General features: G+C 44.3%; 4 protein-coding genes across 5 annotated transcripts; 3 read left to right on the top strand and 1 right to left on the bottom strand.

Moving 5' to 3' along the window:
* The first annotated feature begins 20,389 nt into the window (after positions 1-20,389).
* LOC117872969 (olfactory receptor 52M1-like) lies at positions 20,390-21,337 on the top strand. The gene has a single exon (XM_034761886.1). It carries the CDS (start codon positions 20,390-20,392, stop codon positions 21,335-21,337), a length of 948 nt encoding a protein of 315 aa, XP_034617777.1.
* Positions 21,338-33,149: 11,812 nt separating this feature from the next.
* Positions 33,150-35,304, top strand: LOC117872962 (olfactory receptor 52D1-like). Of its 2 annotated transcripts, XM_034761862.1 has the most exons (2): positions 33,150-33,178; positions 34,386-35,304. In XM_034761862.1, exons 1-2 carry the CDS (start codon positions 33,150-33,152, stop codon positions 35,302-35,304), a joined length of 948 nt encoding a protein of 315 aa, XP_034617753.1. The 2 variants fall into 2 exon arrangements, with proteins under 2 accessions (XP_034617753.1, XP_034617763.1); XM_034761872.1 differs by lacking the exon at positions 33,150-33,178 and having other exon boundaries at positions 34,354-35,304.
* Positions 35,305-44,586: 9,282 nt separating this feature from the next.
* LOC117872957 (olfactory receptor 52E4-like) lies at positions 44,587-45,534 on the bottom strand. Its single transcript, XM_034761848.1, has one exon. The coding sequence runs from the start codon at positions 45,532-45,534 to the stop codon at positions 44,587-44,589; it is 948 nt and encodes a 315-aa protein (XP_034617739.1).
* Positions 45,535-66,662: 21,128 nt separating this feature from the next.
* On the top strand, positions 66,663-67,616 carry LOC117872951 (olfactory receptor 52M1-like). Its single transcript, XM_034761837.1, has one exon. The coding sequence runs from the start codon at positions 66,669-66,671 to the stop codon at positions 67,614-67,616; it is 948 nt and encodes a 315-aa protein (XP_034617728.1). The 5' UTR covers positions 66,663-66,668.
* The last annotated feature ends 4,327 nt before the right edge of the window (positions 67,617-71,943 follow it).

The raw sequence follows: 71,943 nt of genomic DNA, 5'->3' as shown, positions 1-71,943 counted from the left end.
GGCCATTGCGGAGAAACTAAATGAATTATTTGCATTGGTCTTTACAGTTCAGGATGTGAGATTCCCAAACCTGAGTCATTCTTTTTGGGTGACAGATCTGAGGAACTGTCCCAAATTGAGGTGTCATTAGAGGAGGATTTGGAACAAATTGATAAACTAAACAGTAATAAGTCTTCAGGACCTGATGGTATTCACCCAAGAGTTTGGAAGGAACTCATATGTGAAATTGCAGGACTACTAACTGTCATCTGTAAATTATCATTTAAATCAGCTTCTGTACCAGATGACTGGAGGATAGCTAATGTGATGCCAATTTTTTAAAAGGGCTCCAGAGGTGACCCTGGAAATTACAGGCCTGTAAGCCTCACTTTAGTACCGGACAAATTGTTTGAAACTATCGTAAAGAACAAAATTGTCAGACACATAGATGAATGTGCAGCGGCAGCCGAAAAAGTGAACAGAATGTTGGGACTCATCAAGAAAGGGATAGATAGTAAGATATATTGGAATTGGATAAGGTTCATAAAAGGGCAACAAAAATGATCAGGGATATACAATGGCTTCCAAATTAGGAGAGATTAATAAGACTAGGACTTTTCAGCTTGGAAAAGAGGTGTTTGGGGGGGAGGTATGATAGAGGTCTATAAAATCATGGCTGGTATAGAGAAAGTAAATAAGGAAGTGTTATTTACTCCTTCTCATAATACAAAAACAAGGGGCTACCAAAGAAAATTAATAGGTAGCAGGTTTAAAACAAACAGAAGAATGTATTTTTTCACGCAATACACTGTCAAACTCTGGAACTCCTTGCCAGAGGGTGTTGTGAAGGCCAATACTATAAGGGGGTTCAAAAGGGAGCTAGTTAGATTCATGGAGGATAGGTCCATCAATCGCTATTAGCCAGGATGGGCAGGAATGGTGTCCCTAGCCTCTGTTTGCCAGAAGCTGGGACTGGGTGACAGGGGATAGATCACTTGATGATAACACTGGTCTACAATTTTTGAGAAGTCGTCTGCTTCAGAGATAAAATGTGCTATTTATTATGTATTTTGATGTGCTGAATTCAAATATGACAATTAAAACAACTGATTGGCTACTGTTTCTAAGATATTTAAGTTTTTACATTTTATGTCTATGTACATTGTGTAGATAGTAGAGTTTTAATCATAAATTGTAAACCTAGGTCTTTTCATGTGTTTATGGTTGCTTTACATGATAATATTTCACCTGTCCTGTTTATGTAACACTTTAAAAATCAGCAAAAGGGTTATATAAATAAAATTTATTATGAAACAAAAGGCAAAAACCTATTATGTACATAGTTTAGTTCTATTCAGTGTCTACTCGGTGCTTCTTGGCTTGTCTCTTGTATTCATTAAATGGAGCATCTCTTGTCACTGTCCAGCAATAGTCTGCAAGCATTCATGAAAAGAAGAACAGGAGTACTTGTGGCACCTTAGAGACTAACAAATTTATTAGAGCATAAGCTTTCGTGGACTACAGCCCACTTCTTCGGAAGCATTCATGGGCTCCATTTGCCCTGATAGCATTTCTCCATTGTTGCAATGTCCTGGTGAAATCGCTCGCCGTGCTCGTCGCTCACTGCTCCGCAGTTCGGTGGAAAAAAATCTAGATGAGAGTGCAAAAAATGTATCTTTAGTGACATGTTGCAACCAAGGCTTTTGTATGCCTTGAGGAGGTTTTCCACCAACAAACTGTAGTTGTCTGCCTTGTTGTTTCCGAGAAAATTTATTGCCACTAACTGGAAGGCTTTCCATGCCGTCTTTTCCTTGCCACGTAGTGCATGGTCAAATGCATCACCTCGAAGAAGTTCATGAATCTGAGGACCAACAAAGAAACCTTCCTTTATCTTAGCTTCACTTAACTTTGGAAGTTTTCCACAGAGATACTTGAAAGCTGCTTATGTTTTGTCAATGGCCTTGACAAAATTCTTCATCAGACCCAGCTTGATGTGTAAGGGTGGTAACAAAATCTTCCTTGATTCAACAAGTGGTGGATGCTGAACACTTTTCCTCCCAGGCTCCAATGACTGTCGGAGTGGTCAATCTTTCTTGAGGTAGTGGGAATCTCTTGCACGACTATCCCATTCGCAGAGAAAAGAGCATTACTTTGTGTATCCAGTCTGCAGACCAAGCAAGAGACCAACAACCTTCAAATCGCCACAAAGCTGCCACTGATGTTGGTCATAGTTTATGCACCTAAAAAGTTGTTTCATGTTGTCATAGGTTTCCTTCATATGGACTGCATGACCAACTGGAATTGATGGCAAAACATTGCCATTATGCAGTAAAACAGCTTTAAGACTCGTCTTTGATGACTCAATGAACAGTCTCCACTCATCTGGATCATGAACGATGTTGAGGGCTGCCATCACACCATCGATGTTGTTGCAGGCTACAAGATCACCTTCCATGAAGAAGAATGGGACAAGATCCTTTTGACAGTCACGGAACATGGAAACCCTAACATCACCTGCCAGGAGATTCCACTGCTGTAGTCTGGAGCCCAACAGCTCTGCCTTACTCTTGGGTAGTTCTAAATCCCTGACAGGGTCATTCAGTTCACCTTGTGTTATGAGGTGTGGTTCAGAGGAGGAGGATGGGAGAAAATGTGGGTCCTGTGACATTGATGGTTCAGGACCAGAAGTTTCATCCTCTTCCTCTTCCTAGTCTGACTCAAGTGAGAATGATTCTGGTGCATCAGGAACCGGCAGTCCTTCTCCGTGGGGTACTGGGCGTATAGCTGATGGAATGTTTGGATAATGCACAGTCCACTTTTTCTTCTTTGACCCACATTTCCCAACTGGAGGCACCATGCAGAAGTAACAATTGCTGGTATGATCTGTTGGCTCTCTCCAAATCATTGGCACTGCACAAGGCATAGATTTCCTTTTCCTGTTCAAGCACTGGCGAATATTTGTTGCACAAGTGTTGCAGCATATGTGCGGGGCCCACCTCTTGTCCTGATCTCCAATTTTGCAGCCAAAATAAAGGTGATAGGCTTTCTTAACCATAGTGGTTATACTGCGCTTTTGTGATGCAAAACTCACTTCACCACAAATCACACCAAAAGCTGCACTGTTCACGCAAGTACGAGGCATCTCTGCTCACTTTGGCTAAACAGAAATGTGTCCCTTTGCAAAATCAAACACTGACAAATGAGAGAGCACGACACTGTATGATTTCTAGAGCTGATATAATAGGGCAATTTGTTCAGCAGAGTGATGTAAGCTTCGTTATGATTGCATCATCCATGACTTCTAGGAATAACATGATGCAATTCATATCATGGATGATGCAATACCAGCTTCAGATTGCATCATTCATTGTTTTGCCTAAAAAGCAAGTACTGTCCAAACCCAGTCATAGATTTATTCATAGATCCAGTCAAAGATGTATTTTAGTCATTTCTGGTTTAAATTGAGATCCCTTCCCTTTATAACTCACTTATCCTCCGCCATTCCCAAGTCAAGGGTCGTATATACTGACCCAATAACATATCTTGAAAACTAGAGGCAATCAACAATTTTAAGCATCATTTTCGTTCTCCGTTCTCAGTGACCCAGAATTAGTAAAGTTTGACTACATTTTTAGTCTGTTCATTCCCTTTGGGGCACCTGTCATTGGCCACTGTCATAGAACAGGATACTGGGCTTGATGGACCTTCAGTCTGACTCACTATGGCCATTCTTATTTTCTTATGTTCATAGGAGCACATTAAAAAAGTTTGAGGAGGATACCAAGCTGGGAGGGGTTGCAAGTGCTTTGGATGACAGGAGTAAAATTGAAAATGATCAGAACAAAGTGGAGAAATGGTTTGAAGTAAATAGGATGAAATTGAGTAAGAACAAATGCAAAATACTCCATTTCAGAAGGAACAGTCAGCTTCACACACACAAAATGGGAAATGACTGCCTAGGAAGGAGTACCGCAGAAAGGGATCTGGGGGTCATTGTGGACCATAAGCTAAATATGAGTCAAGAGTGTAACACTGTTACAAAAAAAGTGAACATCATTCTGGGATGTATTAGCATGAGTGTTGTAAGCAAGACATGAGACGTAATTCTTCCGCTCTGCTTTGCGCTGATTAGGCCTCAACTGGAGTATCATGTCCAGTTCTGGGTGCTACATTTCAAGAAAGATGTTGACAAACTGGAGAAAGTCTAGAGAAGAGTAACAAAAATGATTAAAGGTCTAGAAAATATAACCTATGAGGGAAGATTGAAAAAAAAATGGGTTTGTTTAGTCTGGAAAAAGAAGACTGAGAGGGAACATGATAACAGTTTTCAATACATAAGAGGCTGTCACAAGGAGAAGGGAGAAGAATTGTTCTTCTTAACCTCTGAGGATAGCACAAGAAGCAATGGGCTTAAATGGCAGCAAGGGAGATTTAGGTTGGACATTAGGAAAAACTTACTAACTGTCAGGGTGATTAAGCACTGGAATACATTGCCCTAGGGAGGTTGTGGAATCTCCATCATTGGAGATTTTTAAGGGCAGGTTAGACAAACACTTGTCAGGGATGGCCTAGATAATGTTTAGTTCTGCCATGAGTTCAGGGGACTGGACTAGATGACCTCTTGTGGTCCCTTCCGTTCCTATGATTCTGACTCTATGATTTTTGTGAAAATATTTTGGACGTGTTAGGAGTAGTAAAAGAGAAGCCCTTTGGGGATACTGCTTCTTGGCTAACACCTGTAAACAGGTTCAAAGCTTGTCACAACAGGGAAATGATAATAAACCTGGTCTGCTGTGTGGAAGAAGAAACTGAGGTACACCAGCTCATGGCATTCATAAATATCTGTATTGAGTTGTCATCAGTTGGAAAAGCACAATGGTTAACAATGTGGCACAGACACAATGAGAGATTTTCTAGCAACCCAGAGAAGGCACACTTGCTGACTTTTGAGATGATTAGGCTGATCTACAAAGTGTTAAAAGGTACCCAGAACTTTGCAAGAACATCTGTGGGTAATAATACAATGTTTGCAACACATGGGAGTTGTATGGTCAAAACACAAAGAGGTCCTTGGGCACACTGCCTCCGTATTTGTCAGGGGCTTCAGTAATTTAAGGAATTTAATTTGTAAATTAAGGGGGGTGACTCTCTGTGCCCCAAAGCAATACCGTATTTCACATGGTGGTAGGATTATGCTGTCTTTTATACAAAGTATATCATGTAATATATCAATGAAAATTTTATGATTTGCTGAATATCTTTACCCTATTTGTATGCGTGTATCATTTTTGTACCTTAAGTTATGAACATTGACTATGTCCCAGTATTTCAAATGTGTTTGCTCCTGAGTAAAACCCACAAGGTAGTTTACATCCAGTCTAACCAGCACATAGTGGATGAACCATGCAAGGTAATGGCCCATCTGATGGACTTTCCTGTGAACTTTCTAGCCAGGATATGAGTAATGTCCCCTGCTATGAATTAGTAAAGAATGCAAGGGCATGTGACCAGTTAATCTTGTGTCAGTATTTTTCAACTAATTGTGCTGAGGGCTTTTGCTTGGAAAAATGAAGTTCCCTCCACATGGCAAAAGCTATGACAGAATGAAGAGACATCATCACTTGGTCTCACTCCCCCCACAAGTCAACACCTTAGGAACAAGAACTGAACTGGGGATGTGGTACCAGGCTGAAGGGTTTGTAGCCTGCATATGGAAGATTGATGGACTGTTTGTACCATGAGGGTGAGACACAGTTTGATGCAAACCCTGTCTAGTGTATAGAACTTAGAATGCAGTTTTGTTTTTTTTCTTTTTTCAATTTTGATCTTTCATCACTACGCTATTACTTATAATCACTTAAGATCTATCATTCTGTACTTAATAAATCTGGTTTTTCCCCATCTAAAATAGTGTGTTGTTAGAAATGTTTATTTGTTTGAAATCTGTAAGGGAAGTCTGCTCAGGAACAGGGGCTGGTCCATTGTCCTCTTCACACCGAGGGAGGGACAGACTAGGTAACAAACTCACACTGGTCAGGCTTTGAACCAGGGTAAGATGGTACAACTGTGGGGACCTATACAAGGGAACTGGCTGGAGTCTCTCTATTACTGTTTTATGAGTGAAAGTATTCATGTAACTGTTGCTGGGTGTGCCTTTGTCTGGGTTTTTTGCAATACCTGGGGAGGATTGTGGCTTCCCACAGCCTCACAATGTGAGGGGATCACAGATTGGCATGCAAGAGGGCTCAGTGGTTGCACCCCGGGGAAATCTGTTACACCCACCAATGAACAAGTCCTTCTAGACCATTTCCCACTTGTCATGTGATCAGTTACTGACAGAGAGACTGTGGTTATGGCAGAGAAGTGAGGACTCTTCGGTTCTGTCTCATTCTCTCTGTGACCTTGGCCAAGTCACGTGTCCCTTTGCCTCTGTTTATGTATCTGTATATTTTGGATATGCTCATAGTGACTTGCCTTTGCTAAGAGTTTTGAAGATCCTTAAATGTAAGGTGGTGCACAGTATGATAACAGTTACTGATGAGAATTACAGATCTCTGATCCCTTATCAAAAGCCCTGTGTGCCTGCAGAAAGTGTTAATGTCTCCCCTCAGTCATCTTTTCCATAACTGTTTATCTACTATCCATCTGTCCAACCTGGGAATTTACAGGATATCAGACCCTATGGAGACATAGACATTATCCATCATTTTCTTACTAATCAACTATAATTGTTAAATATACACAAATACACAGAGCACCCAGTTCCTCTCTGACTCAGCACAGAGCCCAAGAGTTCTCATCTCCCTTTGGGAAGGTCCCTTATTTACTGTTTACACAGAAGTGCAGACATGGAAAGAGAGAGATTGGCTAGAGTATCTCCGGTCTCTGGCCTGTTTACATTCAAATGTTGCTTCTCCCCTAGAGGCTGAACGAATCCCTCTGGGATTTCACAGAGCCATATTATAAACAGTGCAGATCCCTGTGTCTTCTTTTGTTGTCTGATGCTGCTGCAGATGCTGGGGTGAGAGAGGTGTGGGACACGGCTACCTGAGGGGGATTCCCAGGGAAGACACTTCCATCTCAGGATTCACAGGTACTGCATCTCTTGCCAAGGAGCTCACCAGCTCCACAAACCTAATGTAATGTGTGTGTGGTGGGACAGAGTGAAGGTCTGTGGTCCTTTCTGCTCTGCACCACCAGTAAACATCTCAAAGACCTTGCTAAGGGTGATGAGTTTCCTCCAGTATCACATGCCAAAATATCACCTTTTGCTGTGGCTCCCCAGCTGGCTGATGGCCTCTGGCCCAAGGTGACTGCATTTCAGTGAAGAAGGGATCCTTCAGGATGAAAGGTGTTAGTAGACGGGGGGAGGGATAGCTCAGTGGTTTGAGCATTGGCCTGCTAAATCCAGGGTTGTGAGTTTAATCCTTGAGGGGGCCACTTGGGGATCTGGGGCAAAATCAGTACTTGGTCCTGCTAGTGAAGGCAGGGGGCTGGACTCAATGACCTTTCAAGGTCCCTTCCAGTTCTAGGAGATAGGATATCTCCATTAATTTAATTTTATTTAATTTAATGTATAACATAAAGTCAAACGTTGAGGCCGTGGCCCATAGTTTAGTCAGAACCCACTGAGGCAAAACTTCCCTTGGAGTAGGAACTGAGTAAAGACCTCATGAGCTAGTTGGGTGTTAATGCACAAATACTGTTAACGCCTCCTGTTGCATCTCAGGGCTCTGGCTGTTTATTGTGGGAGGGGATCTGTTAGCTGACTTTTATCTGCTCGAAAGGATGGAGGTGCTAGGGCTCCTCACTGGAACAATGATAAGAATTTTTCAACATGGGCAAGACATCTTCTCTGCTAGCTTCATTCTGGAAGTCAGCTGAAATGTTATCGCTGAAACTTAAAAAAAATAAAAATAAAATCAGCCTGAAGCAGACACCCAGAATGGGAAATTTCAGTCCAAATGCTTAACATTTGGCAAACCTATGAGCAATTGAATATGAGGTCTCATAATTGAAGGTGTCAGACAGCCTTAACTAAAGTTGCTGCCACCAGCACCACCCACAATGGCCAATCCATTTGTATGTCCAATAATATCTGTAGTAAGGAGTTCCACAGGCCAAATATATATTATGTAAACAATTTTCTTTGATCAATGTAATATGTTCAGACTTTCAGGGTAATTGAATGTTCCCATGTACACCAATGCTAGAAGTGTAAATAATAAAATGGGTGAACTAGAGTGCTTCATATTAAATGAGGATATTGATATAATAGACATCACAGAGACTTGGTGGAATGAGGATAATCAATGGGACAAAATATATCGAAAGGATAGAGCAGGTTACGTTCATGGGGAAGTGACATTATATGTGAAAGAAAATATAGAATAAATGAAGTAAAAATCATAAATGAATCAAACTGTATCATACAATCTCTATGGATGGAAATTCCATGCTCTAATAATAATATAGCGGTAGGGATATATTACCGAACACCTGACCAGGATGGCAATAGTGAATGTGAAATGCTCAGAGTGATTAGAAAGACTATTAGAATAAAAAAAATGCAATAATAAGGGGGGATTTCAATTATCCCCATATTGACTGGGTACATGTCACCTCAGGGTGAGATGCAGTTGACACCTTAAATGACTGCTTCTTGGAGTAGCTGGTCCTGGAACCACAGGAGGAGAAGCAATTCTTGATTTAGTCCTAAGTGGAGCACAGGATCTGGTCCAAGAGGTCAATATAGCTAGACTGCTTGGTGATAGTGACCATAATATAATGAAATTAAATATCCAAAGGCAGGAAAAACACCACAGCAGTCCAACACTGTAGCATAAACACTGGCAAATGAACTGTACAAATACAATTAAGAAGGCCAAATAAGAATTTGAGGAACAGTTAGCCAAAGACTCAAAAAGTAATAGCAGGAAGACTGCTAAATAACCAGTGGGGCACTTGAAGATTGCGGTGCTAAAGGAGCACTCAAGGACAATAAGGCCATTGTGGAAAAACTCTTTGCATCAGTCTTCACAGCTGAGGATGTGAGGGAGATTCCCAGACCTGAGCCATTCTTTTTAGGTGACAGATCGGAGCAACTGTCCCAGATTGAGGTATCATTAGAGGAGGTTTTAGAACAAATTGATAAATTAAACAGCAATAAGTCACCAGGACCAGATGGTATTCACGCAAGAGTTCTGAAGGAACTCAAATTTGAACTTGCAGAACTATTAACTGTAGTCTGTAACCTATCATTTAAATCAGCTTCTGTACCAGATGACTGGAGGATAGCTGATTTGACACCAATTTTTAAAAAGGACTCCAGAGGTGATCCCGGCAATTATAGGCCTGTAAGCCTGACTTCAGTAGTGGGCAAACTGGCTGAAACTATATTGTCAGAGATATGGAGGAACAGCTACTAAAGGACCTCTCAAAACTGGCTGACTGGGCAACAAAATGGCAGATGAAATTTAATGTTGATAAATGCAAAGTAATCCACAGTGGAAAGCATAATCCCAACTCTACATATAAAACAATGGGTTCTAAATTAGCTATTACCCCTCAAGAAAGAGAGCTCTGAGTCATTCTGGATAGTTCTCTGAAAACATCCACTCAATGTGTAGCGGCAGTCAAAAAAAGCAAACAGAATGCTGGGAATAATTAAGAAAGGGATAGATAATAGGACAGACAATACCATATTGCCTCTATATAAATCCATGGTATGCCCACACAGTGAATACTGTGTGCAGATGTGGTCGCCCCATCTCAAAAAAATATATTGGAACTGGCAAAGGTCCAGAAAAGGGCAACAAAATTATTAGGGGTATGGAACGGCTTCTGTATGAGAAGAGATTAATAAGACTGGGAGTTTTCAGCTTGGAAATGAGACGGCTAAGGTCTATATAATCATGACAGGTGTAGAGAAAGTAGATGGTTTACTCCTTCTCATAACACAAGAACTAGGGGTCACCAAATGAAATTAATAGGCAGCAGGTTTAAAAAAAAATAAAAGAAAGTATTTCTTCACACAACACACGTTCAACCTTTGGAACTCCTTGCCAGAGGATGGTGTGAAGTCCAAGACCATAACAGGGTTCAAAAAGTACTAGATAAGTTCATCAATCAATGGCTATTAGCCTGGGTGGGCAGGGATGGTGTCCCTAGCCTCTCTTTGCCAGAGGCTTGGAATGGGCGACAGGGGATGGATCACTTGATGATTGCCTGTTCTGTTCATTCCCTCTGGCACCTGGCACTGGCCACTGTCAGAAGGCAGGATACAGGGCAGGACCTTTGATCTGGTGCAGTATGGCCACTCTTATGTTCTAATGTTCCCTTATTCATGTGTTGTGAGAAAGATTAAATATAAATGCCTGATCTACATTCTTTATTGATATATTCATAGGGTTTAAGGTCAGAAGGGACCATTGGATCATCCAGTCTGACCACCTGTATAACACAGGCCTTTGAATTTCACCATCTTACCCTTGTATTAAACCCCTTAACTTGTGTTTGACTATGGCTTGGTCTAAACTAGGATTTTACATCACAGAATCATAGAGCCGCAGGGTGAGAAGGAACCTCAAGGGTCAGCTCGTCTAAATCCCTGCCAAGATGTCGGATTTGTTGTGTCTAACCATCCTATCCAGATGGCTACTCAGCCTCCTTTGGAAAACCCCAAGTGAAAGAGCTTTCATTATTTTCTGAGGCACCTCTTCCATTGTCCTGCTGTGCGTAAAGTTAGGAATTTTGATCGGAAAGTTAATCTAAATCTGCTCTGCTGTAGTTTGAGCCCACAGCATTTTGTCATGTGCTCTGTATTTGAAGAGTCTTATCATGTCCCCTCTTAATCTCCTTTTTCCCAAACTAAACATGACCAGTTCCTTTGGCCTTTGCTGGTATGACTTGCATTCCATCCTTCTGAGCATCTTTCTCACTCTCCTCTGAACCCTCTCCAGTTGTGTTTTAAATCTTTTTATTACCCTGTCAAGTTATCTTCCCTCATGATTTTGCAGGTGCAATTCTTTTAACCTAAGCTGGTAGAATATAGGTTTAGGGGGTTTTCATGAGGGTCCCCACATATTAACCCCAGAGTTCAGGGTGTGTGTGGGGGGGAACCCTGACACAGCGGTGTAAGCACAGACCTCAGGATTTTAAAATGAGACATTTTTCCTTTTAGGTGCTTGAAAGCCAGGGATGGGTTTTTTTCCCTTTTCTTTTCTTTGCTGCCTGAGGAAGAACAGGAAGGCAAAAGGGCTCAGTCTGAAAAAAAAGTGTTTTTTTTTAAGGGACACTTTTTTTTATTATTTTTTATTTTTAGCTGAGACCAGCTGGAGTTTTTTTTCCTTTGCCTGAGGGCAGAGTAGTTAAGCTACAGCAAGGGAATTCACAAGCTGTTTTTTTCCCTACCTCTCCGGGTAGGCTACAGTAAGGGCAGGAAGGTTAGCAAAATGCCTAAAAGTGAGGTCCAGAAGAAATTGGAATTAGCCAGATTGGAGGCTGAAGAGAAAAAGAAGGAACATGAAAGAGCTCTGGAATTAAAGGAGAAAGAATGGGAAGCTCAAAGAGTTGCTCATGAGAGAGCCCTGGAGCTGAAATGGCTGGAACAAGACAATGCACTGACTATACTGGAATAGAAGAAACAGAATCTCGATGTAGGAAGATCCAACTCTCCAAATAGCCACCAGTGGGAACAGTTGTGCCCAGCATATAAGGAGTCTACTGGCATCGCCTAATATTTCATCACCTTTGAGAGACCGTGTACCATCCACTCTATTCCTGATAATCAGAAGCTGACTGCTTTGGTTGCAAAATTGACTGGAAGAGCTCTGGACATATTCAATAAGATGCCTACTGGTGAAGCTTCTGACTAATGTAAATTTAAGGATTTGTTTTTTAAACAATTTCAAATTACACCTGAAAATTACAGAGTAAAATTTAGAACCATTAAGAGAGGGGCTGGACTAAGTAATGTGGCGTATGTAAACCAGACAAAGGATCTGGTAGATAAATGGTTCAAAGGAAGAGGTGTAACTAGCTTTGAAGAGATGTGTGATTTGGTTGTACAGGAGCATTTCCTGGCTATGTCCAATGATGATGTAAAACAGTGTTTATGGGATAAGAAAATGGATTCAGCAGAAAGTCTTGCTTCTTATGCTGATCAATATGAGCAGTCCCAGACCATCAGAGAGGTGGGACAAATCAGAACAAGACGGGTGGAGATAGCAGAGAGGAACAACCCTGGAAGCAGTTTGGGCAGATACCAGAAGGTACACCCAGAACCAATACCCTACCACCAGGGGCAGCCCAAGGCCCCCTCTACACACCAAGGAAAACACCAGAAACCTTATCATCCCACAACACCGTTCTCCAGCAACCCACCTCACCCCAGTGACAGGTCAGCTGGGTGATGTTATAAATGTAACAAGCTGGGCCATGTGAATTCCAACTGCCTCAAGAATCCCAACAGATTGCAGTTCATTGCACTGGGGTCACACCAAAGGTCCTCAGGCCCAGATTCCTCCCAGATACCTTCAGAGCGAAGGGAAACTGAGTGTGGGTGGGAAGAAAGTTATTGCGTGGAGGGACACTGGAGCACAGGTGTCAGCTATCCACCAATCCTTAGTGGACCCCAAATTCATCAACCCAGAGACCCAAGTGATGATTCAACACTTCAAGTCAAACTCTTTTAACTTGCCTACAGCCAAGTTGCCTGTCCAGTACAAGGGCTGGTCAGGAACATGGAATTTTGCAGTGCATGATGATTATCCCATTATCATGCTGCTGAAGGAAGACTTGGCCAACCATGTGAAGCTAGCCAAGTGGGTGGGAATGGTCACCTGCAGCCAGGCTAAGCAAGCCTTCACACCTATCCCTTTTCCTGAACCTTCTACAAGGGCCCCATCTGTGTTACCAGAGACTCAGACTGAGGTGGAGGAACTGGATCCCATGCCAATGTCTGCGGCAGCAGTAGTGAATCCAGTCCTTGAGACCCAACCAGAACCAGTCCCCAAACTGGAACTGGCAGAGCAACCAGAACCAGAACCATTGCCAGCACTGAATCCAGCACTTGCAACCCCATCTGCAACTCCAATGCCAGAGGGAAACACCAAGCCTGCACTGGCAGTAGCAGCTGAACCTGCACAAGAGGCTCAGCCGGAGCCTGAAATAGTGCACCAGCGGAAAGTGGTTCACAGTCAATGGAAACAACCCCTTCACTTGCATTCCTTCCAGAGGGACCAAGACCACAATCCATTGAGGAACTAATGTCTCCAGGATCAAGTGAACAGTTCGAGGCAGAGCAGGAAGCAGATGAGAGCCTTCAGTGAGTTTGGACGGCGGCATGAAGTGAACCACCACCTCTCAGCTTTTCTAATAGGTCCTGGTTTGTTGTAGAAAGAGGACTTTTATACAAGGAAACTCTTTCTGGTGTGCAGACAGTTGGTAGTTCCAACTAGGTACCGGGTAAAGCTCTTGAGCTTAGCCCATGATCATCCTAGTGGCCATTCTGGGGTGAACAGAACCAAAGACCATTTGGAGAGGCCATTACACTGGGAGGGAATGGGCAAGGACATTTCTACTTATGTCCAGTCTTGTGAGGTGTGCCAAAGAGTGGGAAAACCCCAAGACCAGGTCAAAGCCCCTCTCCAGCTACTCCCCATAATTGAGGCTCTATTTCAGCAAGTATCTGTGAATATTCTGGACCCTTTCCCGAAGAAGACACCCAGAGGAAAACAGTACATACTGACTTTCTTGGATTTTTCCACCTGATGTCCAGAAGCAGTAGCTGTAAGCAACATCAGGCTAAAAGTGTGTGCCAGGCATTAACAGAAATTTTTGCCAGGATAGGTTGGCCCTCCGACATAATTATGAATTCAGGAACTAATTTCGTGGCAGGGACCATGAAAAGCCTTTGGGAAGCTCATGGGGTGAATTATGTGGTAGCCACCCCTAACCACCATCAAACAAATGGCCTGGTGAAGAAGTTTAATGGAACTTCGGGGGCCATAATACATAAATTTGTGAATGAGCACTCCAACAATGGGGAACTAGTTTTGCAACAGTTGCTCTTTGCCTACAGGGCTGTACCACATCCCAGTCTGGGCTTTTCACCATTTAAACTTGTGTATGGCCAGGAGGTTAACGGGACATTACAGTTGGTTAAGCAGCAATGGGAGGGGTTTACATCTTCTCCAGGAACTAATATTCTGGATTTTGTAAAAAACAAGCTACAAAACACCCTCTGAGACTCTTTAGCCCTTGCTAGAGAAAACCTAAAAGATGCTCAAAATAAGCAAAAGGCCTTGTATGATACACATGCCAGAGAGCATTCCTTTAAAGTAGGGGACCAGCTCATGGTCTTGAAGATGCTCCAGGACCATAGGATGGAAGCATCGTGGGAAGGGCCATTTATGGTCCAAGAGCGCATGGAAGCTGTTAACTATCTCATAGCATGCCCCACCTCAAACTGAAAGCCTAAGGTATGCCATCTTAATTCTCTAAAGCCCTTTTATTCCAGAGAATTAAAGGTTTTTCAGTTTACAGCTCAGGGAGGAGATGACTCTGAGTGGCCTGACGGTGTCTACTATGAATGAAAAATTGCTGGTGGGGTGCAAGAGGTGAACCTCTCCATGACCCTCGGATGTACAGAGCAACAGCAGATCAAGGAGCTGTGCACTAGCTTCGCACCGAAGTTCTCTGCCACCCCAGGATGGACTGAACGGGCATACCACTCCATTGACACAGGTAATGCTCGCCCAATTAGAGCCCAATCTAACCGGGTGACTCCTCAAGCAAAAACTACTATAGAATGGGAGATCCAGGACATGCTACAGATGGGGTGTAATCTGCCTCTCTGACAGTGCATGGGCATCTCCGGTGGTTCTAGTTCCCAAACTAGATGGGGAAATACGCTTTTGCATGGACTACCGTAAGCTAAATGCTGTAACTTGCCCTGACAACTATCCAATGCCACGCACAGATGAGCTATTGGATAAACTGGGACATGCCCAGTTCATCTCTACTTTAGACTTAACCAAGGGGTACTGGCAAGTACCGCTAGATGAATTTGCCAATGGAAGGTAAGCCGTCATCACCCATAAGGGGCTGTATGAATTTAACATGCTCCCTTTCGGGCTGCGAAATGCACCTGCCACTTTCCAGAAACTTGTAGATAGTCTCCTAGTGGGATTGGGAGAATCAGCTGTCGCCTACCTTGATGATGAGGCCATATTTTCTGATTCATGGGCAGAACATCTGGAGCATCTACGAAAAGTCTTTGAGCACATAAGGGAGGCAGGACTATCTGTTAAGGCTAAAAAGTGTCAAATAGGCCTAAACAGAGTGACTTGCCTTGGACACCAGGTAGGTCAAGGAACTATCAGCCCCCTACAAGCCAAAGTGGATGCTATCCAAAAGTGGCCTGTCCCAAAGTCAAAGAAACAGGTCCAATCCTTCTTAGGCTTGGCTGGATATTACAGGCGATTTGTACCACACTACAGCCAAATCGCTGCCCCACAGACAGACCTGACCAGAAAGGAACAGCCAAATGCAGTTCAGTGGACTGATGAGTGTCAAAAGGCCTTTAACCATCTTAAAATGACACTCATGCCTGACCCTGTGCTAAGGGCCCCAGACTTTGACAAACCTTTCCTAGTAACCACAGATGCGTCCAAGCCTGGTGTAGGAGCAGTTTTAATGCAGGAAGGACCGGACCAAGAATTCCATCCTGTCGTATTTCTCAGCTAAAAACTGTCTGAGAGGGAAAGCCACTGGTCAATCACAGCGAAGGAATGTTACACCATTGTGTACGCTCTGGAAAAGCTACACCCATATGTTTGGGCATGGCATTTCCACCTGCAGACCAACCATGCTGCGCTAAAATGGCTTCATACCATCAAGGAAAATAACAAGAAACTTTTTTGGTGGAGTTTAGCTGTACAAGATTTTGATTTTGAAATACAACACATTTCAGGAGCTTCTAACAAAGTGGCTGATGCACTCTCCCATGAAAGTTTACCAGAATCAACTGGTTAAAATCGTCGTTGAAATGTGGGAAATACTGTTAGCTCTTATATAATCAGTAGTTTGTCTAGAGGTGCATGTGTCTTATTAACTCTGTTTTCTCCTTGAGCTCCAGGAAGAAATCACAGCCAGTGTGGAACAGGCTGTCCAGCACCCTCTGTGATTTGGAGAGGAGGGGATGTCATAAATATAGAGGGAAGGGTAGCAACCTTTATGTATGCAGTAGCATAAAATCCCTCCTTGGCAGCTGTACTGGATTGCTTTACCTGTAAGGGATTAAGCAGTTCAAATAACCTAGTTTGCACCTGACCAGGAGGCCCAATGAGGAAAGAAGATACTTTCAAATCTGGGAGAGGGGAGGATTTGTTTGTTGTTCTTTTTTGTTGTTCCTCTCCGGATGGAGGGAGAAGCCAAGCAGGAACAACATCTCCTGAAAATATAACTGGAATAATCCATCTAAAACCACAGAAACAGTGAGTAGGGCAAGGAAATGTGTTAGGTTATCTTTTGTTTTAGCTTGTGAATTTTCCCTATGCTAAAGAGGTAGTTTCATTCCTGTTTTTGTAACTGTGAAGCTGAGCCCAGAGGGGAATCCTCTGTGTTTTAAATCTTTTTATTGCTCTGTAAAATTACCAGAAATCCTGATTTTGCAGGTGTAATTCTTTTTCTTTTTTCTTTATAATAAAGTTGGGTTGGGAAACAAGCACTGACCTGGTGGGATTACATCGTTATGCAGGTCTGGGATGACAAGCAGTGGCTTCAGAACTTTAGGATGAGGAACGCCACCTACCTGGAATAGTGTGCTGAGCTTGCCACAGCCTTGAAGCACAAGGACATCCAACTGAGAGCTTTCCTCTTGGTGGAGAGGTGCGTGGTGATCTCAGTGTGTAAGCAACTGACTCCAGGCTGCTACCTGATTTTTATTAATCCATTTGGAGTTGGGAAGTCGATTATTGGGACTGCATTAATGCAAGTGTGCAGGGTCATTAATCACATCCTGGTGCACAAGACCGTGACGCTTGGTAACGTGCGTGAACTTGTGGATGGCTTTGCAGAAATGGGTTTCCCCACCTGCGGAGGTGCAATAGATGTCACACATATTCCAATTTTGGCACCGGGCCATCTTGCAATTGGTTCTTCTCCATAGTGCTGCAGGCGCTCGTAGATCACCGTGGGCGTTTCACTGACAATGCATGGTTATCTGGAAAAGTGCACGATGCATCAATCTTTAGGAACACCATCCTTTACTAAAAGGATTAAGTGGGACTTTCTTTCCAGACCAGAAGATCCCCAGAGTGGATGTCAAAATGCCCATATTGATCCTGGGAGACCTGGCATTCCTCATGAAGCCGTACATGGGAGACCTGGATAGCAGTAAGGAGAGTTTCAACAATAGAGTGAGTAGGTGCAGGATGACTGTGGAATGTGAATTTGGCAGATTAAAGGCACGCTGGTGATGCCTTTATGGCACGTTAGACCTCAATAAGGAAAATATTCCCATGGTCATAGCCACGTGTTGCACATTGCATAATATTTGTGAAGGAAAGGGCAAAAAGTTTTCTCAGGCTGAGGCAGAACAGTTGGCTGCTGATACCAAGGCTGTTATAGTGACACAACAGGGGGCAATTCAAATCAGGGAGGCTTTGAGGCAACATTTTGAAAATGAGAACCAGCCACATTTGTTGCTGTGCTTGGGATTGTAATACATAATGAAGTCCAGTTTTCGTAGGGTAGGAAGCAGCTGTGATGCTTCTGGGTGAGGATTCAATGTAAGGCAATGATAAAACTGCTTGCTTTTTTGCTGCCGACATCTATTATCATAACTTGCATGGAAACAAAGAGTGCTTATTATAGAAATACTTTTGCTTTTATTGCCAAAAAACACACCACCATGCACACACACACAGACACACACACTTTCTTGGGAAATGGAGGTACCAGGGGAGGGCTGAATTTTGGAGCTGAGCATAAGTTCAGCTGCTGTTTGAAAAGATATCTGAGGGTGGTGGAGTGTAGGGGAAAGCATGAACACCCAGAAATCAGAAAGGAGTGTGTGCGTGGGGTTTGGGGAGGACATGGGAAACAGCTCTGAATGTGCTGAAGGGGTGGGCAGACACACATCTGCTCATTCTGGAGTATTATGAGGGACTGCAGCATGTCGGTTTGCTGCTCCAAAACTTTTATCAGCCTCTCAATTGTATCCCTAGTGTATGCCTCATTTTCTATCATTTCATGCTTGTCGCTTCCCATCCACTACCTGTGTTCTGTCTAGTCTGTATGAGAGTACTGCAGCACCTGCTGGAATATATCTTCTTTGCTCCATCTTAGGTGCTTTCTTATCCAGCGGAGATGCTTGGCTAGAGTGGAGGTGGTGCCTCCTTTCAAGGAAATATTTCGTGAAGCATTATTGTTAAGTACATGTACCGTATTGAAATGCTACATTAAAATACACTGCTGGTAACACACCAATCACTTTTCAGTTGACCCTTGACAAGCACACATGCCGGTGAACACTGCAAGCATGGTGAGTGTACCCTGGGGTGGGGGGACATTGTGCGTAGGAGAAAAGCAATGTGAAAGGGGTTATGGGGAACTGATTAGGGGACAATAGTCTAAAGTTTCCCACCCTTTTGCACAGCCAGAGGACATTGTGGCAGATATCTCTCTTCTGAGGATAAGCAAGGAAGCAAGGATGCATCTACTACATGTTTGCAGCTTCTGCCCAGGTCTCTATACTGCTCGCCTGTGTGCCGCTTTGGTCCTTGCCCGAGTAATTGTAGAATGGGGGGGGGGATTGTCCCTCAATGTGGGAAGGAACAAAGCAGCTCTGCCAAGGAACCTCTGGCAGAGAATTGCTGAATTCCTGCAGAAAAGTTTTCTAGAGATCTCTCTCGAGAATTCCCGTGAAATCTTGGTGTGCATCAATACCATGTTCCATGGTAGTGCTTAGCTGCATGGAGAAATGCCTAGCACACAGAAATAGAGCCAGCTTTGTGCATTTCTCTTCCCTCAACCCACCGCCACACTTCACAAAGCAAAACCACTTACCAGAGGTCTCCTCTCCTGCTTCTGGCTTGCCTTATTGTGACTACCGAGACTGGTTGGACATCTGCAGGGGAGAGAACAGCTCCTGACTGGATGCAGCACCAGGCGACCATGGCATGGGCTCCACAACTTCTAATGCCTCCGCCTCTTCACCAATGTCTTCGTCCTCTGGTTTAGCTCCAGTTTCTGTCAGCTCCAGCCTGCCAAAGTATCCACAGGGGTCTTGACCATTGTTGTGGGGTTGCCACCGACGATAGCATTCAAATCCTTATAAAATTGACAGGTCTGAGGCGCAGCCTCAGAGGGACCATTTGCCTCCCCTTCCTTCTAGTACATGTGCCTCAGCTCCTTCACCTTTGCTGTGCACTACAGTGTGTCCTGATCATAGCCCTTCTCCCACATGCTGTGTGAAATCTGCCAATAGGTATCAAACTTCCTACGGCTGGAGTGCAGCTGGGACTGCACAGCCTCCTCTCCCAAAATACTTAGCAGATCCAGCAGCTCCACAATGGTCCAAGTGGGAAAGCCTTTGCTGAGTGGAGCTGCCAAGGTCACCTGGGAAGCTGTGATGTGAGTACTACACACCAAGCAAACAGGAAGGGGAATTTCAAAATTCCTGGGCCTTTAAAGGGGGTAGGGTGGAAGGTGTTTACCTGGAAGCACAGAAGTGGAGTTCAAACTTCTGACCAGAGTGGTCAGGATGGACATTATGGGACACATTCCCAAGGCCTATTGCTGTGATAGAATCAATTGCAAATGTCTACACTGGTACTTCGGTGACAAAACTTTTGTGTAAAAAGCATTACAACTCTTGTCAAGGTAGTTTTATTATGTCACTGAAACTGATGAGTTCCATCATCAAAAGTGGTTTTCCAGAGTGTACACCTCCACTGTTTCTTCACCAAAAGCTGCCCTTTGGTGAAAAAACTTGGCAGCGTAGACATGGCCTAAGGAACAATGATGGATAACCAGTATCGACACTCATGTTTCCTGCTGGTGTCTATTACGGCTTCCCACACCATGATGTGTGGGAATTATTGAAGCACGGAGCACCATAAAATATGCAATTGGCATTAGTAGCATCAGTTCTTCATAATTCTTATCTCTGAATAATGAAAATGTCATTTTTCAGTGTGTGAAGATCAACCAATTTGCTTCACCCATGAGAATATCCCCCAGTAGTGTATGTAGTGTCTCATATTGACAATGTCTCTCCATCCAGGCATTTCTACTGAGACCATCACCATAGGCCTGGACACATACAGGAAGTCGGGGGAACATACGGCCTATGCAGGAGATACCTCTCTGCCTCAGAGTTGGAAACCTTCTCCCCTACTCCATGTCAGATTCCAACACAACCGACTTCACCAACCCCTCCACCTTCATCCTGCTGGGCATTCCTGGCCTGGAGGCAGCCCACGTCTGGATCTCAATCCCCTTCTGCACCATGTATGGCATAGCTGTCTTAGGAAACTTCACCATTCTATTCATTGTGAAGAGGGAGCCAACTCTCCATGAGCCCATGTACTATTTCCTCTGTATGCTGGCTGTCATTGACCTGGTCCGATCCACATCCATCCTGCCCAAAATGCTGAGCATCTTCTGGTTCAATTCCAGGGAAATAGATTTCAATTCCTGCCTCACCCAGCTGTACTTTATTCACTGCTTCTCAATGATAGAGTCTGGGATTTTCGTGGCCATGGCTTTTGATCGCTATGTGGCCATCTGTGATCCATTGAAACATTCCACTATCCTGACAAACCACGTGGTAGCCAAGATCGGGCTGGCCGTGATGCTGCGTGGCAGCATGCTCATACTCCCCTATCCCTTCCTGGCGAGGCGGTGGCCATATTGCAAAACCAACATCATCCCCCACTCATACTGTGAGCACATAGCCGTGGTGAAACTGGCCTGCGCAGACATCCGCATCAGCAGTTACTACAGTCTCTCTGTGGCATTCTTTGTGATTGGTCTGGATATGTTTTTTATCACCATGTCCTATACCCAGATCCTCAGGGCCATCTTCAGCCTCCAAACAAAGGATGCCCGGCTCAAGACTTTTGGGACCTGTGGCTCGCATGTCTGTGTGATCTTAGCCTTTTACATCCCAACTCTCTTCTCCTCCCTCATGCACCGTTTTGGCCACAATATGCCCCTGCATTTACACATTCTCATTGCCAACATGTACCTCCTTGTGCCCCCTATGCTAAACCCCATCATCTACGGAGTGAGGACTAAACAGATCCGGGGCAGGCTGCTCTGGCTTTTTACTCATAAAGGGACCTAATATTTTCTCCTGGTGCTCTGGCTCTCAGACCGAGCTCTGAGAAGAGCTCGCTGGTGACATGATGCTGGGCCCTCTTCCCTGAATCACTTATTGGACAGTCAAAGGGTACGTCTTCACTACCCGCCGTAGCAATCTACACTACACTTCACTACACTACCGTAGCGGGTAGCAATCGATTTATCCGGGATCGATATATCGCGATCAGATGCGATATATCGATCCCCGAACGCGCTCACGGTCGACTCCAGAACTCCACCAGAGCGAGCGGCGGTAGCGCAGTCGACGGGGGAGCCGTGGCCGTCGATCCCACGCCGTGTGGACCCCAGGTAATTCGAACTTAGATACTTCGACTTCAGCTATGCTATTCGCGTAGCTGAATTTGCGTATCTTTGATTGATCCCCCCCCCAGTGTAGACCAGCCCAAAGTGACATTAATCCTTTCCTGGCCTTACTGTTCTGTTTCAGTGTGACAAACTGGGGACATAGAACTCATTAACTTATAGGGTTGCCACCTTTCTAATTTCTGGTAACTGGACCCCAGAGGCCCTGCCCAGTTCTTTCACCAAGGTCCTGCCCAGCTGTGCCTCTTCCCCTGTAGGCCCCACCCTTGTTGCTCACTCCTCTCCTCCCCACCCCCTTCACACATTACCACCTCCTACCCATCTTGATACATGGGCACTTCCAAGGGCTAATTAGGCACTTGAAATCTTATGTTTTTAACATATAACGTAGCAATTAGCTGACAGAAATAATGTATCACATTCCTATATACAATTAATGACTACAGGGTGACTACAGGGCTCTGGGAGTACGGGTGAAGGAGTTTGGAGCGCAGGTCAGTCTGTTTGTTTGTTTGGTTGTTTGAAGGACCGTGTGCTGTGGCTGGCAGTTGGAAGCTGTGAGCTTCAAAGTAAGGTTTGAAAGCTAGAAGCCTCTGGTAAGTGGCTGAGCCTTAATCAGTGGGCGGGGCATTCATACAGGCCAGGGCTTTATAAAGCAGCGCACAAGCGACCAGGGAGCTTTTGCGAACAGGGGCTGCTAACTGGGAGTTTCGCAAGGGAGTTGGGAAGGGAGCAGGAAGGGGGCGAGGGTCCCTTGCCGGTTCTATCTGTTTTCCCTTTATTCCCCTTAATACCTATAAGCCAACTACATTCAAAACTTCTTGCTTAACAACCCTTTCAGAGGACAGGGGGCTGCAGACAGGAGTTTGACAGAGGGAGGCTTATGATGGTTAGGAAGACCCGCAACACCTGTGCCAGCACTGCTTCTGTCTCCTCCACCTGTGCCTGTAGCCAGACAGAGCGCCTGAGCATGGATGCTTCTACCCAGATCCTGGTGTGGTTTTGCAGAGACTGTAACTTGCAATTTCCACTTACTGATATCCAGGCTGGGGGGACCATCCAATGTGAGAGGTGCCTGCTGGTGGAATCTCTCAGGCAGCAGGTGGGAGAGCTACAGGAGGAGGTGGCTAGGTTGAGGAGCATCCGAATCCACGAGCAATTCCTCGACAGTGTCCATGTGGAGACAGCTGAGGTAGCTGTCCCAGTACACAGGACTGCTGATACACCACTGGTGGAGGAGGAGATGGCTCAGGGTGGACACTGGCAGCTGTTTACTTCTGGCAGCAGGCAGTGCTCCACCCCTGCTCCGAACCCTCCTGCCGTGGTAATAGGTAACCGTTATGCTCTTCTTGATACAGGAAAGAAGGAATCACTCCCTACAGTAAAGGAGGAGAAGCCTCGTACCCCTAAGGCTGGGAGGTCTGCTGCCACCACTGCGAATAGGAAACGTAGGGTAGTGGTGGTCGGAGACTCTCTGCTGAGGGGTACGGAGGCGCCCATCTGTCGCCCTGACATCTCATCTCGGGAGGTATGCTGCAGAGTGCTCCCAAGAAGGAGCTCTGGGAAGGATTTGCTGAAGCAACTGAAGAGTTTATGGGAGATAGGCCAAAACTAGTCTCGGGGCCTTGGTGTTTGGAGCACAGATCTCTACTCCAAGAGGGAGGGACTAGAAGGGAAGCTGTAAACCCAGAACCAGAGGCAGGTCCTCAACATGGCTCATAATCAGGAAATCTTAAAAGCACAGGGACCCAGCATGTGGAACCCAAACAAAGTCACCCATTGGGGGTCCAGCAGCTGGAGCTGGAGCAGGGCTGTGAGAGCAAACCTGGAGCTGCTACAAGGATGTTAGGGGACTGTGAGTGGAAGGGGAGAGGGGCTGGGCAGGGAGGTCGTCACAAGATATTCTCTTCACCCAAATGTGGTTCCCCTGACCTCAGTTTTTCCCTGAGCGTTCTCATTCCTGGACAGGTCCAGCAAGGCTCCCTGAAAGAAATGTTTCCTGAACCAGACAGTGCCGGCTTGGGTCAGGGAGAGGTTTTGTCTCTCCATTGGAAAGTGCTCCCCAGAATGGAAAAGGCAGGAAATCCCTGTTCTAGTGGATTTCATCTCAACTCTCTCTCTCTGTGGGGGCTGAGGAACTCCAGGCTGATATTTTCAATACTCATGGTCTCTAGTAGCTGCTTTGTATGAAGGGGCAGCACAAGATCAGGATTGAGGATATTCGAAGCTGAAGCCAGCAACTGTCCCCATGAGCACTGTGTAGGTTTTGGCAGCTTTCTTTCTGGGGACACATTATTAGAGTGAAAGACCAGAAAATTCTGAATTGGGCACACCAAGGAAGTCTACTACATGGCCAGTGATCACGTGGGCAACAAAAGTTTTGGTGGCATGAGAAGGCTGCCACTGTGCAAATATACAGTGCATGGTTTACAAGGAGGATACATTCCTTTGGGATTTGCCATGAAGATGATGATGATGACTCATGGGATAAATGGCCCCCCAGATACTGTGGCAAAAAGTCCGTTGATCCAGTAATGTGTGTGAGGCTGATGTCTAACAAACAGAAAGCACAGTTGAGACTTGCTGAAGAAGGAAAGCAAGAGGGACATTTTCAGTGGGTCACATATTTTGTGTGTGATGGTGTGACAAGGCGCACTCGCCCCATACTGGATGGGGAAGGGTTAACCCTACATTATGGGCTGAGGAAGCTATTTATATGGGCAGAATATTTAATAGTACAAGTGAGAATTCGGATTCAATTTGTCTGATGTTCAGCAGCTTATTTGAGAAAGAATTACACAAGCAGTTTAAGGTTATATAATGCATGTCTTCTTAGTGACCCTCAATTCCCCAAGCATATACCCTCAGTAACTATGTTAGCCTTACACAGTATCCTGATTGGCAAAATGATTTGAAATGATGACCTCTTCTCTTCACTTCTCTTCTCAGTCATCAGGTCTATCAAAGATCCCCCAAGGCAAGGCCTTGACTGCATAGAGACCCTCTAGTTTAAAGTCCTACAAGGATCCCATGCAGCAGAATATTTCCTACTCTGTCTTATGGCATTCCAGACCTCTTCAGATAATAATTAAGGAATCCCCCACAACACTAACTTACTTTGCTTAATGTTTATAACTTTTTCTCTCAAAGGACTCACATGTCCCAGAAACATGCCCTATGGGTGTTCATTACTAATTTTCTCCTAATTAATATTTTGGAAGGGGGTTGGAGAGGAGGTATTTGTTACGGGACATTCCATATGTTTTATGAAAATATATTTATGAATGTGAGCATGAAATAACTGGAATATGCTTTATGCCAATTACCCCTTGTATGATATCTGTCTGAAGTTAGAAACATAAGGTATAAACTTGTATAACTTACGTAATTATGAAAAGCAAGGGCCATTAAGGATACTTCAGAAACTTGATGACTCTTAAGCAAGAAACCAGAAGCTGTGAATGGCTTTGTTTTCATGTAACCTTCCTGTGGATGTGTGGGCCAGCCCATGCAGTTTGGCGATGGGGATCTCGCAGAGACATGTGACCAGGTCACCTGATACTGGAACCATCTTAAAACATGTATTTTACTTGAGGAGATGGGGGGCGGGTATGTCAAACTGAGACAAAGGACTCCCGCCTTTGGCCAAATCTATATAAGGGTGGGGAGCAGGACAAAGGAGAGTGCCAGTCATGAGAAAACCCCTGCTTACCAGCTAACACATCTGCTGGAACTAACAAAGACTGAACCGGGGGAAGGATTGGGCCCAGACTAGGAATGAGTCTAGTCTGTAAAAGTTTATTGGAACATCTTTGAGGATGAGATATTACATATAAGCAGTTTCTTAGTGTATTAAGCTTAGCTTTGCGTGTTTGTTTTATTTTGCTTAGTGACGTACTTTGTTCTGTATGTAATCTTTCCTGATCACTTAAATCCTACTTTTTATACTTAATAAAATCACTTTTGTTTATTAATAAACCCAGTGTAAGAAATTGTTACATTGGCATACCTCTCCTACCTCTCTTTACCTCTATTTACTTTATCTTATTTTCCTATTTGTATGCATATTTGTATCTGAAGTTATGAATATTAACTATGTATCTGTATTTCAAATGTTTTTTTGCTTCTTTGGTAAATCCCACAAGGTAGTTTACATCCACTCTCACCAGCATATACTGAATGGTCTATTCAAGTTGATGGCCCATTAATGAGGATAATGGAAGAAGCTTATCCCCAACTGATGGATTTTCCTGTGAACATTCTAGACAGAATATGGGTAATGGCCTCTACTATGATTCACTGAAGTATACAAGGGCACGTAACCAGTTCATGTGACACTAGACTCCACCTTCTGCCTGAACTTTTCCACTAACTATGGTGGGGGATTGTTTGAGACAATGAAGTTCCCTCCTCCTGGCAGAGTATATAAAAGGGGAAGTGACATCACCACTTGACCTCATTTCCACCACAACTCAATCCCTAAAAACATGGCTAGAGGAAAAAGACTTTGACTGGGGAGGTGGTCCTAAGCTGGAAAGGAGAAATCACAAATTCAGATTGCAATTTTGCTTTATTTCTTAGGCAACCACCTTTGATCAGTATACTTATTACTTATAACCACGTAAAATCTATCTTTCTGTACAGAATAAATCAGTTTCATATTGGAAGGTCATAAAAAGGATCAGTTCTAGGTCCAGTTCTGTTCAATATCTTCATCAATTATTTAGATAATGGCATAGAGAGTACAGTTAGAAAGTTTGAGGATTCTACCAAGCTGGGAGAGGTTGCAAGTGCATTGGATGATAGGATTAAAATTCAAAATGATCTGGACAAACTGGAGAAATGGTCTGAAGCAAATAATATGAAATTAAATAAGGACAAATGCAAAGTACTCCATTTAGGAAGGAACAGTCAGTTGTATGCATACAAAATGGGAAATGACTGCCTAGGAAGGAGTACCGTGGAAAGGGATCTGGGGGTCATAATGTACCACAAGTTATATATGAGTCAAGACTGTAACACTGTTACAAAAAAAGTGAACATCATTCTGGGATGTATTAGGATGAGTTTCGTAAGCAAGAGATGAGAAGTAATTTTTCCGCACTCCTTTGCCCTGATTAGGCCTCAACTGGAGTATCGTGTCCATTTCTGGGTGCAACATTTCAAGAAAGCTGTGGACAAATTGGAGAAAGTCTAGAGAAGAGCAAGAAAAATGATTAAAGGTCGAGAAAATATGACCTATGAGGCAAGATTGAAAAAATTGGGTTTGTTTACTTCGAAAAGAGAAGACTGAGAGGGGACATGATAACAGTTTTCAAGTACATAAAAGGCTGTCACAAGGAGGAGGGAGAAAAATTGTCCTTCTTAACCTCCGAGGATAGTACAAGAAGTAATTGGGTTAAATTGCAGCAAGGGCAGTTTAGGTTAGACCTTAGGAAAAACTTCTTAACTGTCAGGGTGGTTAAGCCCCAGAATAAATTGCCTAGAGGGTTGTGGAACTCCATCATTGGAGATTTTTAAGAGCAGGTTAGACAAACACCTGTCAGGGATGGTCTAGATAATCCTTAGTCCTGCCATGAGTGCAGGGGAATGGATTAGATGACCTCTCGAGGTCCCTTCCAGTCCTATAATTCTGACTCTACGATTTTTGTGAAAAGTTTTTAGACATATTAGGAGTAGTAAACCAGAAGCCCTTTCAGGATACTGCTTCTCTGCTCACAGCTGTAAAAAGCTCAAAGCTTGTCACAGCAGGGAAATGATAATTAACTTGGTCTGCTCTGTGGAAGGGGAAACTGAGGCACATCAGCTCATGGCATTGATAAATATCTGTATTGAGTTGTCACCAGTTGGAAAAGCACAATGATTAATAATGTGGCACAGACACAATGAGAGATTTCCTAGCAACCCAGAGAAATGACACTTGTGGACTTCTGAGATCACTAGGCTGATCTACAAAGCGTTACAATGTACACAGAACTTGTGGGGTATTACAAAGCAATACCATGGCACTGCTATATTTAACATGGTGATATGATTATGATGTGTTTTATATAAAGTATATCATATAAGGTATCAATGGAAATGTTATGATTTGCTGAATATGGTTACCCTGTTTGCATACATGTATCATTTTTGTACCTAAAGTTATGAACATTGACTATGTCCCAGTATTTCAAATGTGTTTGCTCCTGAGTAACACCCAGACTGTAGGTTACATCCAGTCTAGCCAGCACATAGTGGATGAACCATTCAAGGTAATGGCCCATTAAGAAATATGATTGGCCTTAGAAGAAGCTAATCGAAATCTGATGAACTTTCCTGGGAACATCCTAGCCAGGATATGAGTAATGTCCCTTGATATGAATTATCAAAGAATGCAAGGCCATGTGACCAGTTCAACTTGTGTCTGTACTTTTCTGCTAACTACGCTGAAGGCTTTTGCTTGGAAAAATGAAGTTCCCTCCACATGACAAAAGCTATGACAAGAGGAAGGGACATCATCACTTGGTCTCACTCCCCCCACAAGTGAACAACTTTAAACACCTTAGGAACAAGAACTGAACTGGGGATGTGGCCCCAGTCTGAAGGGATTTCTAGCCTGTGTATGGAAGATTGGTGGACTGTTTGTACCATGAGGGTGAGACACGGCTTGATGCAAACCCTGTCTAGTGTATAGAACTTAAAATGCAGTTTCATTTATTTATTAGGTAACCAACTTTTATCTTTCATCACTACGCTATTACTTATAAGCACTTAAAATCTATCATTCTGTACTTAATCAATTTGTTTTATATCTTTTCACCTAAAACAGTGTGGTGTTAGCAATGTTTGTTCGAAATCTGTAAGGGAAGTCTGCTCGGGAACAGGGGCTGGTGCATTGTCCTCTTCACATTGACGGAGGGGTGGACTAATTGTCAGGCTTTGACCAGGGCAAGATGGTACAGCTCTGGGGAACTATCCTGGGGAACTGGGAGGAACTGGCTGGAATCTCTCTATTATTGGTTAACGAGTAGCTAGTGAAAGTTTTCATGTAACTGTAGCTGGGTGTGTCTCTGTATGGATTTTTGCAAGACCTGGGGAGGATTGTGGCTTCCCACAGCCTCACAATGTGAGGGGGTCACAGATTGGCATGCAAGAGGGCTCAGTGGTTGCACCCCGGGGAAGTCTGTCACACCCACCAATGAATAAATCCTTCTAGACCATTTCCCACTTGTCATGCAATCAGTTACTGACAGAGAGACTGTGGTTATGGCAGGGAAGCCAGGACTCTTCGGTTCTGTTTGTCATCCTTTCTGTGACCTTGGCAAGTCACGTGTCCCTTTGCCTCTATTTACCTATCTGTATATTGAGGATCTGTTCATAGTGACTTTCGTTTGCTAAGAGTTTTGAAGATCCTTAAATGAAAGTATGATGACAGTTACTAATGAGAATTACTGATCTCTGATCCCTTAGCCGGCAGAAAGTGTTAATGTCTCCCCTCAGTCATCTTTTCCACAACTGTCTATCTACTATCTATCCATCCAACCTGTGCATTTACAGGATATCAGACCATATGGAGACATAGACATTAACCCTGGTTTTCTTACTAATCAACTATAATTGTAAAATGTACAGAAATAAACAGAACAGCCAATAACTATAATTTTTAAATATAGACAAATACACAGAACAGCCAATTTCTCTCTAACTCAGCACAGAGCCCAAGAGTTCTCATCTCCCTTTGGGAAGATCCCTTATTTGCTGTTTACACAGAAGTGCAGACATGGAAAGAGAGAGATTTGCTAGAGTATCTCCAGTCTCTGGCCTGTTTACATTCAGATGCCACTTCTCCCCTAGAGGCTGAGCGAATCCCCCCTGGGATTGCACAGAGACATATTATAAACAGTGCAGATGCCTGTGACTTCTCTTCTTGTCTGATGCTGCTGCAGATTCTGGGGTGAGAAAGGCGTGGGACACGGCTACCTGAGAGGGATTCCCAGGGAAGACACTTCCATCTCAGGATTCAAAGGTACCCATCTCTTTCCGAGGAGATCACCAGCTCCACAAACCTAATGTAATGTGTGTATGGTGGGATAGAGTGTAAGTTTGTGGTCCTTTCTGCTCTGCACACCCATTAAACATCTCAAATATCTTGCTATGTGTGATGAATTTTCTATAGTATCACAGGCCAAAATATCACCTTTTGCTGCGGCTCCCCATCTGGTTGAAAGCCTCTGGTCCAACATGGCTGCATTTCAGTGGCAGAGGGGATCCTTCAGGATGACAGGTGTTAGTGGATGTATAACATAAGGTCAAATTCTGAGGCCGTGACCCGTAGTTTACTGAGGCAAAACTGCCCTTGGAGTAAGAACTGAGTAAACACCTCAGGATCCAGCTGTGTGTTAATATACAGACACTGTCACCACCTCCCCTTGCATCTCAGGGCTCTGGCTGTTAATGGGGGAGCGGAGCTGTTAGCTCACTTTTATCTGCTGGAAAGGACGGAGTTGCCAGGGCTCCTCACTGGAACAATGATAAGAATTTTTCAACATGGGCAAGACGTCTTCTCTGCTAGTTTCATTCAAGAAGTCAGCTGAAATGTTATCTTTGAAACTTAAAAAAAATAATTCAGCCTGAAGCAGACACCCAACTTGGGAAATTTCAGTCCAAATGCTTAATGTTTGGCAAACTTATGAGCAACTGAAAATGAGGTCTCCTAATTGAAGGTGTCAGAGAACCTTAAGTAAAGTTGGTTCCACCAGCACCACCTACAATGGCAATCCATTTGTGAGTCCTATTCACCTAAGTTCTTTGTTCCAAATATCATCTTGCCTCTATATAAATCCATGGTACGCCCACATCTTGAATACTGTTTGCAGATGTGTTCGCACCATCTCAAACAAGATATATTGGAATTGGAAAAGGTTCAGAAAAGGACAACAAAAATGATGAGGGATATGGAACGGCTTCTGTATGAGGAGAGATTAGTAAAACTGGGACCTTTCTGCTTAGAAAATAGACGGCTAATGGGGGATATGATTGAGGTCCATAAAATAATGACTGGTGTAGAGAAGGTAGATAAGGAAGTGGTGTTTACTCCTTCTCATAACACAAGAACTAGGGGTCACCAAATGAAATTAATAAGCAGCAGGTTTAAAACAAATAAAAGAAATTATTTCTTCACACAACGCACAGTTAACCTGTGAAACTCCTTGCCAGAGGATGTTTTGAAGACCAAGACCATGACAGGGTTCAAAAAAGAACTAGATAAATTCATGGAGGATAGGTCCATCAATGGCTATTAGCCTTGCTGGGCAGGGATGGTGTCCCTCACCTCTGTTTGACAGAGGCTGGGAATGGGCGGCAGGGGATGGATCACTTGATGATTACTTGTTCTGTTCATTCTTTCTGGGGCACCTGGCACTGGCTACTGTCAGAAGGCAGGATACAGGGCTAGATGGACCTTTGGTCTGACCCACTGTGGCCATTTTTATGTTCTTATGTTCCCTTATTCATGTGTTGTGAGAAAGAGTAAATATAAATGCCTGATCTACATTCTTTATTAATAGATTCATAGAGTTTAAAGTCAAAAGGGACAATTAGATCATCCAGTCTGACGTCCTTTATAACACAGGCCTTTTAATTTCACCATCTTACCCTTGTATTAAACCCCTTGACTTGTGTTTGACTAAGGCTTGGACTAAACTAGGATTTTACATCACAGAATCATAGCGCCACAGGATGAGAACGGATCTCAAGGGTCAGCTAGTCTAATTCCCTGCCAAGATGCAGAATTTTTGTGTCTAGAGCATCCTAAACAGATGAAAGAGCTTTCATTATTTTCCAAGGCACCTCTTCCATTGACCTGCTGTGCTTAAAGTTAGGAATTTTGACCTGAGAGTTAATCTAAATTTGCTCTGCTGTAGTTTGAACCCATTGCCACTTGTCATGTCTTCTCTTAATCTCCTTTTTTCCAAACTAAACATGATCAGTTCCTTTGGCCTTTGCTGGTATGACTTGCATTCCATCCTTTTGGTCATCTTTGTCACTCTCCTCTTGATCCTCTCCAGTTTCTCTACATCTTTCTATATAGCAGTGAACAAAATTGGACACAGTATTCCTTCTGAGGCCTAACCAGCACCATCACACTCCCATGACTTGCTCTCTCTGCCTCTGCTAATACAACAAACATTGCATTTGCCTTTTTTTGCAACAGCAGATACATCCACACCCCTGAAAAATGTAGCTATGTCCTCCTAACCCTGGAGTAGACAGCATCAATCTCGCTACCACCTCTAGGGGAGGTAGATTACCTACACTGATGGGAGAACCCCTGTCATTGGTGTAAGTGCTGTCTACACTGAAGTGTTATGGCAAGGCTGCTGTAGCTGTTTAAATGGTTCTGGAGACATGGGTAGTTGGAGAATTTACCACTTCCCTTTGCAGTTTGTTCCAATTGTTATTCATTCTTAGTGCTAAACATTTGGCCCTCATTTCCAACTGGAATTTCTCTGCATTCAGATTCCAGCCATTGGACCTTGCTCTGCCTTTCTCTGCTAGATTACACAGACCATTTTGCACAATGTTTTTTCACCAATGCCTTGTAGTAATTTTCTATTTGCTTTCAGATCGTTGATGAAAATATTGATTGGCTTCAGCCCTAGAACTAATCCCTGCAGACCACCAATTGGAACACCTCTATTCACTGGCAATAGCCTGTTGACACCTTCTTTCTGAGATCAGCCAGTTAGTCAGTTTTTAGTCCATTTAAAGTATGCTTTACTGATATTGTAGAGTGTTCATTTTTATCTGAATATTTTCCCCATGAAATGAAATGCCTCAGATAGCCTTGATCAACTAAACAAATATTCCCATTAAAGAATGAAATCGGGTTTGTTTGACAAGACCTGTTTACCATAACCCATGTTGTTGATTGACATTAATTATATTCCTAGACTTTTTTGTAATGAATCACATACTGGCTTCTCCACTGATTCCTAACCATGTGAATTTAACTTTTCCTTTTTTTAAATAGTTTATTTTAACACAGAACTGTTAGGAATTTGCTTTGTTGTTTTATTCTGCTGCTGCCTGACTGTGTACCTCTGTGTCCAGATGAGATGTGTGACTGCTCTGTCACTTAGTAACTGCCTGATTGCGTACATCCGATTCTGAATCAGATGTATGGTTGATCAATCAGTTTCTAACTCGTGTTTGTAACTCTAAGGTTCTACTGCAGACGCTGTTTAACCCCCTGCTTGACAGCTAATGGACTGGAAAGGTTTTCATCAGCTCATATGATATACTGCTTCTTTCCAAATGCAGAACAAAAGTATTTCTTGAAAGCATCCACTTTTTCTGTAATATTAACAAGATTCTTTTCTCAATCCAGGAATGAGCACAAACCTTTTCTAGGAATTCTTTTGGTCTTAATATTCTTAATAACCACCTTTTTGTTATCCTTACCCCTGCCAAGCATGGATTTTTCCCTGATGTCTTTAATGTCCTTTTTCAATTTTCATAACTTCTAAATTGTATTGCTGATTTTATATTTTTCCGTTTTCCCATTTGTTGTACATTTCTGTTTTCCTGCTAATGGCTGCCTTCACTTTTCACTGAACTGGGTTTTTCTCCTAAGTTCTCTGCTTTCTTGATGGTGGAATTGTGATTTTTTTCTGTATCTAATAATCTTTTCTTAAAGAACCTTTAATATTCATCCCCATTTTACTGTCTAAATATTTCCTTCCAATCAGTTTTGCTGTTACTTTGCCTCAGCTTTGGGAATTAGCCTTTTTGAAGCACTAAATACTTATAGTTATTACTGGTTGGGAACTGTTCTTTGTTTGTCAATTTGAATGTCATCAGTTCATTCTTCATTTTGCTCTCCTCTATCATATGCCCCATTCTTTGTCTCTTCTCTAAACTCAACAGTCCCACTCTTTTCATTCTGTCCGCATCTGACAGCCTCCCCCATTCTCATAGCCTGTCTTTGAAACCCCCTTTCTATCTACTATATCTTTTATAGGGACCGGGTGTCCAAAACTGAGCACATGTCCACAGCATGTTATTCTGTATCCCATTCCTTAGGCATCCAATCTTTGTCTTTGTTTGGCCACTATTGAGACTGAGGAGGTGTTTCCATTGAGCTGCTATCAATATTTTCCCTGAGATGTGTTTTAGTTGGGATGTTTCTACCTGGCACACCCATGTCTTAGCAAAAGGTCAGATTTTTTCCACTTTGAGATTTTGAGCAAGCAGGTGAATGGGGAACTCCCTACAGCCTGGATTCACTAGCTTGGCTTTCATTGAATTAAGGAACAATGACGGAAAACCAGTATCCACACACACATTTCCTCCTGGTGCCTATTAAGGTTTCCCACACCATGGCATGTAAGAATTATTTACCCATGGAGCACAATCAAGTATGGAATGGCACTATTAGAGTCAATTATTCAGAATTCATATATCCAAATAAAGTAAATGTCATTTTAGAGTGTGGGAAGAGTGACCAGTTTGATTCACCTGTGAGAACAGCTTCCAGTTGTGCATGTAGTGTCTCATAATGGCATTGTCTCTCCATCCAGGCATTTGTACTGTGACCATCACTCTAGACTCTTTGCACATACAGGAAGTCAAGGCAATTTACAGTACATGCAGGCGACACCGTTCTACCTCAAAGTTAGACACCATCTTTCCTACTCCATGTCAGATTCCAACACAACTGACTTCACCAACCCCTCCACCTTCATTCTGCTGGGCATTCCAGGCCTGGAGGCAGCCCATGTCTGGATCTCCATCCCCTTTTGTGTCATGTACGCCATAGCCGTCTTGGGGAACTTCACCATCCTGTTCATCGTCAAGACAGAGCCGAGGCTGCATGAGCCCATGTACTACTTCCTCTGCATGCTGGCCGTCACTGACCTGGTTCTTTCTACAACCACCGTGCCTAAAATGCTGAGCATCTTCTGGTTCAAATCCAGGGAGATAGATTTTAGTTTGTGCCTCACCCAGCTCTACGTCGTTCACTGCTTCATAGCGATGGAGTCTGGAATTGTCGTCGCCATGGCTTTGGATCGCTATGTGGCCATCTGTGATCCCCTGAAATATTCCACTATCCTGACAAACCACATGGTGGCCAAGATTGGTCTGGCTGTGGTGCTGCGTGGCAGCACGCTAGCACTGCCCTATCCCTTCCTGGCGAGGCGGTGGCCATACTGCAGAACCAACATCATCTCCCACACGTACTGCGAGCACATAGCCGTGGTGAAGCTGGCCTGCACAGACATACGCATCAGTAGTTACTACGGCCTGATTGTGGCATTCTTGGGGATTGGTCTGGATGTGTTTTTTATCGCTGTGTCCTATACACTGATTCTAAGGGCCATCTTCAGCCTCCCGACAAAGGACACCCGGCTCAAGACTTTTGGGACCTGTGGCTCCCACCTCTGTGTCATTTTAGCGTTTTATATCCCAGCTCTCTTCTCCTTTCTCACACACCGGTTTGGCCACAATGTGCCTCCACATTTCCACATTCTCATTGCCAACATGTACATTCTACTGCCCTCCATGCTAAACCCCATCATCTATGGGGTGAGGACCAAACAGATCCGGGACAGGCTGCTCTGGCACATTACTCATATTGAATAAAGTTTTCTTCTGGTGCTCTGGCTCTCAGACCAAGCTCCGTGGAGATCTGGCTGGTGACATAGTGCTGTGCTGCCTTCCCTGAATCACTGACCGGAGACATTACATTCTTTCTTTACCTCATAGTGCTGTATCAACCTGACAATCTGGGGAATCCATCTATGTACAACTCACAGGGTTGCCACATTTCTTATTGCTGGTAACTGGACACCTGAGGCTCCGCACTTTGCCCCACCTGTTCCCCCATGGCCCTGTCCCTGTCACTCAATCCTCTCCTCACTATCCCTATTACTCGCTGGATCATCTCCACACCCCTCCTTACCCCAGCTGCATCCTACATGTTCCGGGGCTGGAACGGGAGTTTCCGAAGCCTGAGGAGGATCCTGCCTGCTGGTAGAAGGCAGGCCCAGTTGAGCAGGGGCTGATGTGGGTTAATGACACAGTGTCTCCCCCCACTTTGCTGTAACTGGACACTGACAGATCCCCTTTTCGACTGGACATTCCAGCTAAAAAATCGGGGGGGAGGGGTGGTTAGTGGTGTGGGACCCTAGCATCCTGGGGTGGAAGTGATGGGCTGGAGGGTTTAGAATTGATATTAGTGTAAGCAGAGTCGGGATGAGCTCTACCCTGACATCTGGTGGTGAATTGTGGTGAGTGTGGAAAAGAACTCCAGGGGCTGTTCTTGTTTGCATAAAAAGAACAGGAGTACTTGTGGCACCTTAGAGACTAACAAATTTATTAGAGCATAAGCTTTTGTGGGCTACAGCCCACTTCTTCGGATGCATACAGAGTGGAATAAATATTGAGGAGATATATATACACACATACAGAGAGCATAAACAGGTGGGAGTTGTCTTACCAACTCTGAGAGGCCAATTAAGTAAGAGAAAAAAAACTTTTGAAGTGATAATCAAGCTAGCCCAGTACAGACAGTTTGATAAGAAATTGTGAGAATACTTACAAGGGGAGATAGATTCAATGTTTGTAATGGCTCAGCCATTCCCAGTCCTTATTCAAACCGGAGTTGATTGTGTCTAGTTTGCATATCAATTCCAGCTCAGCAGTCTCTTGTTGGAGTCTGTTTTTGAAGTTTTTCTGTTGTAATATAGCCACCCGCAGGTCTGTTACTGAATGACCAGACAGGTTAAAGTGTTCTCCCACTGGTTTTTGAGTATTATGATTCCTGATGTCAGATTTGTGTCCATTAATTCTTTTGCGGAGAAACTGTCCGGTTTGGCCAATGTACATGGCAGAGAGGCATTGCTGGCACATGATGGCATATATCACATTGGTAGATGTGCAGGTGAACGAGCCCCTGATGGTATGGCTGATGTGATTAGGTCCTATGATGATGTCACTTGAATAGATATGTGGACAGAGTTGGCATCGGGCTTTGTTACAAGGATAGGTTTCTGGGTCAGTGGTTTTGTTCAGTGATGTGTGGTTGCTGGTGAGTATTTGCTTTAGGTTGGGGGGTTGTCTGTAAGCGAGGACAGGTCTGTCTCCCAAGATCTGTGAGAGTAAAGGATCATCTTTCAGGATAGGTTGTAGATCTCTGATGATGCGCTGGAGAGGTTTTAGTTGGGGGCTGAAGGTGACAGCTAGTGGTGTTCTGTTATTTTCTTTGTTGGGCCTGTCTTGTAGGAGGTGACTTCTGGGTACTTGTCTGGCTCTGTCAATCTGTTTTTTCACTTCTGCAGGTGGGTATTGTAGTTTTAAGAATGCTTGATAGAGATCTTGTAGGTGCTTGTCTCTATCCGAGGGATTGGAGCAAATGCGGTTCTATCTTAGAGCTTGGCTGTAGACAATGGATCGTGTGGTGTGTCCTGGATGGAAGCTGGAGGCATGTAGGTAAGTGTAGCGGTCAGTAGGTTTCCGGTATAGGGTGGTATTTATGTGACCATCGCTTATTAGCACAGTAGTGACCAGGAAATGGACCGCTTGTGTGGATTGATCTAGGCTCAGGTTGATGGTGGGATGGAAATTATTGAAATCATGGTGAAATTCCTCCAGGGCTTCTTTTCCATGGGTCCAGATGATGAAGATGTCATCAATGTAGCGCAAGTAGAGTAAGGGCGTTAGGGGACGAGAGCTAAGGAAGCGTTGTTCTAAGTCAGCCATAAAAATGTTGGCATATTGTGGGGCCATGCGGGTACCCATAGCAGTGCCGCTGACTTGAAGGTATATATTGTTCCCAAATGTGAAATAGTTGTGGGTGAGTTTGCATAGGCACACCCACTCACCTGGCATGAAACAACAGCAACTGAAAGTGATTACTTTGGCTGGTGTGGGATCCCCAGTTTTCTCTGTTATTGGGGCAGGAAGAATAAAGTTTTGTCACCCTGATTCCGTGAATCAAGGCCAGTGGAACTGTTGTATGACAGAAGGACTGAGTGAGTCCTTCACCATTACCTAAGTAGCACTTGCTTGACAAGGGGCATGGGTTACAACTCCCAGTGAATTGAGAGAGGATGGGGATGGGTATTTGTACCTGATGGTATGGGCCCCCTCTGAGGGTTTGAAGCACCAATAGCATGACCTTCTCTCTCCATGGTTGAATGTCAGAGCTAACTTTGATTCCATTAGGAGTCTAGTTACAGGCTGCTGAGCTGAATTCACTTTGGGCCAATGGTGCACTAGCACTGTTTGCGGGGATGGCTGGAGTGACTCACAGGTCAGGGAGTGGAGCAAGCAGTTTGTGGGATGGCAGGAAGTGGACTGGCTCATGGTGAAGGCTGTGGCAGAACCCCATGGAGAGATAGCCAGCTGGCCTGGGATCATGTAAGGTGCCCCTTAACACCCTGTGTGTGCCCCCCCTTTTACTCTGAGGATGCACTGACCAGAGACAGAGACTTTGGGGTCTGTTGGACTTTTGGGACTTTGGGTGGTTGCTGGACCCAAGAGACTTTGGGGGTGTTGGACTTTGGGGACTCTGGGTGATATTTGGGTTCCTGGATTCAAGAACCAAAGGGAAAGGACACAGCCCAATTTGCTGCGGTGGGTTTTTGCTCATGGTTTGTGTTATGAATCCTGTTTGTGGTGTTTTTACAATTTAATGCTGATGTCATTTACCTCATGTTATTAAACATTTTCTGCTACACTCAGACTCCGTGCTTGTGAGAGGGGAAGTATTGCTCTTAGAGGCACCCAGGGGGTGGTATGTAATTGTCCCAGGTCACTGGGTGGGGACTCGAGCCGGTTTTGCATTGTGTTATTGAAACGGAACCCCTAGATACAGAACCCGGCCCTTGTTGCTGCCTACTTAGATGGGCAGAAGGGTTACATTAGCGTGGGGCTGATAGGGGCAGGGGATCGGGGAATAGATCTTAGCATGTATGTGATGGGGGGTGGGACCTGTCTGGGAATGGATATTAGTGTGGGACTGATGGGGGAGGATCCGAGACTGTCTAGTGACATGGAGGACAAACCTCTCTCTCCTCTAGCTCCTGGGGAGTTGGGAGGGGGAAGTCCTTTTATCCCAACTTGAGAACAGTTTATTAATCATTTCACAGCATTTCTTATGATTTTCTATTACAGGTGACTGTAGTCTGTTCAGTTAAAACTGACACAGCCCCTTTATGTTGTTTTGCCTTCAATTTATCCTTTTGTTTTTTCCTACATTTGTGCATTCATATCACGTTCCAATTCCTGACAACTTTGAGTTAAAGCAACCATCTGCTTGGCATCGGTTATATTCTGCATCAGAGCAGTTTGCAATTATTTTTTTTTATTAATGGGGATATCCTATTTCCTAGAACTGGAAGGGACCTTGAAAGGTCATTGAGTCCAGCCCCCTTCCTTCACTAGCAGGACCAAGTACCAATTTTGCCCTAGATCCCTAAGTGGGCCCCTCAAGGATTGAACTCACAAGCCTGGGTTTAGCAGGCCAATGCTCAAACCACTGAGCTATCCCACCCTCCTTAATGTCTTCTCTTCTCTTCCCCTCCCCTCATTTTTCAATCTCATTTTCTCCAGCTCCTGTTGCAAAATTTCCTTCTCATGTTTCCAGATCTCATACTCCTCTGCAAACGTATTCACAGCCTGATACATAATCCAAACAGCAGCATTTGTCATTTATTCCTTTTTAGGAGTGGGAGTGTGTAACAGGGTGGTTACCCCACTCCTGCAGAGGGGTTTAAAACAGCTCTGGCCGAGGGCTGGGGCAAAGGGAAAAGCTACTGGGCTGATTGGGGAAGTAGCAACAGCTAAGCCATGCCCTAATCAGGCCCCAGCTGGCCTGTATAAGAAGGCTGGGAGCCAGGAGCTCAGCAGTTTCTCTCTGCCTTCAGAGAGAGAAGGGCCTGGTTGCTGGAAGCTAGACACAGAGTACCTGGGTGGAGCAGGGCTGGGGAGCTCTAGCCTGGAAAGCCCCAGGCTGTGGGCTAGGAGAAGGCTAAGGGGTATTGGGGGTTGCAGAGGGCAGCTCAGGGCTAGGCCAAGGCAGCAAGTCCAAACCCCCCTTGCCAGTGATGAGTGGCCGATACTGCAATCTGCCCCAGGGAGCGGGGGCTAGTTGGTGACTGGCAGTGGCCTAGTGCTAAGGCAAGGTGGGGATAGTGGGTGGGGGTTCCCCAGGGAGGGGAGACCCAGATCTGTAGGGTATTGCCAGGGGGCAGCACCCAGAGCAAGGGGAGAGAGACGGGGGCCAGTGCAGAGGGAAAGGCAGATCACTGGCCTGCAGAGGGTGATCCAGAGGCTGGTAAGCTAATTCCCTAGATGACCAGCAGGAAGCGCTGCAGGGGTGAGTCCAGACCTCTACAGAGTGTCACACGTCTATTATTTTAATAACATTGCATTCAACACCCTTCCCTGAAGAGGACAGGTACAGTGTTTGGCAGGCAGGGATCAGAGCCAAGATCTTCACATGACTGTCTAAGTAAACACCCCTCAACCATTAGCAGGGGTTTGGGGCATCCCCTTCAGCCCTTGTATGGTGACCCCTCACTGTCTGCATTTGCAAAACCCAAGCTATAAATAATGTAAGTCAGAACTGATTCAGAACAATATTTAAATTAGTTGGTCAGCACCAGTGATCCAGGATACCAAGCTCTTACTGGGCAACCAGTCCAGAAACAGTATCAGAGGGGTAGCTGTGTTAGTCTGCTGCATCTGACAAAGTGAGTATTCACCCATGAAAGCTCATGCTCCAATACGTCTGTTAGTCTATAAGGTGCCACAAGACTCTTTGTCGCTTTTTCCAGAAACAGTACGGATTCAGTTTAAAGACCTATTCACGTAGACATGTCAGTAAACCATCCTCTGCTGTGAAATATTAACTCTAGGGGGCGCTACTGCCCCTGAAATGGATCTTTAATGGCTCCCAGTGGAGAGGATTACTGTCCTACCAGTCAAAAAGTCCCCAAGAATTATCTGCAATAGACAGCATTTTACTGAGAAGGAATTACGCAACTGGTAATGGGTTATATCAAGCACATAACTCCTAAGTTAGAAAAAGCTATGCATTAAGAGCTATACATTTCTCTAAATGATCCTCTTTTTCACAGAGATTCACAAGTAGTTCCTGTGCTGGCCCCATGCAGTGCTGCTTGGCAAACAGAGAAGGTGGTTACCAATTTTATATGTGGCTTATTTTCTCTTCATCTGTTCTTCTCAGCCCTCTGGTCTCTCTTGGATTCCCTTAAGGCAAGACCTTGGCTCTGCTGAGACTCCTTTGGTTCACAGTCCTACTCAAGCCCATGGAGTCATGTTTAGCAACATTGCAAACTTCTTCAAATGTCAAAATTCAGGAATCCCAACCAACCAGTAATGTAATTTGCTTAATTCTTATATTCGTTTCCCTCAAATGAGTCACATGTCTTAAAAGCATACCCAGTGGCCATGTGGTTACTAATTTTTTCCTAATGAGTATTTTAGAAGTGGCAAGATGGTGTGGCACCATGTCAAGATCACACCACATTTACTCACTCATCAATTATTCACTCTGGCTCTCCACGTGACATTCTGCTGCAAGGTCATTATAACTAGTTAGTCTGTGCTCCATGCCGGAACTTTATACATGTGATATTTACTTTTGCATGCACCCATATTTACCGACAGTAGGTTCAATATTGATCGTACATGCAGGTTTTGCTAGTTCTTCATCAGATTCACTTCTGCTTAAAGGGGACCTGCTCCCAGGATCCTCTGCAGCCATCCAGCCATGTTTAAGTCATGGCAGGTTATACTCACATCATTCATCCAGTATAGCCACACCAAATTGGCACCATTCCAACAGTAGCAAAGATGAACTTGCCAACCTTGTGAAATGATTGGGTGAAACCTCTGCAAAATATGGCACGGAATCAGTGCAGAGAAAACCAAGCTGATGACAAACAAATGTGACAGGATCAGCTCATATATCACTATCAGTGGACAAGAGCTGGAGACAGTGAAACAGTTCAAGTGTTTGGGAGCAATCATCACTGATGAATGATTAAAGGCAGAAATTCTGGCAAGAACTGCACAAACAAAAGCAGCAGTGGCAAAGCTAAAGCCAATTTGGAGGAACAAGAATATCTCCCTGGAGTCCAAATTGAAACAGCTGCATGCACTGGTCAGCTCCATTTTTCTGTTTGTGTGCAAGACATGGACCCTTCCGACAGAACTTGAATGAAAAACAGCCCTCGTGGCCCACAGGACGATATGGAAGTCTCCCCAACGCGTGAGAGGGAACTTCACCTTGCACTTGAAAACACAGGTGTCCATCCAAAAATGGTGATGCTCATCCCGCAGCACAGTGGGGGACGGGGTCGTGGACCTATAACGATCCTCTGGCTGGGTCCCTGTTACGACCCCTGTGACCCACGGAGATGGGCAAACAAGGAGAAGACCACCGGTGCAGCGACTCTCCCGGTCACACCACGCAACCTGTCTCTATCTCTAGAAAGGGAAAAGAAGGTGGAGAGACGAGAGCAGCCCCTAAAGGGTCAGTGAAGGTAGACAAAAAAACACGCCCTGAGGTTTCTCCAAGCACAGGGAAAATGAGACAACCCCAAGGGTGGCAGTAGTATGGAAGATGGAGGGGACAGAAATGCGTAGGGCCGTACCAATCTCATGGCCAAGAAAAGAGTGTCATGGACTGTCAAGGCTGCTTCCCCACTTTGAACTTTAGGGTACAAATGTGGGGGCCTGCATGAAAACTTCTAAGCTTAAATACCAGCTTAAATCTGGTCCACTGCCACCATCCCAAAGCTAATTCCGTTCCCTGGGTAGCCTTGAGAGACCTTCACCAATTCCCTGGTGAATACAGATCCAACCCCCTTGGATCTAAAAACAAGGAAAAATCAATCAGATTCTTAAAAAGAAGGCTTTTAATTAAAGAAAAAGGTAAAAATCCTCTCTGTAAAATCAGGATGGAAAATAACTTTACAGGGTAATCAAACTTAAAGAGCTCAGAGGACCCCCCTCTAGCCTTAGGTTCAAAGTACAGCAAACAGAGATAAACACTCTAGTAAAAGGTACATTTACAAGTTGAGAAAACAAAGATAAACTAACACGCTTTGCCTGGCGGTTTACTTACAAGTTTGAAATATGAGAGACTTGTTCAGAAAGATTTCGAGAACCTGGATTGATGTCTGGTCCCTCTCAGTCCCCAGAGCGAACAACTTCCCAAACAAAGAGCACAAACAAAAGCCTCCCCCTCCCCCCAAGATTTGAAAGTATCTTGTCCCCTTATTGGTCCTTTGGGTCAGGTGTCAGCCAGGTTACCTGAGCTTCTTAACCCTTTACAGGTAAAAGGATTTTGGAGTTTCTGGCCAGGAGGGATTTTATAATACTGTACACAGGAGAGCTGTTACCCTTCCCTTTATAGTTATGACATGAAATCAGCTGTCCCCCATGAAATCTGATCTCCTGTGCTGCTGGGAGCCTTAGGTGCCTAGCTGCTATTCTGTTGGTTGTGGGGAGCGACGGGAGTTGTCCTTCCCCTGCATGGCCGCTCTTGGTGGGGAGATCAGACCCACCTTTAGCAGCAGCACAGAAATGAGGATCGTACATGCTCAATTGTCCGGGGCGGCTCTATGATTTTTGCTGCCCCAAGCACGGCAGTCAGGAGGTAACGTGGATTCGGCGGTGTTTCTGCAGATCATCTGTTGGACCCGCTGCCGAATTCCCACCGAAGCCGCAGGACTGGCGGACCCCTCCTGCAGACATGCCCTCTCAGCGCCCGACAAGCCACGCCCCACGGCTTGCCGCCCCAGGCACGTGCTTGCTGCACTGGTGCCTGGAGCCGCCCCTGCCCAGGAGCTGAGCTCAAAGTTTCTGTTCCTTCCCCTCGCCACCCCCTGCAACTCCTGCCACAGAACCAGGCACCGAGCTCTGGGCTTCCTCCTTCAGTGGCTCCGTCCAGTTTGGGGGTTTTCATTCCTCTGGGCTTCTCTGCCCATCTCCTCTGCTCCCACCGCAGCTCCTGCCTCTGCTCTGTGGCTGTGGTTATGGCCCAGGCAGCCTGAGCTGACGGCTTCTTCTGCAGGTCCAGCCGGGGCAGCCTGGGCTCTTCCCCTCCCCTGGCAGCTCGTACTGGGGCTGGAGGCTTGAACTCCTGCCAGCTGAAGCTGAGGCAGCCTAGGCTTGGGCCTTCTGCCCCCTTCTGCTGAGCTGATCCACATGAATCAGATGAGGATTGCCATTTTCTGTTCATTCCCTCTGAAGCACCTGGCACTGGGCACTGTCAGAAGACAGGCTACTGGGCTACATGGACCTTTGGTTTTACCCAGTATGGCCACTCTGATCTGCTTATTTAGACCCCAGATGTATCTGCCTTTGCTGTAACACACTACACCCCATTCCTCTCCGAGAGCTGAGATAGATCCCAGGAGTCCTGACGGGGTCTCTCTCTCCACAGACTTAGTAATGAAGTAAGAATAAACATTAAAATTTTAACACTAACCAATGCCCCTTAAGTGAATTGGCACAAGATGTGAGCATATATTGGTTTTAGAGATGACTGGGTTGCAGCTGACAAGGGGAGGGGATGAGAGGAGCAAGTGACAGGGGCAGGGCCTTGGGGAGAAGACACACAGCAGGGTCGAGGGTTCACAGAAGAGATGGGGCAAGATTGCAATTTCAGGGATCCAACTACCAGCAATTAGAAAGGTGACAACCCAGTACAGTGTACACAGACTGACTCCCCAGTTCATCACATTGACACAGCACAGTAAGGACAGGGAAGGGTTTAATGTGTGTCTGTCTTTCGAGTATGTGATTCAGGGAAGAGGTCCCAGCAACATGGACCAGCCAGCTCTGCACAGAGCTCAATCTGAGAGCCAGAGCACAAGGAGAAAACATTTAAGTATTTTTATGAGTAAAGAGCTGCAGAAGCCTGTCCCGGATCTGTTTGGTCCTCAACCCATAAATGATGGGGTGTAGCATGGGGGGCACCACCAGGTACAAACTGTCAAAGAGAATGAGGAAGTGCAGTGGCACATTGTGGCCAAACCGGTATGTGAGAGAGGTGCTGAAATCTGGGACGTACAAAGCTGAGATGGCACAAAGATGAGAGATGCAGGTCCCAAAAGTTTTGAGCCGAGCATCCTTTGTGGGGAGGCGGAAGATGGCCCGGAGGATCAGAGTATAGGACACGGCGATAAAAAACACATCCATTCCAGTCACAGAGAAAAGATCAAACAGGCCATAGTAACTACTGATGCTGATGTCAGCACAGGCCAGGTTCACCACAGCTATATGCCCACAATAGGAGTGGGGGATGATGTTGGTTCTGCAATATGGCCACTGCCTCGCCAGGAAGGGATAGGGTAATGTGAATATGCAATTTCGCAGCACCACGGCCAGGCCTATCTTGGCCACAACAGAGTTTTTCAAGGTCGTGGAATATCTCAGAGGATTGCAGATGGCCATGTAACGATCGAAAGCCATGGCCACGAGGATTCCAGACTCCATCGCTATGAAGGAGTGAAAAAAATACATCTGGGTGAGGCAGGCACTGAAACTGATCTCTCTGGAATTGAACCAGAAGATGCTCAGCATTTTGGGTACAGTGGATGTGGACATAACCAGGTCAGTGACGGCCAGCATGCAGAGGAAATAGAACATGGGCTCGTGGAGGCTCGGCTCCCTGTTCACGATGAACAGGATAGTGAAGTTCCCCAACAAGGCTATAGTGTACATAGCACAGAAGGGGATGGAGATCCAGATATGTCCTGCCTCCAGGCCAGGAATGCCAAGTAGGATGAAGGTGGAGGGATTGGTGAAGTCAGTTGTGTTGTAATCTGACATGGTGTAGTGGAGAAGGTGTCCTACACTGAGGCATAAGGGTGTCTCCTGCGTGTACCGTATGTTCCCCTGATTTTCTGTGTGTTTCCAGGGTCTCAGGTGATGGTCGCAGTTGAAATGCCTGAATGGAGAGAGAACGTTAATATGAGACAGTACATTCACTAATGGAGGCTGTTCTCATGGTAGAAGCAGATCGATCACTTATTTTGTGGTTCTCCCTGCACCAATAATTCCTACACTTTGTGGTGGAGGAACCTTAAGAGGCAACGGCAGGAAACAGCAGGGTGGATACTGGTTATCCATCATTGTTCCTTAATACAATGTGAGCCAGGATAGGGAGTCCATATTGTAGGGTGTTCTTGATTCATCCAGTTGCTCGAAATCTGAGAATGGAAAAAAAACAAACTTTTGCCAAGACGTATGCTGGGAGAAAACTCCCAACTAGAACATACCTCAGGGAAAAGACCTGGGAGCCATTGATAGCAGATCAAGAGAAACACCTGCTCATTTGCAGTAATGGACAAAACAAAAGCAATGTTCAGATCCCTAAGATAGGGGATGGAGAATAACATGTTCGTGATATGTGTTCACTTTTGGTCAACCAGTCTCTATTAAGGATATAACATATATAAAGGGAGTTTTCAAGATAGGCTTTGAGAATGCGGCAGGCTGCCATATGCAGACAGATAGAAAAGTCTGGGACTCTTTAATTAGTTTGCACAAGAGACAAAGAAGGGAGCAGATGATATAGGAGAGGAAAATAAAAATGAAACTGATTTACATGCAAATGGACAGTTCCCAACCAGTACTATCTATAGATACTTAGTGCTCCAAGAGGACTCATTCCCCAAAGCTGAGGAAAATTCTCAGCAAAACTGATTGGGAGGAAAAATTTAGACAGAAAAATATGAATGAAAATTGGTAATTTTTTATAACAGTTTATTAGATAGCAGAAAAATCATGATTCCACCGTCAACAAAGTGAACAACTTGGGTAAAAACCCAGTTCAGTGGCAAAGTGAAGGCAGCAGTTGAAGGGAGGGGGAAGCAATATGTAACAAAGAGGAAAAAGGGAAAATAGATAGCCAAGAATAGAAATCGGAAGTTATGAAAATTGATAAGGGATGTTAAGATGCCAGGGAAAACTCCATTATTGGCAGGGCTATGGATCACAAAAAAGAGGTTATTAAGTATATTAACAACCAGAGAAATCCTAGAAAAGTTTTATGTCAATTCCTGTGTTAAATGTAGAGTATTAAAAAATAAAAGGAACTTTTTTTTTTATAAAAGAATTGACAAAGTTAAGAAATAATGGAAAAGCTGGTATGGGATTAGTTAAAAAAAAACAGTCTAGAAATGTAATTAATGCCAGTCACCAACAAGGTTTAAGCAAAACAGATCTTGTGAAATAAACCTCATTTCATCCTAATATGAGAGTGCACATTGGTTGATCAAGGGTACACATTTGGTGATCTAGGGAACCACGCAGATATAACAAACCTTCATTTCTCAGAGGCATTTGATTTAATAAGGGAAATATTGAGTTACAAAAATTAACATCCTACAATATCAGTAGAGAACAATTAAAATGGACTGAAAACTGGGTAACTGATGGATCTCAGAAAGCTTTAGTCAATAGGCCTTTGTGAGTAAATGGGGCTGTTTGTAGTGGAGTTCTGCACAGATCAGTTCTAGGCCCGATGCTATTCAGTATTTTCATTAATTATATGGAAGGACATAGAAAATCACTGCAGATAAAATTTGTGGATGACCCAAAGATGGGCAGATTGTTTGCAATGATGAGACCAGAGCAGGCATACTGATTGATATGGAACATTTGGAAAGTGGGGCCATGCAAATAATATGTTTTAAAACAGTCAAATGCAAAATATTCCTCTCAGAACAGGGAATGCAGACCCGAACCAGAGACTACAGCACTGTATTATGGAATGCAAGGAACCTGAAAAGGATTTCATCCAGTTCTGGGGTCCACATTTGATTATAATGGGCTCTGTAATCAACCAGAGAAAGGCTAAGAGAGACCGAAGGGCTGGAAGCTGAAGCCAGGCAAATTCCATCTAGAAATAAGGGCTAAATATTTAGCATGTAGGGTGATTAAACATTGGGACACAATGAGTAGGGAAGTGTTCGATTCTCCAATTCCCTGTTAGGAGATCCAGACTGGATGTTTTTTCTTGAAAATCTGCTTGAAGGGTTGTTTACACTTAAAAAGCTACTAGAAGAGAAGCTGTTCAAGACTTGATTTTGACACATAAGGAGGAATTGGTTGAGAATTAGAATGTAGAAGGCAACTTGAGGGAAAGTAATCATGAAATGATAGAGTTCATGATTCTAAGGAATGGTTGGAGGGAAAACAGCAAAATAAAGACTATGGATTTCAAGAAGGCAGATTTTATCAAACTCAGAGAGTTGGTAGGTAAGATCTCATGGGAAGCAAGTCTAAGGTGAAAAACAATAGAAGACAGCTGCCTGCTTTTCAAAGAGACATTATTAAGGGGAGAAGAGCAAGCTATCCCACTGCATAGGAAAGATAGTATGTATGGCAAGAGACCACACTGGCTTAACCAGGAGATCTTCAATGATCTAAACAAACAAACAAACAAACAAAAAATAAAGGATCCTACAAGAAGTGGAAAAATGGTCAAATTACAACAGAGGAATATAAACAAATATATTGGGCACAAAATGAGATTAAACTAGCTAGAGACATAAAGGGTAAGAAGAAAACATTCTACAAATACATTAGAAGAAAGGAGAAGACCAGGGACAGGGTACGTCCATTACTAAATGAAGGGGGGAAAACAATAACAAAAAATGTGGAAATGGCAGAGGTGTTTCATGACTTCTTTCTTTTGGTTTTCACCAAGAAGGTTGGTGGTGTTTGAACACCTAACATAGAGAATACCAGAGAAAATGGGGTAGGTTCAGATGCTAAAATGGGGAAAGAACAAGTTAAAAGTTCCTCGGACAAGTTAGATGTCTTCAAGTCCCAAGGGCCTGACAAAATGCATCCTAGAATACTCTGAAGGAACTGACTGAGGGCCTATATGAGCCACTAGCTATTTTGAAAAGTCATGGAAGTCAGGGGAGCTTCTGGAAGACTGGAAAAGAGCACATATCGTGCCTATCTATAAAAAGGGAAATAATGGCAACCCGAGCAATTATAGACAAGTCAGCTTAACTTCTGTACCAGGTAAGATAATGGAGCAAATACCTAAGGAATTAATTTGCAAACATCTAGAAGATAATAAATTGATAAGTGATAGTCAACATGGATTTGTCAAGAACAAATCCTGTCAAACCAACCTGATAGCTTTCTTTGAGAGGGTAACAAGCCTTGTGGATAGGAGGGAAGCATTAGAGGTAGTATATCTAGACTTTAGATACAGTCTCGCATGACTTTCTCATTAAGCAACTAGGTAAATATAATCTAGATGGAGCTACTATAAGGTGGGTGCAAAACTGGTTCAAAAACTGATCCCAGAGTATAGTTATCAATGGTTCACAGTGAAGCTGGAAGAGCTTAACGTGTGGGGTTCCTCAGGGATTTGTTCTGGGTCTGACATTCTTTTCAATGTCTTCATGAATGATTTAGATGATGGCATAGAGAGTACACTTATTAAGTTTGCAGATGATACCAGATTGGGAGGGGTTGCAAGTCCTTTGGAGAATAGGATAAAAATTCAAAATGATCTGGAAAAACTGGAGAAAAGGATGACTAGGTGTCTTGAAAATATGACCTATGAGGGAAGCCTGAAAGAACTAGGTTAGTTTAGTCTGAAAAAGAGAAGACTGTGAGGGGACATGATAACAATTTTCAAATAGCTAAAAGGTTGTTACAAGGAGGGAGAAAAATTATTCTCCTTAACCTCTGATGATAGGTCAAGAAGCAATGGACTTAAATTACAGCAAGGGTGGTTTATTTTGGACATTAGGAAAAACTTCCTAACTGTTTGGGTGGTTATGCACTGGAATAAATTGCCTAGGGAGGTTGTGGAATCTCCATCATTGGAGATTTTTAAGAGCAGGATAGACAAATACCTGTCAGAGATGGTCTAGATAATACTTAGCCCTGCCATGAGTTCAGGGGACTAGACTTGCTGACCTCTTGAGGTCCCTTCCAGTTCTGTGATTGTATGATATAGCTACATCTCTCTGGGGTGTGGATTTTTTTGCTTTTTCAAAACAGGGAAATGCAATATTAAGTTATATTAGCAGAAGTATAACATGCAAGTCATGGTACATTATAGTAATCCTCTATTCGGCATGGGTTGGGTCTCAGTTGGAGTAATCTGTCCAATTTTGCTCACCAATATATAGAAATAATGTAAAGAAACTGGAAAGGATCCATAGGCAAGTGACAAATGTTATGCAAGGGATGGAATGCAAGCCATATGAGGAAGCTGAAGGCACCTGTATGTTTATTTGGAAGAAAGGAGATTAATGGAGAATATGATAGTCATTTTCAAATACTTGTAAGGCTGCCATAAGAAGGTGGAGGGAAGTTATTCTGTTTTACCACAGCGGGGGAGGACAAGAGGCAATGGGTTCAATTTTCAGCCTAACAGATTTACATTAAATTTCAGGAAAATCTTCCTAACTTTAACTACAGGACTCCCAGGGAAGTCATGGAAGTTCCTTCCGTGGAGGTTTTCCAAAGACGTGTGAATAGGCATCAATCTTAGAGGATTAAGACAAAACAAATCCTGCATCTTGTGAGGGGGATAGAATAGCTGACCTTTGCGTTCCCTTATAACTCTATGGCTCTACCATTCTATGATTGTAAATTCCTAGTGTAGACAATGCCTTAGTCACACACAAGTCTTTCAGCTCAATACAGATGTAACTGAGTGAAATTTAATGGGCCTGTGTTTTACAGGAGGACAGACTGGATGATCAGATGGTCCCTTCTGACCTTAAACCCTATGGATCTATTGATAAAGAAAGTAGATCAGGCATTTCTATTTAATGTGTCTCATAACATGAACAAGGGAACATTTAGTTAAACTGAAAGTCTGAACATATAGCATTGAGAAAAGAAAATTGCAAACATTATCCCTACTTGGCCTGTAGAACTCCTTACTATTAACATTATTAGAGCGAACAGTTTAGCTGAATGGGATTCACAAATGGATTGGCCATCGTAGGTGGTGCTGGTGGCATCACCTGTAGGTAAGGCTGTCTGACACCTTCCATTAGAAGACCTCATTTTCAATTGATTATGAATTTGACAGATTTCAGGCATTTGGATTGAACTTTCCCATGCTGGGTGTCTGCTTCCAGCAGAATTGTTTTTTTTTTTTTTTTTGAAAGTTTCAGGCATAAAAGTTCAGCTGACTTCTCTAATGAAGCCAGGAGAAAGTATGTGTTACCCACGTTGAAAAATTCTTATTATTGTTCTAGTGAGGAGCCCTAGCACCTCCAAGCTTCAGCCCCTGTCCTCCTGCCCCATTAACAGATGGAGTCCTGAAATACAAGAGGAGGGGGTGAAAGTGTCTGTGCATTAACACACAGGTGACTCCTAACCTCTGTAGTCAGTCCTTGCTCTAAGGGGAGTTTTGCCTCTCTGGGACCTGAGCAAATTACGGGCCACTGATTCAGAATGTAGCCTTCTATTGTACTTCATCCTGAAGGATCCCCTCTGCCACTGAAATGCAGCCACCTCAGGGTGGTAGTCCATCAGACAGGAAGATCAGGGCTGCACAAAAAAGAGTGACATTCTTTAGCAAACTCATCACCTATGGCAAGGGCCCTGGGATGTGTCATGGTTGTGCAGAGCGGAAAGGACCACAGACTTACTCTCTATCCCATCACACCCACGTTGCACAGGGTTTGTTGATCAGGGTTTGTAGAGCAGGTGAGCTCCTCAGCAAGAGATGGGTACCTGTGAATTCTGAGATGGAAGCGTCTTCCCTGGGAATCCCCCTCAGGTAGCCGTGTCCCACGCCTCTCTCACCCCAGCATCTTCAGCAGCATCCCATGCCGAGAGCCGACCCATGGGTGTGCACCATTTATAATATAGCTCTGTGTAAACCCAGTGGGGTTCGCTCAACCTCTAGAGGAGAGGAGAGCATCTGAATGTAAACAGGCTACAGAGAAGCATGTCTCTGCTTCTGTGCTAATTATCCAGCTTTAGGAATAAACAGTAATTAAGGAACCTTCCCAAAGGGAGAAGAGAACTCCTGGGCTCTGTGCTGAGTCAGAGGAGAATTGGCTGTTTTGTGTATTTGTGTATATTTATAAATTATAATTGATTAGAAAGAAAATAAAGGATAGTTGCCCAGATGGATAGATAGATAGGAGACAGACAGAGCTGGAAAAAGATGACTGAGGGGAGACATGAGAACTTTCTGCAGTTGTTATGGGATCAGAGATCAGTAAATCTCATGTGCACAGGTAAACTCCTTCCCCTGATCCAACTCACCGCTAACCTGTCTATGCATCCAAGGATCACATCAGCCCTTTTTGCTACAGCATCACACTAGGAGCGCACAATGACTTTCTTGTGCACAGTGATCACTTAATCCATTTCAGTGTCCCTGCGTTCCATATTACAGTGCCCTAGTCTGTGAGTAGGGCCTGCATTCCCTGTTCCAAAAGGATACTTTTGCATTTGACTTTCTTAAAACATTTTGTTTGCATGGGCCCTGCTCACCAAATGTTCCAGATCAAATATTACACCTGCCTTGAATATTGTAGAGTCTTCATTTTATTATCCAAATGTTTTCCCCTACTAAATCAAATGCCTCAGAGAAATCAGTTTTACTGCATCTGCGCAGTTCCCTTGATGAACTGAATGTGTACTCTCATTAAAGGATTAAGTTGTTTTTTTTTGACAACACCTGTTTTCCATAATCCAAGTTGTTGACTGGCATTAATTATATTCCTAGACTTTTTAAAAACTAATCCCATACCAGCTTTTCCATTGTTTCCTAACCTTGTCAAATCATTTTTTTTAAACTTTCCCTTAAAAAAAAATACTTTACATTTAACACAGAAGTGTCCTGTATCTGCCTTTTCTTTTTGGTTTGCTCTGCTGCTGCCTGATTGCATACTTCTGGTTCCGAATGAGATGTGTGGTCATTGGTTAGTTCATACCTCTGGTGTTCATGACTCTAATCTTCTACAAGAGATGCTCTTTAACACCCTCCTAGATAGCTAATGGCCTGGAAAGTATTTCATTATCTCATGTGATATGAGTATCTCCTACGGCTTCTTTCCAAATGCAGAAAAAAATTTCTTGAACATATTTACCTTTTCTGCAACATTAACAAGTTTCCTTTCTCTGTCTAGTGACTGACCTAAAACTTTTCAATGATTTATTTTTATCTTAGTATACTTAATAACCTCTTTTTTCTTATCCTTAGTCATGCTAAACATGGATTTTTCCCTGATGTCTTTACAGACCCTTATCAGTTTTAATAAATTCCAATTTGTATTACTTACTGTCTATTTTCCCTTTCCCCACATGTGTAATATATTCCTTTCCCCCCCCACCAATTGCTACCTTCCCGTCACCACCTCCTTGACTGTGGAATCGTGGCTTTTTAGCTATCTAATAAACTCCTCTTAAATAACTCCCAGTTTTCATTCACACTTTTCTTTCTGAATTTCTTCCCATCAGTTTTGCTGAGAATTTTCCTCAGCTTCGGGGAATTACCCCTTTTGAAGAACTAAATATCTATAGATATTACTACTTGGGAACTGTTCTCTGTTTATCCATTTGAATGTAATCAGTTCAATTCTTTATTTTTCTCTCCTCTATCATATGCCCCCTTCTTTGTCTTTTCTCTAAACTAAACACTTTTCAGTCTGTCCGCATGTGGCAGCCTCCCCCATTCCCATAGCCTGTTTCAGAAATCCCCTTTCTATCTGCTATATCCTTCATACAGACTGAGAGACCAAAACTGAGCACATATCCAGAGCAGGTTATTCTCCAGCGTATTCCTTGGGCATCCAAACATTGTCCCTGTTTGGCTAGTGCTGTACAGCAGGTGTTTCTGTGGAGCTGCTATCAACGATGTTTTTTCCCTGACATGTGTCCTCGTTGGGATATTTCCCCCTGGCACATGACTTGGCAAAGGTTTCATTTTTACCACTCTCATATTTTGAGCAACCAGATAAACGTGGAACTCCATACAGCATGGACACTCTTGCCTGGGTTTCATTGCGTTAAGGAATAATGATTGATAAACTGTACCAATACATATATTTCCCGTTGGTACCCATGAAGGTTTCCCACACCATGACATGTAGGAATTATTAACCAATGGAGCTCCATTAAATATGGAATTGGCATTAGTAGGTTCAGTTGTTCATAATTTACTTCTCTGAATGATGTAAATCTCATTTTTCAGTGTGTGAAGAACGACCAATCTGTTTCACCCCTGAGAATAGCCTCCAGTAGTGCATGTAGTGTGTCATATTAACATTGTCTCTCCATCCAGGCATTTGTACTGTGGCCATCACCCTAGACTCTGGGTACATACAGGAAATCAGGGGAATGTACAGTACATGTAAAACACACCATTCTACTTCAGAGTTGGACACCTTCCCTCCTACTCCATGTCAGATTCCAACACAACCGACTTCACCAACCCCTCCACCTTCATCCTGCTGGGCATTCCTGGACTGGAGGTGGCCTGTGTCTGGATCTCCGTCTCCTTCTGCACCTTGTACACCATAGACATCTTGGGGAACTTCACCATCCTGTTCATTATGAAGAGGGAGCAAAGCCTCCATGGGCCCATGAACTATTTTCTCTGCATGCTGGTCCTATGAGGTTAATGATATTAATTTGGATAGTATGGGTTATAGGCTCACCAATTAATCTGAGCAGAATATAATAAGGTTCTTGCCCGAATCAGGCTACACATAATTTACAATGGACCCTTGGGGTATGACAGGAAGCTCACACTGAGACAAATATAGCCTTCAAGACTTTTATTTAGATACATGAAGTAATAATTAAATGGTGAAATAATTAGAGTTACAAAGTTACAATTTTATTGCTACTATTTAAAAGATACATATGGTGTTATATACTACAAATCTTAGGTTAATATACTCACTCCCTTCCTTGATAACCTGGAGGTAAGTGACACAGGACCAGCCTCACCTCTGATATTCCAAGAGAGTTCTGGTTCCTCACTTCTTGAGTGAGAGGTGCAGAGCTTAGAAGAAGCTAGGGCTAAGAGCTATCTAAGCTAACTTAGAGTTTTACTTAACAAACCGAGGGAAACCAAGCTTAGCCTTCTCTCCTTGGAACTTAGAAAGTTTTAAGAAGAACAAGTACAGGCTTTCCCTTTAACAAGGTGAGTTGCCTCTCTTATAGGGCACGGGTGCCTGAGCCCTCCTTCTATGCCCAAACTTCATTTCCTCACCCACAAAATTCCAGGGTCCATAGGCCGGTATGTTTGTACATATTGATGACATATATGTACAATATTAATGACACCCTGCTTCAAGCATCCTTTATCTATCTATGTTTAAGGTCACAGACATATATAGACCTTAGGCTTTAGCTCATCACCACCTATTTAGATGAAAGGTCCCGAACATGTGTATGTTGACATTATTATCTGAGTGAAAGGTCCCAGACATATGTAAGCCAACTTTTCTATCTGGGTGAAAGGTCCCAGACATAGATATGCTAACTTTGCCTTAGCTCAACATACAGGATATGGCCTGTAGGTGCCTTGCGTTACAACCAAACTATTTTAATATAAACCTATAAACCTATTACAATAAAACAAACACTTAAACTATAAGAAAACATATGTAGGCTAGTCCTATAGGCTACACTGTACATATCTACCCTGCCCAAAATTCTGCGCATCTTCTGGTTCAATTCCAGAGAAATAGATTTCAGTGCCTGCCTCACCCACCTGTACTTCATTCACTGCTTCTCAGGGCTGGAGTCTGGGATCTGCATGGCCATGGCTTTGATTTGCTGTATGGCCATCTGTGATCACTTTAGACATTGCACCACCCTGACAAAGCCTGTGGTGGCTAAGATCAGCCTGGACATGGTGCTGCATGGTGGCATGCTCATGCTGCCCTATTCCTTCCTGACCAGGTGGTGGCCATATTGCAGAACCAACATCATCCCCCACTCATACTGCAAGCACATAGCACTGAGATCCACATCAGTAGTCACTATGGCCTCTTTGTGGCATTTTTTTCACAAGTCTGGCAATGTGTCCTATACCCAGAACCTCAAGGCCATCTTCAGCCTCCCCACAAAGGATGCCCGGCTCAAGACTTTTGGTACCTGAGGCTCCCAGCTCTTTGTCATTTTAGCCTCTTACATCTCAGCTCTCTTCTCCTTCCTCAGGCACTGTTTTTGCCATAATGTGCCCCTCCATGTCCACATTCTCATTGCCAGCGTATACCTCCTGGTGCCCCCCCCATGCAAAATACCATCATCTATGGAGTCAAGTATCAGAGGGGTAGCCGTGTTAGTCTGAATCTGTAAAAAGCAACAGAGGGTCCTGTGGCACCTTTAAGACTAACAGAAGTATTGGGAGCATAAGCTTTCGTGGGTAAGAACCTCACTTCTTCAGAGGCAAGTCTCACCCATGAAAGCTTATGCTCCCAATACTTCTGTTAGTCTTAAAGGTGCCACAGGACCCTCTGTTGCTTTTTACATCTATGGAGTGAGGACCAAATAGATCTGGTTCAGGCTGCTCGGGCTCTTTACTCATAAAAGGACCTAAAGTTTTCTCCTGGTGCTCTGGCTGTCAGACTGAGCTCCATGCAGCGTTGGCTAGTGACATGGTGCTGGGCCCTCTTCCCTGAATCACTTGCTGGACAGTCAAGAAGAGATCAAATCATTCCTGACCCTATTGTGCTTGGGTCAGCATGACAGACTGGAGAATCCATCTCTGTGCAACACATAGTTTTGCCACTTTTTTGATAGCTGGTAATTGGACCCTTCATGCCCCACCCCCTTCTCCGGCTCTTCCCCCTAGCCCTCACTCCTGCTCTGCCTCTTCCTCTCACAGCCCTGTCCCTTTTGCTCACTCCTCCCCTCCCCTTCTCTGTCACTCGCTGGACCATCTCTGTGACACTCTGCACCAAAGCACCCCACATTTACCATGTTGACATAATTATGGTATGTTTGCTACAAATTATTCCTTGTGAGGTATCATTCGCAAAGACTTGATCTGCTGAACATTAATGCCTCATTGGGATGTCTGTGCTTCATTGTATGAGAAATTATGTACTCTTGCTATGTGAAAGTTACTCAAATCTGTTGTGAGGCTGGAAACACCCACAACCAGTCTTTCAGGTACAACAATGAACAGTGTTAATTGCTGACATCAACACCCATCCAGGGAAGAATACACTAACAGAAGAAATCTGTATAAGCAAGCCACCTCAGAGGGAGCACAGAGACAATGGAGAATGTTTGGCCACTGGAGGTGGACCCCCCACATCACATACATACATAGACTTTTCAGCAAGCTGGAAGAAACTATATCATCACTCGTCTTCACTCCCCCACATCTCAACTCCTGAAAGAAACTCTGGAAGACAAAGGACTTTGAATGTGGGAGGGGCATCTATTCTGTAAAGCAGATGCAGCTTGTGCCTCAAGAATCTGTAAGCCTACTTGTATCATCAGGATGAGATATCCAATCTAGTTTGTGTAAGACTTAGATTCTGATTTTGTTTCATTTCCTAGGTAGCCTGCTTTGATCTGTTTGCTATCACTTAACATCTATCCTTCTGTAGTTAATAAACATGTTTTATGTTTTATCTTAACCAGTGCGTTTTTGAGTGAAGTGTTAGGAAATCATTAACAAAGGCTGGTGCATATCTTCCCTACATCGAGTGGGGAACAGATTGTTTAATGAGTGTTCACGGTACAGATCCCTGTGCAAGGCAAGACAGTATAATTCTGAGTTTATACTTCAGTAGGGGTGCAAGTCTGGGGAGCTGAGAAATAGGCTAGGGCCTCCATCGTTGGGCCATAAATGCCGTAGGTAAAGCCCTCAGATAACTTAGTGGGGTGTGTAGCATCTCCTGCTGTCACATTGGGTAATAACAGGATGTGGAGGGGCTTGTTGTGTGTCACCAGCAGAGCAAGGGGAGAGGCCAGCCCATCTGAATAGTTAGGCAGCACAGTGGTTCCAACAGCTTCCAGGCTTCACTCTGGGGGTACATCCCATCACATTATCCACCCCCTACCAGCTGGGCTACCTCTGCTCCAGGGCTGGGATGGGAGCTGCTGAAGCCTGACAAGGAGCCTCCCTGTGAGTAGAACACTCTTCCGTTTAATGACCCAATGCCTCCCTCTGCCCTGCAGTAATGAGACACTGCCATATCCCATAAAGTAACTGAACCTTGGGCTTCTTTCCAGACAGCCAAATCAAATATGGTGAGGATTACGGAAAATCTTGTTCAGCATAAAAAAAGTTCTACCAATCGCAAAGGATCAGACACATTACCTCCCCCCCCCCAGGTCAATGAATATTTAAGATCTTACCCAAATACACACTTACAGACAATTCTTATTAAGTAAACTAAGATTTATTTAAAAAGAAAGAGTATTGGTTAAAAGATCATTATACATACAGACATGAATAGAGTTCTTATGTCAGTTTTATGATAGAGATGGTGAGCTTTAGAGTTGCAAATAGTCCTTTCAAAATTAATTCATGGGTTGAAGTCCAATGTCCAGTATCAGGGTGATCCAGAATGGAACTGGAGACCTCAAACTTGTGGCTTGAGCTTCCCCTGGTGAAGCTTAAGCAGATTTGAGAGAACAGGATCAGGGACCAAGCACTGGTAGGCTATGAATCTGAAGAATAGTTGCTTTGAAGTAGAATTACCTGTTTCCTATGTATACACAGGGAACTAGTTCCATTCATCAGCATAAGGTAATTATCCATTAAGGGGTTTATAGGCAGTTTTCTAGAAACTTGAAAGAGAAGTATAGATAATGAAATTATTACACCCAAGTTTTATTTAAATGTTAATATTTCATTTTGATCTTTGAATCAACCAATATAGCAACGGACATGGTCAACATCTAACAAGATATAAGTAAACACAATTAGTATTACCTCTAATTCTCTAACAACACAGGTTTGCGTTTCAAAGCTCTAGTCCTTTTACCATGGCTATATTAGCTACTTATAAGGAATAGCCCTAATTATCATTTATATACGTTTCCCTTATATCTTTTAAGGTTGAATTTGGATCAGTTAGTCTGCTAGTTGCATAACCCATTCTGACCCTGTGTCACATCTATCAACTCACCTTTGATAGTATGAACCATCAAGAGCCTTTTGTCTTTAGACTTTTCCTGTACTTTTCGCTCACACATCTTGTGCTAAGAGGCAGGAGGCCAAGGTGTAGGCATCTGTCTATAAATAGGTTTAATGACTCTAAGCACATAATGAGATCTTGCCCAGACAGAAGAAAGGAGTAATAGCATTCAAGATAAAATCAGTTTTCTCCAGCATCTCTGCAGAGAGGTGGATGTGGAAGGAATGGCTCCTCTTCAGAAAGGGGTACCGAGAGAGGGGGTGTTGGTCCAGACCTTTAAAAACACAGACTGGACAAGTCAGAAGAAGCTGGGGCACCAGCGTGGCAGAGGAGACTCGTTGGTTTCAGGGCTATGGCTGCAGCACAGAGACAGACTCCAACTGGGGGAGAAGCCAGGAGCTGCAGGAGGTGGCCCCTGGACACCCTATGGGGTTGTTACCAAAGAATGCTCCAGGTAGGTGAATATACTAAGGCAGGGAATGGTGTGCAGGTATTGCACTGTATTACCTAGAGCTGGGTATCTTTTGCACTGTCTAATGTAGGGGAATTGTTTTAGCAACCACTTTTTCAAGGCCTCAGCCTGATTGCTTTAACGGTCCTATGCCCTGAAAGAGAGAAACTGGAAGAAGGGACAGCTCTGGGAAGGGTGTGATGAAGCAATTGGAGAGTCTGGCGGGCTGGGCCAGAAACTAGTCTCAGGGCCTTGGCATGCAGGTCTCTGATCCCAAAGGGAGACTCTTGAATGCAATCTGCATCCTGAGAGTGGGCCTAGAAACCTAGAGCCAGAAGCAAGGCCTGAACTTGGCTCTGACTCAGGAAAGCTTAAAAGCACACATGGGTCCACCAAGCACAGCTGCCTGGCAGGTATCAATCCTTGGCAGTTTGAGTGGTGCTGTGAGAGCGAACATGGATCTGGTACACAGATTCTAGGGGACTGTGATTGGAAGGGGAGTGGGGCTGGTTGATCCCAAGCCTTTGGGGAGGTATCCACTAAATGTTCTCCTCACGCGAATGTGGCCCACTGTTCTCTGCCCTTAGTGTTTTCCTGAGTGCTTCAGTTCCTGAATTGATCCAGCCGGGTTCCCTGAAAGAAATGCTACCTGAATCAGGCAGTGCCGGCTTGGGGCCAGGGAGGGTTTTTTCTCTCCATTGGAAAGTGCTCCCCAGAATGCAAGAGGCAGGAAATCCCTGTTCTAGTGGATTTCATCTCAACTCTCTCTCTCTCTCTCTCTCTCTCTGCATTTTGGTCCATCTCCCCCTTTCCTTTGTATCTCCTCCCCCACACACACCTCCCCCTCTCTCTGCCACTTCTAATGTGCATCCCAATTTAGGTGCCGGTTACAAATGCTGAAGGCGCCGTTATTCCCTAAACTTCAGTGGAATTGCAGGTGTAGGGCTGTGAATCGCTGCATCTGAGAGCTGATTTGGGTGAGCATAAAGCAGTGTGCATTAGTCTTTGTATTAATCCAGGTAAAACTAATTCCCTGCCCATTACCATCAAGCAGCCTGCTGAGTGCAAACTGCCACCAGCTCTGTATTAACCTGTCTGGAGGGGTTGCTGGGCAGGTGGCAGCTTCATAGACTGGGCTGGAGGCAAGGGCATTTGACCAGTTCATCTTGTGTCTGTACTTTTCTAATAACTGTGCTGAGGGTCTTTCTTTGGAAAAATGAAGTTCCCTCCACATGGCAAAAGCTATGATAGGAGGAAGAGACATCATCACATGGTCTCACTACCCCCACAAGTTACCACCTTTTAACACCTTAGGAGCAAGGACTGAACTGGGGATGTGGTACCAGATTGAAGGGGTTTCTAGCCTGTGTATGGAAGATTGGTTGACTGTTTGTACCGTGAGGGTGAGACACGGCTTGATGCATGGTGTATAGAACTTTGATTGCAGTTTTGTTTTCCTAGGTAACCAACTTTGATCTTTCATCACTACATTATTACTTATAATCCCTTAAACTCCATCATTCTCTACTTAATACATCTGTTTTATTTTTTCTTCACCTAAAACAGTGTGTTGTTAGAAATGTTTGTTTGAGATCTGTAAGGGAAGTCTGCTCAGGAACAGGGGCTGGTGCATTGTCCTCTTCACATTATGGGAGGGGAGGACTAGGTAACAAACTCACACAGGTCAGGCTCTGAACCAGGGCAAGATGGTACAACTGTGGGGACTTATGCAAGGGAACTGGCTGGAATCTCTCTATTACTGGTTCACGAGTGGCTAGTGAAAGTATTCATGCAACTCTATCTGGGTGAGCCTTTGTCTGGGTTTTTGCAAGACCTACGGAGGATTGTGGGTTCTCACAGCCTCACAATGTGAGAGGGGGGCACAGATTGGCATGCAAGAGGGTTCAGCGGTTGCACCCCGGAGAAGTCCGCCACACCCACCAATGAACAAGTCCTTCTAGACCATTTCCCTCTTCTCATGCACTCAGTTACTGACTGAGAGACTGTGCTTATGGCAGAGAAGTCAGGACTCTACGGTTTTGTCTGTCATTCTCTCTGTGACCTTGGCCAAGTCACGTGTCCCTTTGCCTCTGTTTACCTATCTGTATATTGGGGATATGCTGAGAGTTTTGAAGATTCTTAAATGTAAGGTGCTGCACAGTATGATAACAGTTATTGATGAGAATTCCGTATCTCTGATCCCTTAACAAAAGCCCCGTGTAGCTGCAGAAAGTGTTAATGTCTCCCCTCAGTCATCTTTTCCATAACTGTCTATCTGCTATCTCCCCATCCAACCTGGGCATTTACAGGATATCAGACCCTATGAAGACATAGACATTATCCCTCGTTTTCTTTCCAATCAAGTACAATTGTTAAATATACACAAATACACAAGCAGCCAGTTCCTCTCTGACTCAGCACAGAGCCCAAGAGTTCTCATCTCCTTTTGGGAAGGTCCCTTATTTACTGTTTACACAGAGGTGCAGACATGGAAAGAGAGAGATTGGCTAGAGTATCTCCAGTTTCTGGCCTGTTTACAGTCAGATGCGCTTCTCCCTTAGAGGTTGAGCGAATCCCCCTGGGATTGCACAGAGCCATATTAAAAACAGAGCAGATGCCCGTGCCTTCTCTTGTTGTCTGATGATGCTGCAGATGCTGGGGTGAGAAAGGTGTGGGACTGCTACCTGAGGGGGATTCCCAGGGAAAACACTTCCATCTCGGGATTCACAGGTACTGCATCTCTTGCTGAGGAGCTCACCAGCTCCACAAACCTAATGTAATGGCTGTGGGGTGGGATAGAGTGTAAGTCTGTGGTCCTTTCTGCTCTGCACCCCCAGTAAACATCTCAAAGACCTTGGTATGTTTGATGAGTTTTATCCAGTATCACAGGTCAAAATATCACCTTTTGCTCTGGTTCCCCAGCTGGCTGATGGCCTCTGGTCCAAGGTGGCTGCATTTCAGTGAAGAAGGGATCCTTCAGGATGAAAGATTTCAGGGTAGCAGCCGTGTTAGTCTGTATCCGCAAAAAGAACAGGAGTACTTGTGGCACCTTAGAGAATAACAAATGTATTAGAGCATAAGCTTTTGTGGGCTACAGCATCCGAAGAAGTGGGCTGTAGCCCACGAAAGCTTATGCACTAATAAATTTGTTAGTCTCTAAGGTGCCATAAGTGCTCCTGTTCTTTTTCCAGGATGACAGGTGTTAGTAGATGTATAACATAAGGTCAAATTCTGAGACCGTGGCCCATAGTTTAGTAAAACCCCACTGAGGCAAAACTGCCCTTGGGGTAAGAACAGAGTAAAGACCTCAGGAGCCAGCTGTGTGTTAATGCACAAATACTGTTATCACCTCCTCTTGCATCTCAGGGCTCTGGCTGTTAATGGGGGAGGGGAGCTGTTAGCTGACTTTTATCTGTTCGCAAGGACGGGTTCTAGGGAACCTCACTGGAACAATGATAAGAATTTTTCAACATGGACAAGACATCTTCTCTGCTAGTTTCATTCTAGAAGTCAGCTGAAATTTTATCGCCGAAACTTAAAAAAAAAAAAAATCAGCCTGAAGCAGACACCCAGCACGGGAAATTTCAGTCCAAATGCTTAATGTTTGGCAAACGTATGAGCAATTGAATATGAGGTCTCATAATTGAAGGTGTCAGACAGCCTTAACTGAAGTTGCTGCCACCAGCACCACCCACAATGGCAATCTATTTGTGAGTCCTATTCACTTAAGCTCTTTGTTCATGTCTGTAGCAAGGAGTTCCACAGGCCAAATATATATTATGTAAACAATGTTATTTGATCAATGTTATATGTTCAGACTTTCAATGTCATAGAGTGTTCCCTTATACACCAATGCTAGAAGTCTAAATAATAAAATGGGTGAACTAGAGTACTTCGTATTAAATGAGGATATTGATATAATAGGCATCACCGAGACTTGGTGGAATGAGGACAATCAATAGAATCTGGTAATACCATGGTGCAAAATATATCAAAAGGATAGAACAGGTCATGGAAATGGGGAAGTGACATATGTGAAAGAAAGTCTAGCATAAATGAAATAAAAATCATGAGTGAATCAAACTGTACCATAGAATCTCTACGGATAGAAATTCCATGCTCTAATAATAACAATATAGTGGTAGAGATATATTACAGACCTCCTGATCAGGATGGCGATAGTGAATGTGAAATGCTCAGAGAGATTTGAAAGGCTATTGAAATAAAAAGCTCAATAATAATGGGGGATTTTAATTATCCCCATATTGACTGTGTACATGTCAGCTCAGGACGAGATGCAGTTGACACATTAAATAACTGCTTCTTGGATCAGCTGGTCCTGGAACCCACCAGAGGACACCAATTCTTTATTTAGTCCTAAGTGGAGCACAGGATCTGGTCCAAGAGGTGAATATAGCTAGACCGCTTGGTGATAGTGACCATAATATAATTGAATTAAATATCCCTGTGGCAGGAAAAACACCACAGCAGCCCAACACTGTAGCATTTAATTTCAGAAAGGGGAACTACACAAAAATGAGGAGGTCAGTTAAACAGAAATTAAAGGGTACAGTGCCAAAAGTGAAATCTCGGCATGCAAACTTTTTAAAGACACCATAATAGAGGCTCAACTTGAATGTATACCTCAAATTAAAAAAAAAAAAAAAACAGTAAGAGAAGCAAAAAGGAGCCACCGCGGCTGAACAAAAAAGAGAAAGAAGCAGTGAGAGGCAAAAAGGCATCCTTTAAAATGAGGAAGTTAAATCCTATTGAGGAAAATAGAAAGGAGCATAAACACTGGCAAATGATGTTTAAAAATACAATTAAGAAGGCCAAAAAAGAATTTGAGGAACAGTTAGCCAAGCACTCAAAAAGTAATATCAGGAAGCCTGCTAAACAACCAGTGGGGCACTGGACAATTGAGGTGCTAAAGGAGCACTCAAGGACAAGAAGGCCATTGTGGAGAAACTAAATGAATTCTTTGTATCGGTCTTCATGGCTGAGGATGTGAGGGAGATTCCCAAACCTGATCCATTCCTTTCACGTGCCAGATCGGAGCAACTGTCCCAGATTGAGGTATCATTAGAGGAGGTTTTAGAACAAATTGATAAATTAAACAGCAATAAGTCACCAGGACCAGATGGCATAAACCCAAGAGTTCTGAAGGAACTCAAATGTGAACTTGCAGAACTATTAACTGTCGTCTGTAACCGATAATATAAATCAGCTTCTGTACCAGATAACTGGAGGATAGCTAATTTGACACCAATGTTTAAAAATGGCTCCAGAGGTGATCCTGGCAATTACAGACATGTAAGCCTGACTTCAGTAGTGGGCAAACTGGTTGAAACTATAATAAACTACAATATTGTCAGACATATAGATGAACATAATTTTTTGAGGAAGAGTCAATATGGTTTCAGTAAAGGGAAATTATGCCTCTCCAATCAGTGGATATAGTGTACTTAGATTTTCAGTAAGCCTTTGACAAGGTCCCTCACCAAAGGCTTTTAAGCAAAGTAAGCTGCCATGGGATAAAAGGGAAGGTGCTGTCATGGATTGGTAACTGTTAAAGGATGGGAAACAAAGGGTATGTATAAATGGTCAGTTTTCAGAATGGAGAGAGGAAAATAGTGGTGTCCCCCCGGGATCTATTCTGGAACCAGTCCTATTCAACATATTCATAAATGACCTGTAAAAATGGGTAAACAGTGAGGTGGCAAAATTTTCAAATGATACAAAATTATTAAATTACTAAATTACAAAATTACTAAAGATAGTTAAGACCCAGGCACACTTTGAAGAGCTACTAAATGATCTCTCAAAACTGGGTGACTTGGCAACAAAATGGAAGATGAAATTTAATGTTGATAAATGCTGTAATACACAGTGGAAAGCATAATCCCAACTCTACATGTACAATTATGGGGTCTAAATTAGCTGTTACCACTCAAAAAGGAGAGCTCAGCGTCATTGTGGATAGTTCTCGGAAAACATCCACTCAATGTGCAGTAGCAGTCAAAAAAGTAATCAGAATGCTTGGAATAATAAAGAAAGGGATAGATAATAGGACAGACAATACTATATTGCCTCTATATAAATCCATGGTATGCCCACATCCTGAACACGGTGTGAAGATGTGGTCACCCAATCTCAAAAAAGTTATATTGGAATTGGAAATGATTCAGAAAAGGGCAACAAAAATTATTAGGGGTATGGAATGGCTTCCTTATGAGGACAGATTAATAAGACTGGGACTTTTCAGCTTGAAAAGTGACAGTTAAGGGGAGATATGATTGAGGTCCATAAAATCATCACTGGTGTAGAAAAAGTAGATAAGGAAGTGTTGTTTACTCCTTCTCATAACACAAGAACTAGGGGTAGGGTGACCAGAGGTCCCGATTTTATAGGGATAGTCCTGATTTTTGAGTTTTTTTCTTATATAGGCTCCTATTATCTCCCACCCCTGTTCTGATTTTTCACATTTGCTGTCTGGTCACCCTAACTAGGGGTCACCAAATTAAATTAATAAGCAGCAGGTTTAAAACAAATAAAAGTAAGTATTTCTTCATACAATGCACAGTCAACCTGTCGAACTCCTTGCCAGAGGATGTTGTGAAGGCCAAGACTATAACAGGGTAACTCCACACCAAGCAAACAGGAAGGGGAATTTCAAAATTCCTGGGCCTTTAAAGGGAGAAGGGTGGAAGGTGTCTATCTGGATGCACGGAAGCGGAGTTCAAACTTCTGACCAGAGTGGTCAGGATGGGCATTGTGGGACATTTTCTGAAGACCTATTGCTGTGATAAAATCAATTGCAAATGTCTACACTGGCACTTCGGTGACAAAACTTACAACTCTTGCCAAGATAGTTTTATTGTGTCACTGAAACTGCTCAGTTCCATCATCAAAAGTGGCTTTGCAGAGTGTACACCTCCACTGTTTCTTCACCAAAAGCTGCCTTTTGGTGAAAAAAATTGGCAGTGTAGAAAAGGTCTAAGAAAGAGTGATGGATAACCAGTATCCACACTCATGTTTCCTGCTGGTGTCTATTATGGTTTCCCACACCATGACATGTAGTAATTATTGAAGCACAGAGCACCATAAAATATGCAATTGGCATTAGTATGGTCAGTTCTCCCTAATTCTTATCTCTGAATAATGAAAATGTTGTTTTTCAATGTGTGACGATCAACCAGTTTGCTTCACCCATGAGAATATCCCCCAGTAGTGCACGTAGTGTCTCATATTAACAATGTCTCTCCATCCAGGCATTTGTACTGAGACCATCACCCTAGGCTTGGTCACATACGTGAAATTGTGGGAACATATGGTACATCCAGGAGACATTGTTGTGCCTCAGAGTTGGACACCTTCTCCCCTACTCCATGTCAGATTCCAACACAACCGATTTCACCAACCCCTCCACCTTCATCCTGCTGGGCATTCCTGGCCTGGAGGTGGCCCATGTCTGGATCTCCATCCCCTTCAGCACCATGTACGCCATTGCTGTCTCGGGAAACTTCACCATGCTGTTCATTGTGAAGAAGGAGCCGAGTCTCCATGAGCCCATGTACTATTTCCTCTGCATGCTGGCCGTCACTGACCTGGTCCTGTCTACGTCCATCCTGCCTAAAATGCTGAACATCTTCTGGTTCAATTCCAGGGAAATAGATTTCAATTCCTGCCTCACCCAGCTGTACTTCATTCACTGCTTCTCAGCAATGGAGTCTGGGATTTTTGTGGCCATGGCTTTGGATCGCTATGTGGCCATCTGCCATCCCCTGAGACATTCCACTATCTTGACAAACCAGGTGGTGGCCAAGATCGGGCTGGCCGTGGTGCTGCGTGGCAGCATGCTCATACTGCCCTATCCCTTACTGGCGAGGCAGTGGCCATATTGCAAAACCAACATCATCCCCCACTCGTACTGCGAGCACATAGCCGTGGTGAAACTGGCCTGCGCAGACATTCGCATCAGTAGTTACTACAGCCTCTCTGTGGCATTCTTTGTGATCGGTTTGGATGTGTTTTTTATCACTGTGTCCTATACCCAGATCCTCAGGGCCATCTTCAGCCTCCCCACAAAGGAAGCTCGGCTGAAGACTTTTGGGACCTGTGGCTCCCACCTCTGTGTGATCTTAACCTTTTACATCCCAACTCTCTTCTCCTCCCTCATGCACCGTTTTGGCCACAATATGCCCCTGCATTTACACATTCTCATTGCTAACATGTATCTCCTGGTGCCCCCCATGCTAAACCCCATCATCTACGGAGTGAGGACTAAACAGATCCGGGACAGGCTGCTCTGGCTCCTTACTCATAAAGGCACCTAATATTTTCTCGTGGTGCTCTCGCTCTCACACCAAGCAGAGCTGGCTAGTGACATGGTGCTGGACCCTCTTCCCTGAATCACCTACTGGACAGTCAAAGTGACATTAATCGTTTCCTGGCCTTACTGTGCTGTTTCAGCATAACAAACTGGGGAATCGGTCTGCATAGAACTCATTAACCTCATAGGGTTGCCTCCTTTCTAATTTCTGGTAACTGGATCCCTGAGGTCCTGCCCACTTCTTTACCAAGGTCCCGCCCCTATTGCTCAATCCTCTCCTCCCCTCCCCCATCACTCGCTGGATCATGACCATCCCTCACCCTCCTTGATGCATGGGCACTTCCAAGAGCTAATTAGGCTATTGAAATCTTATGTTTTTAGCAGATAACGTAGCAATTAGCTGACAGGAATAATGTATCACATTCCTATATACAAGTAATAAAATTAAATTAATAATCCACTTATTCAGCTCTAATACTAACCTGTTCTCACATCTTTTGGCTAGTCACTTAAGGACACTGATTAGGTTTAAACATTTAATGTATATTCTTACTTTGTTACTATCTCTGCACAGAGAGAGAGACCCCATCAGGCCTCCTGGGTTCTCTCTCAGCTCTGGGAGGAGAGTGGGGTACAGTAAGTTAAGGCAGAGGGGCAGATACATCTGGGGTCTATATAACATCAGATTGGCCATACTGGGTAAGACAAATGGTCTATCTAGCCCAGTATCCCATCTCACAACGGTGCCCAATACCAGGTGCTTCAAAGGGAATGAACAGAACTGGAAACTTCTGAGTGATCCATCCCCTATTGTACTGTCTCAGCTTCCGGCAAACAGAGGCAAGGGGCACACAGAACATGGTGTTGGCTCCCTGGTTAATATCTATTGATGGACCTACCTTTCATTAACTTATCTAGTTCTTATTGGAACCCTGTTATAGCTTTGGCCTTCACAACATCACCTGGAAAAGTGTTCCACAGGTCAACTATGAAAAAATATTTCCTTTTGTTTGTTTTAAATCTGCTGCCTATTAATTTCATTGGCTGACCCCTAGTTCTTGTGTTATTTGAAAGAATAAATATCATTTCCTTATTGAATTTTTCCAAACCAGTCACGACTTTACTTACACTCTCATATCTCCCCTTAGTCATCTCTTTTCAAAACTGAAAAGGCCTCATCATTTTAATCTGTCCTCATTTGGAATATCATTTTCGATCAATTAGCCTGCTAGTTGCATAAACCTTTCTGATCCTGTGTCATAACTAGTAACTCACATTTGATTATATGAATTATCTGTACACTTATGTCTTTTGGCTTTTACTATACTCTTTGCTCACACTCCTTGTGCTAAGGGGCAGGAGGCTAGGGTGGAGGCATCTGTCAACAAATAGGTTGGTCATTAAAGACACTCAGCGCATAATGAGAATTGCCTGAACAAAATAAAGAAGTAACTGCATTCCAAATACAACCATTTTTCTTCTGCTTCTCTGTGGAGGGGCGGGAATGGAAGGAATGGAACCTCCCCAGAACAGGTAACAGAGAGAAGATGGGTTGGTCCAGCCCTTCAAAAACACAGCGACTGGATGAGCCAGAAGAAACTGGGCCAGGAGAGAGGCACAAGGGTGGCAGAGGGGACTCTTTGGCTGTGGCTGCAGAAGACAGACAGACTCCAGCTAGAGGTGAAATCATGACTTGAAGGAGATTGACTCTGGACATTCAAGAGGGCTGTGACCAAATCCCAAAGAATGGTCCAGGAAGGTGGGAACGCTGAGGCAGGAAATTGCATGTAGGTGTTGCGTTGTCTTTACCTAGATCTGGTATCTCTTGTGCTGTCCAAATTAGAGAAATTGTTTTATCAACCCCTTTTGCAAGCCCGGTGTCTGTTTGCTTTAATGGTCATGTGCCCCGTAGCGGGGTGGTCACCCGCTCCTGCCCTGAGGGGTTTGGAACACCCCTGGGAGAAGGCTGGGGAAGGGAAGGCTGAGCTGATTCGAGGGAAGTGGCTGCGGCTGGCAGGGCCGGCTCCAGGGTTTTGGCCACCCCAAGCAGCCAAAAAAAAAAAAAAAGCCACGATCGCAATTGGCAATTCAGCAGAAGGTCCTTCGCTCCAAGCGGGAGTGAGGGACCGTCCACTGAATTGCCGCCGAATAGCTGGACCTGCCACCCCTCTCCAGAGTGGCCGCCCCAAGCACCTGCTTGCCAAGCTGGTGCCTGGAGCCGGCCCTGGCAGCTGGGGCCACGCCCCAAACAGACTCAGCTGGCCCTATAAAGGCAGGGAGCCAGGAGCTCAGCCAGAGTTTCTCTCTGCACTGAGAGAGAGAAGGGCCTGGCTGCAGGGAGCAGAGACAGGGTATCTGAGTGGAGCAGGGCTGGGGAAAGGCAGAGGAGCTCCAGCCTGGAAAGCCCCAGGCTGTGGCCTAGTATTAGGCCAAGGGGTACTCGGTGTTGCAGAGGGCAGCCCAGGGATAGGCCAAGGCAGCAGGTCCAAACTCAACCTTGGCTGTGATGAGTGGCTGATACTGCAGTCTGCCCCAGGGAGCGGGGGCTTGATAGTGACTGGCAGTGGCCTGGTACTGAGGTGAGGTGGGGTTAGTGGGTGGGGGTTCCCCTGGGAGGGGAGACCCAGTGTGTGGGGGTACTGCCAGGGGGCAGCACCCACAGCAAAGGGCACCAGGGTCCTGGGAGGGTCATGGGGGCCAGTGCGAAGGACAAGGTGGATCACCGGCCTGCAGAGGGTGCGCTGGGCTGGATTGAGCTGATTCCCCAGACAACCAGCAGGAGGTGCCGCAGGGGTGAGTCCGACCCCTTACAGCCCCAAAAGACAGAAACTGGAAACAGAGTGCACCCAACGGGGAACTCAGGGAAGGATGTTCTGAAGCAACTGTAGAGTTTATGGGAGATAGGCCAAAACTAGTCTCAGGGCCTTGGTGTTTGGCGCACAGATCTAGCCTCCCAGAGGGAGCGACTAGAAGGAAAGCTGCACCCTGAGAGTGGGCCTGGAAACCCAGAGCCAGAGGCAGGTCCTCAGCATGGCTCAGACTCGGGAAATCTTAAAACACACAGGGACCCAGCATGTGGAATGCAAACAAAGTCACCCATTGGCTGTCCAGCTGCTGGAGGTGGAGCAGGGCAGCTACACCGATGTTAGGGGATTGTGAGTGGAAGGGGACTGGGGCTAGGCAGGGAGGGTTCCACAAGATGTCCTCTTCACCCAAATGTGCCTCCCCTGCCCTCAGTGTTTCCCCGAGTGTTCTCATTCCTGGACAGATCCAGCCAGGCTCCCTGAGGGAAATGTTTCCTGAACCAGACAGTGCCGGCTTGGGGGGCAGGGAGGGTTTTTTTCTCTCCATTGGAAAGTCCTCCCCAGAATGGAAGAGGCAGGAATCCCTGTTCTAGTGGATTTCATCTCAATATTCTCTGTCTGCATTTTTGTCCATCTCTCCCTTTCCTTTGTAACTCCTCCCACACACACCTCCCCCTCTCTCTACCACTTCTAATGTGCATCCCACTTTAGGTGCTGGTTACAAACGCTGAAGGTGCTGTTATTCCCTAAACTTCAGTGGCAATTGCAGGTGTAACACTGTGAATTGCTGCATCTGAGAGCGTATCTGGCTGAGCACGAAGCTGTGTGCATTACTCTGGTTATTAAGCCAGGTAAAACTACCCTGGCCATTACCATCAAGCAACCTGCTGAGTGTAATCTGCCACCAGCTCTGTATTAACCTGTCTGGAGGGGTTGCTGGGCAGGTGGCAGCTGTCTAGACAGGGCTGGAGGCTGCTCGAAACATGTGGGCAGTCCTAGAGAAGCAGCTGCTGCTCTGTTCCATTCCACAGCCTTTTGGGGGATGTCATGGCAGCAGGCTTGCTAAAAAGCAGTAGATCTATGGAACAATGGACACCCTAGCTCCAGTGGATGAGAGAGAATGGGCGGGGGGGGGGGGCACTGAGGAACTCCAGGCTGATATTTTCAATATTCATGGTCTCTAGTAGCTGCTCCATATGAAGGGGCAGCACAAGATCAGGATGGAGGAGATTCGAAGCTGAAGCCAGCAACCGCCCCCATCAGCAGTGTGTAGGTTTTGGCAGCTTTCTTTCTGGGGACACGTTATTAGAGTGAAAGACCAGCAAATTCTGAATTGGGCACACCAAGGAAGTCCACTATGTGGCCAGTGATCACGTGTGGCAAGAAAAGTTTCGGTGGCTTGACAAGACTGCCACTGCGCAACTATAAAGCCAGACCCCCTTAATCACCTTCCCAGAGACCAATCCGGGCAGCGCTCGGTTTGCAAGGAGGCTGCATTGCTTTGGGATTTGCCATGAAGGTGTTGAT

Source organism: Trachemys scripta, chromosome 1, assembly GCF_013100865.1.
Source record: "Trachemys scripta elegans isolate TJP31775 chromosome 1, CAS_Tse_1.0, whole genome shotgun sequence".
Lineage (NCBI taxonomy): Eukaryota > Metazoa > Chordata > Testudines > Emydidae > Trachemys > Trachemys scripta.
The sequence above is the reverse complement of the archived record's forward strand: the minus strand, read 5'-3'. Positions and strand labels throughout refer to the sequence as shown.

Bases quoted from the DNA above. Each gene is read 5' to 3' on its own strand.
- LOC117872969 (XM_034761886.1), top strand. From the start codon at position 20,390: ATGTCAGATTCCAACACAACCGACTTCACCAACCCCTCCACCTTCATC.
- LOC117872962 (XM_034761862.1), top strand. From the start codon at position 33,150: ATGTCTTTAATGTCCTTTTTCAATTTTCA. The intron at 33,179-34,385 runs TAACTTCTAAAT...CACAACTGACTT, and splicing joins ATGTCCTTTTTCAATTTTCA to CACCAACCCCTCCACCTTCA.
- LOC117872957 (XM_034761848.1), bottom strand. From the start codon at position 45,534: ATGTCAGATTACAACACAACTGACTTCACCAATCCCTCCACCTTCATC.
- LOC117872951 (XM_034761837.1), top strand. From the start codon at position 66,669: ATGTCAGATTCCAACACAACCGATTTCACCAACCCCTCCACCTTCATC.